Consider the following 57,500-nt stretch of genomic DNA (forward strand, 5'->3'; position numbering starts at 1 on the left):
TAAAATTTTAATGATTTTCAATTGAACAAAATCTGATTATTTTTGGAATATTCAAGTCCAGAGGTTATAGATCTAAGCATAAGTCTGGCTGTTTCTTGAAAGACTGGTATAAAGTTTGGTAGAGCATAGTACTTGCTTTCTGTAGTGAATGGTTCCTTGCTCAAGAGGGTCAAGTTAGTGTTTAAGCCAAGGAATTTTGGTTCGAATCCAGGTGCTTCATCTTCGTACAACACTAGAGAGAGGGCTTCTAGTGAACGATTGTAACAATAATCTGGAAAGTAGATCCCTCGGAAGCTCCAAAAACAAGGCAAACAGTGAAAATTGCAGACTCGGTTTGATTGAGTCTGTTCATGAGCCGCGTGTTGTCTTCAAAAAATCAAAACAAATTATTCACTTAAAAGGGCAAGTAACCTAAGCTTGTACAGAAAATAAGACACGTTCGAGCAATTAATGTCCCAAAATTTCGTATGCATTTTGGCACCAATTTTCGAGAACGTGCAAGTCAATCAAGGCCTTCGTCATAATAAAGCAAATATTTTCATCTGAAAGAGGTGCAGGTGCGAATGACAGCCTGAAGAGGAAATAAAAAGAGGAAGAAATTCTCGGCTCTCAATCTTTAGACAATATACATGCAGTCTTTCTGCTTCAAAGTAATTGCTTTATATGAACATATCTCGATAGTCTTAATGTTTTTGGAAAGCTTTAACTTCAAGAAAATTTCACATAATCCTTTCCTTTGAGTTAGTGGACACAGAATTTAGCACTCTTCAGGGGAATTAGTGTGTTGACTGGCAGTGTGATTGAAGTTGTTTGCACAATGTTTAAGCACATGTGGAAATAAGAGTTTAATGAACATGCATTTTGAAGAAACTAGAATATAGATCCTAAGCTGAAAAGCAGTCGCAGTATTTGGGCATATATTGCTTATAAATACGAAGTTAAATAACACAATAATATCCTTCCTTTTCCTACCGAAAAAGCAAACGTAACTAATTAATACATTCTAACAATTAACTTCACACAGACAAGCTTGATTGTATGCAATGTTATTCACTTTTATTATTCTACATGTCCTGAATATTTAGATGCAAAGCAGTTTTCAGATGCTCCTCGTGTTCTTTAGTTGAGAGTATTAAAGTGTTTTCAGACGCAGAACCCATATTTTTAAAGTGTTTGAGCTAGAAAGTTTGCTATAAAAAAAGAAGTAAGGTATAGATAATGACTGAAGTCATGATCATACCTGCAAAGAGTAAACAAGGTCAAGAGTTGTCCAGACAAGTACTCTTTTGTATTAAATCAATTGATATAAGCATTATAATACTGCCTTTTAGTGTACAAAACGTGTTACTTGGATCCTTCAATTCATGATCGTTACTTCCAAACTGATTGTACTAATACGCAATGCTAATTATAGCCCTTTTAAAATGGGCTTTTCAAACGGGTTTTTAAAATGGGCTTGTCAGTTTTAAAATAGCATCAATCAAAAGGACTGGAGATAATATTCTTTTGTAGGAACTTTTGCAGGTACTTGTTGTATCAGAAAAGTAAGGTACAATGGTGGGCTTTATTAAATACGAGTATAAGCAAAAGAATACAATCTGCAAAATTATTGTTATATTACAGTCTCTTTTTCTTTTATCTTAATGGACAGATTGATAACATAAAGCGCATGTTTTTATTGTTGTTTTTTTTTCTTTACTTTTACCAGTACACTAAGGTTAAAGTCTTAAAAGTACTAACGGATTTGAAAAATAAAATGGTGGGATTAATTTATTGAAAAAAGTGCGCCTCAATTTTACCACAATCTTTGTTTATGAGGAGATGAATAAGATAAAACCCTCAAAACGAAGATTACAGGGATTTATGTTAAACTTAAATGGATAATTGCGTCGATTGAAATCTAGGTTACGGTCGGGGTTCAAGATTTCTTCAATGAACGTTGTTTTGATATGTTTTGGTTTCTTTTTACAAGTAGCTTTCTTAAGAGAAATCATATCAGTAATGCAAAACAGAACTTATTCGCTTCACATAATTTTCTAGTTTCGTTCCTTAATTTACATATATTTGTAACTCGGTAGATTGAATATCATTCTTTGCAATTGACAGTTAATGCACTGAGAGTGACGGTATGTGCGTAAGAAATTTTATAGCAAAACAGTGCTTTACACGATAGGAGGTTATACGTCGAGCGTAATAATTTCACGAGGGCGTAGTGTATAAATAGTGCTGAAACACGGATTTGCTAGAAATATTTTCGATTCTAATACGTCTTTTATTTAAGATTTATATCAAATGTTATACACCCGCGGATGTATGGCGTCAAATGGTAGGTAGTCACACTCGCCTGGACCGGAAAGGGTAATACGTCTTGCGGAATCGTTCAATCAGAGCGCAAATGATGGCGAATGACTCTGCACAGCGAATTACCAACTCAGTGTGTGTAAATTAATCAAGATAGTTGTGCTACGGGACGTTTCGTTTTAAACGTGTTTTAAGAAAATATATGATCAAATTTGGAAGCTCTGTTTTTCGATGCGTACATGGCGCTAAATATCACGTCGACGTGACGTCAACATAATATTGTTGTAATGATTTAAGCATTGCCTAGTCATATAAAAGTTAGTAATATTTACATTCGCCCTGTTCTGTCTCATTAGTGACGTTCATTTTGTATGAACAGCAAAAGAGAGGCGACCAAGTTACGACAGCGCTGCTAAGAAATAAGGGGCGCTTTTTTGACAACATCCGCATACAGTCAAAGAGAATGTTTCTTAGATGACGTGGCAGTTGTTCTGTCTGGTGAACGGAATGGCCGGGAAGCTGATTTTTCTTGTTAAATGTAACAAAATTTGTGCAATTTATAATATAAGCTTGTTATCAAATGAAAAGGAAATATAATGTAATGTAAGAAATGAATATTTTTTTTTCGGAGTTCATGCGAAATGAACGCCAGAATAGGATCGGCAAATTAAACATGAATCGCAAGTGCGATTTCCACTAATGAGTTATAATTATTGTGTTAAATAAATGAATGCTTGAATCGAGTCTTCCCCAAGCTCCTTAAAGACGAACCTGGCTAAAACAGTACCTGCGATATCGGAAGCCAGTGTAAACGGAAACGGTCATGCAGACGTCCTTTTAAATTTAGATTTAAGTAGCAAAAATAGTACAGGGATCAGAGACATTTTCCTTAGCACAACTGTTAACGTACACGTTTCATGCTATCAAATTACACATACATACGTTTGCTGATAATATGTGGCATGTCTCGCTAAGTGTGCAATTTGTTCAATATTTGCCTCAAAATCTAGTGTCCTGAAATCAATATTTTACTTGTTTGTTTTTCGTAGAATAAACTAAAATCGGCATACGATGACGTGCTAAAAGATATGTAATACAAGGTATTTGCTTTCCTCCAACATTATGCAAAACTGGTTTCATATTATGATTTTTCCCGCAATGGTGTCAATGCATTTTGGTGGAATTTTCAAATTAACAACCTCATGTCCCCGTAATATTCAATTCTAATTTTCCACATGTTTCAATAATACTGTCCTCTTTACGGCTTAACATTCAGTTAAGAGATAGCTTTGGCCTTTCTGTGGCCTGTCTGTGAGAATAAGGCCATATTAAAGCTTCTTTACTGTAAGGCCAAATTTTATCGTTTACAAGACTGTTTATCGGTTCATGATTATGAGCCGGTTATACTCATAAGGCTATCCTGGGAGTTTCCACTCGCTAATATCCAAATCAAAGACCTTTTTGTCTAGCTTATTCAACGCTCTGTCCAACAACACCTTATATATTAAAATGCACATTTGCACCGATGAGCAGCATCAAGTTAAATATAGCATATAATATGGTCCGAACACTATTTTTTTTATTAAAGAGGTATCTGTTAATTTTAAGCATTTAGATCTATATGCAATTGGTAATTTATACATTAATCGAAATTAGGATTATCACTAATGAGTTTTAATTATTGTGTAAAATAAATTAATTCTTGAATCAAGTCTTCCCCGAGCTCTTTAAAGACGGAAGAGTCTGCAACATCACTGAGATATCGGAAGCCAGTGTAAACGCAAACGATCAGCACGCAGCTACCATCCTTCTAAATTTAGATTTACGTAGCAAAAATAGTAATGAGATTAGAGACAACTGTTTCCGTAATTGTTTCATGCTATCAACTTATACATACATACATACATACATACATACATACGTTTGCTGATAATACGTGACATGTCTCACTAAGTTTCACTAAATGTGAAATCTGTAATAAATATATTTGCCTTAAAATCTAGTGTCCTGAAATCAATATTTTACTTGTTTGTTTTTCGTAAAAAAAAAAAAAAAAAAAAAAAAATGGCATACGATGAAGTGCTAAATGAAATGTAGTACAAAGTCTTTGCTCTCCTGTAACATTTTTCAACATTGCTTTCATATTATGATTTTCCGGTAATGCTTTCAGTACATTACGATAGATTTTAAAAATCCCCGTATTCAATTTTAAATTCCTCCATGTTTCAATAATCGCTTAACATTTAGATAATAGATAGCTTTGGCCTGTCTGTGGCCCGTCTGTGTGAGTTAGACTTTATTAAGTTTGTTTTCTGTAAGGCCAAATTATATCATTTTCAAGACGATTTACAATAATCAATTGTCGGTTCATGATTATGAGCCTAGCGTACTAGAAGGTGAAATGCATTATGTACCATGAGAATGCAAAATGCAAATATCATTATCTATGGTCTTATAAATCAGCTCTGTGTGATTCTTTTCGTTCAAGACACGTTTAAAAACAAACATGTTCAGAGTGAATCATTAAAGCAACTTTTTCGAAGACATTCCGTAATAGAAGTGATAGAAGTGAAGTAACAGCCTTATTTAAAATGTATTGTTTGGTCTATGCCAGCAGCTTACTGTTAGTTTCATGTTTGCAGAGTAGGATAACCAAAGGTTGTTTTGAACTTAACAATATGACAGGTTAGTTATTTAGAACTTGCAATATGTAGTATAAATGTACAGTCCTTAAGTTTCGGTACCAGATTTTGTGTATGATCAATTAATTCGTTATACATAATGATACAAATGATAGTCTGAACAGCAAGCAAAGAGAGAAACACATGCTCAATTCTCAAGCGTAAGAGAGGATGTCAGTAAATAAATCCAGCCTTTCTGCTTCACAGCAATTGATTTCTATGAGCATTTTCATCAGTCTCGATGTTTTCTGAAGGTTTAAATTCCTCTTAAATGCGTTCGTGTGTATCAATGGTTACTACATTGAACACCCATGAGAGTGGACGCAGTTGTATCATTGTTTGACTACGAAACCGGGGGACTTGAGTTTGATCCCCCACTTCTCCAACTGAATTTTACTAACATTGGGATAAGAGCCGTGTTAGTGGGTGCTTTGCACCTGACACGCTATAGAACCAGGGAAGCTTCTAGAATTGTAGCGTCTTCTGTACCTAACATTATCCTCTAACTCAAAATATACTAACAGTTTTCTAGAGGAGTCGCCCATAAGCTTACAAACAAACAAACGAACAAGCATGAACACTCATTAGGGGAATTGATGTGCTGACATGCCGTTTTAGGAAGGTTTGTTTTAAGATAGGGTTGTCATATTTGCGGAACTTGAATTCCAGATACATGCTGGTACCTAACATGTCTGCGGAAAATACAGAACACTGTATATTTCTATCGTGGAGCCGAGATAGGTGGTTATCATGAAATATGAATTGTTTAATTATTATGCCTGTCGTTGAATATATCTTCATTTTGAATTAAATAGCATTTAGTCCCTAAGCTTAAACGCAGTAACAAAATTATGTGATTGTTTTAAATGCATAGCTAAATAAAATAATATCAGTTCTTTACATGTTGGAAACAGTATTGAAATTCAAATAATGAACAAAGCATTGTACACATTCCCCATGAGCAGCAACAACAAAACAAGAAGGAAAAAGAAAAGAAAACGTTATCAATGTAAACATTGTGGCTAATTCATTCTTTTACATATGAGCCATGCCATGAGAAAACCAACATAGTGGGTATGCGACCAGCATGGATCCAGACCAGCCTGCGCATCCGCGCAGTCTGGTCAGGCTCCATGCTGTTCGCTTTTAAAGTCTATTGGAATTGGAGAAACTGTTAGCGAAGCATGTATCCTGACCAGTCTGCGCGGATGCGCAGGCTGGTCTGGATCCATGCTGGTCGCAAACCCACTATGTTGGTTTTCCCATGGCACGGCTCATATATCGTTACGTTCTTATTCATAGATACATTCACCATTGTTAGACTCTACAGTCTATTAAGATATGAATGAAAAGCAGTTTAAATGTAATTTTAAATTTAGATAAACATGTTGATATGTTTTGATATCTGTTTACGTTTGCAGACGCGTTTATTTGCATTTCGGCAGAAAAAAAAGATCTCTTGAAAAAAGATTAGCTGTTGAAGAAAATATCTAAATATATTTGTATTTCTTATATGAAAACGTACTATTAGGTATGAGATCATTATATTTTCAGGATCCAAATATATACCGAGCTGCGGTGGCCTAATGGATCAGGCACCTGCCCCCAATCGGGAAGTCGAAGGTTCGAGTCCTGTCAGAGGCGAGTCTTGTTACTGAACAGAGACCGGTTGGTGAGCCGCCAGCTAGTTAAATAATGGTCACCGATTGTCTACCTGCTAAAAATAGGAATCGGGAAGTAATGCTGTTCAATGTATAAAGGTGTCTCATAAGCCAATATGGCTGGCCCTTTCAGTACGGGTGACACTGTAATAAACGACAAACACTTTGCTTTTTATATATTGCGTATACGTACAACCATAAAGTCTATAGAGGCATTAGTTATTAAACTTTACAAGGAAGTTCTACTTCATGTACCTGCATAATCACATGGTCAAATAATGATCCACTTTATGTAACAAGATTACGACTTATTATAATGTAATGGTAACCAGGTAAATTAATCATGAGCTTAAGACTAGTTACGGGTGTGAAGAGTTAATCAATAGACAAACCCTTCAAGAAAATGGCACCCTAGTAGCTTTATCAAGATTTTCTTGAGTCAGATTTTTGAAACAAGATTTTCTTGCTATGTGTATGGCTTAAGGTGGACAGACAACATTCAAAATGACACAATTAAACATTATGAAATCTTTTCATCTCAATATCTTCTGTCTTTTTCTGATAGATGTACTAGCAGTGGACTATATGAAAAGATTCCGATCAATAACAAGATGATCAAATCGCTCGATATGTTGTCATATAATCATATATTTCTTTTAGAAACATTTTACTTTTCTAAAATATGATACGTAAGAGAAGTACAGAAAGGTCAAAAGTGACTTCGGACATGGCGGTGTCTGTAGAATATTGACCTAAATTGATAAAATAGAATAATATATAAGTATAATAACCAATATATTTTTTTACAAATCCTAAAACAAGTTATTACAGTTATATATCAGAATTTCATATTTCTACAGTTGTTGGTGTCCGTCTTCCTTACTAAATTATGGCGTTTTCTGCTTTTCTAATCCTTAAGTTTGACTTAAGCATAATTCAGTTCATTGTTAATTATATACAGGTTAGAGATTGCAGTATAGGTTTAATACATTATGCACCATGTGAATGCAAAATGCAAATATCATTATCAATGTCGAGGGTCTCACTACATTTATTAGATACAGACGTAAAATCATTAACCCTTAGCCTGCTGCAGGCGAATTTAACAGCCTTTGCAAATCATCTTGGAACAGTAATAAAGACGCGATTAATCGCGTATGCATCAGGTTCCTAACGAGTTTGCTTATTGACAATTATTTCTTCCAATTTGAGATGAATGAACTTTACAATTTTAGCAGACGACATTTCCAGCAGACGACAATTTATCTAGCACGCTAAAGGTTAAAGCAGTTCTATCACAGATGTTTGGTACAGACCGAAATCCTCTAAAGACACAAGCCGTCTCTACCACACGGCGATAAAGGTAGCAATCTATGGAAAAAAAGTAGAAATGCAACGCTGATTTCGACCTATCCCTCAGGTTCTTTAACGGAAGATAATCTCGCTTAAGATAACCAAGGTTAACAATGTCTCACGCGTAATGACGAGAAACCTGGACTTTAATTTGAACCTTGTAAAGCCTGATACTTATACTGTCTTCTACATTGAATAATTTCTGGCGGCTTGATAGCAAAATAAAAACAATAATAATACGTAAAAAATAGGGTAACAGTAAAAAAATACAACATAATTCGGAAACGGCAATGGTGCTCAAGTGGCAAATGCATTTCTTGGTAATCAATCCAAAGACCACAGGTCCGAACCCCGCTGGATCCACGATTACGTATATCCCCGTGCAACACTAGGAAGCGGACTTCTCGGGAATGATTCAAATGAGCTGCAAGCTGTCTTTAAAATCAAAATCACTCAGTTTATGTAAATATATCATATTAACCGAAGAGAATCAGATAAGGTTAAACTAGAAAGTATGGCATGTTCTGGCAATAAATATCCCGTAGTTTTATGTGCAGTTCTACCATTTTGGTAACGATTTTCAAGTGTGTGCAAATCATTCAAGGACTACTTCTTACCGAGCAAATATTTTCATACTAAAAAGGTGTGAATGACTTCCTTTAGAGTAAACAAAGGCAGATACACATGCTAGACTCTCATGCTAAATTGATTAAATCCAGCATTTCTGTTTCGCCGGAATTGATTTATAAAAATGACCGTTAGATTCTCTTTCTCAATAGTCTTGATGTGTTCTGAAGACTTAAAGCTTCAAATAAATTTCTCATAATGTTTTACCATGTATTGCAATTATTTCAATTATTTGCAGGAATTCATGCGCCGACTGGCAGTGTGAGTGAAGTCAAGTTTAAAGGACTTGTTGTCCTATTTATAGACCAAGGACTGTATGTTCTGGCAAGGGTTGTGTTAAGTAGGTGGAAATCGGACGAAAAATAATTGGTGATGGAAATGGTTTTACATTTGTTATGCCAGCTGTTGAATGTACATGCATTTTAAAGTAACTAACGTATAGATCCTAAGCTGAAAATAGTCATAGTATTTCTGGTTTGTTTGTTCTGAAAATACGTACTCGAATACCACAAACTGCTTTCGTTTTAAGTGGGAAAATATATAAATATATTGAAATGCAAACAAAGGGCTGACTATTGTACCCATTTCACCCATGGAAAAGCAAACATTACGAATTAATCGTTTTAACAAATTCTTTAAAAAACATTAACTTTTTATACAGACGTTTGTATTTCAAATATATTATATCAGATTTATATATCGCCCTTTTCATGATAAATACGTTCAGAGGTGCTTTACATAAAAGGACCGCCACAGAGGGCTACCAGAGAGACAGAGCGAGCGAAAGGGCCCTGAACAGACAGAGAGAAATCTTTGAGATACCTAGCTCTTTGTGAATAGACAACCTGGTTCTTTTATGTCCCCGGTTTGTAGCACTGATGCACGCAAAGCCGTCTTTCTTGAGAAGAATCAATACCGTCATCTTGCTTAAACGCAATAACTCAAAACTCAAGAGCTTCTCAGAACTTTCCAGTGCCTGGACTAGGATTAGAACCGCAGCAACTGACAGTCATCTGCTTGACTCACCACCATTTCTAATCCGTAATTTCGAAGATCCAGTCAATCTGTATAGACTTTTTCTTCAACGGTCGCGAAAGTATCAGAAGTGTACGTGGAAGTTATCGTTTAAGGTAGTAGACCCAGGAAGAATTTATAAATAGAGCTCTTCATTATGAAAGATATCCGAATGTATCTTGCATACCAACATTATCTGCAGAAATTCAGTAATTTTTTTTTAACTTTACAAGGAACCAGTTGAGTCACAGGGTTAGCTAAAATATAATACGATAATCCCGACGAACTTTGGATAGCAATGCAGATGTATCGAGAATTTCTTTGTCAGATTCTTGTGTCATTAAATTCTTAGTATGAGTAAGGCTTAATGTTGACAAACAACAATCGCAAAGACATAATTAAACATAATTATATCATTCTGTTCACATCGATAGCTTTTGCTATTTTGTGAATGTCGAACATTGAAATAATCCAACTATGCATTTACTGGATTATGCGAAAAGTTACTGACAAGATAAAGCTTTCTGTCGATATAGTGTCACATTATCTGCAACTTTGAGTGTCATTCTTCGTGGGCAGATTTGATATTTGAGACGCACGATTATATCTGTTCACATAGATAGGTTCTGCCTTTTTTGTGAGTGTTGAACATTGAAATGATCCAACTATGCATTTACTGGATTATGCGAAATGTTACTGACAAGATAAAGCTTTTTGTCGATATATTGTCACATTATCTGCAACTTTGAGTGTCATTCTTCATGTGCAGATTTGAAATTTGAGACACACGTACTAGGGATTCCATAACGGTACAGTTGGAAGTTTCAAACATTACATGCCAATATTAACCAGGGTCAAAATTTTAAAATTAAGGCACACCTCAAAAATGAAAGCTCTGTTCTATCAAAACGTAATACTAAACGCAATTTTTGTGCTATGGTAGACAAGGCGTGAAATTTAATGGAATTCTGACAATCAGAGCTGAACCTAACAGAATTAGTGTCTTGAAGTTGGTGAAATGCTCAACGCTACCTCTATGTGCAAATGTCAAAACATTATAGACCTTGTTCGGCAAAGATTAATGGAAAAAAGTAATCGGTTGACAGGTAGTTTTGTCATGCCCAATTTCCCCTAGGCCAAATACGAAAACATTATGGAAAATAAGCTCATGTTTTCGCGGCCCCAGGTTTCGCAATCAACTATGTTTGGGATAAAAAGTCTTATAGATGGCAGATACTGTTTATGGATTTTATTAAAACATATAAATACATCATTACTGCATGCTTTTTTTCAGGTCACTTAGTATTAAATTTAAGGAATACTGCCTCCTACCGGCTTGAAAAAAGACCAAAAAACTTGCATCTGTTACCAAACTGACATACAAACTACATTTGTATTTTCATATTTCGAGTTAATTAGAATACAGTGAAAAACTACAAATTCGTAATGGGCAGCGGTGGTCATGTGAGAAACACATTTTTTGTAATAAATCCATAGACCATTGGTCCGAAATCAGGTGGGCTCACGATCATGCATCTTCGTGCAGTGCAACACTAGGAAGCCGACTTCTGGAGAGAGACTGGAAGAAACCACAAGCTGTCTTTAAAAAATCAGTCAGTGTATATAAAATATATCACTATTAACCTAGTAAGAGAATAAGATTAAGACTAGTATAAAATATGGCACGTTCTGGCAATAAATATCCCGTAGTTTCGAATGCATTTTGGTAGCGAGTTTCAAGTGTGTGCAAATCATTCAAGGGCTTCTTCGTAATAAAGCAAATATTTTCAAATGAAAAAGGTGTAATTGACAGACTATAGAGTAAACAAAGAGAGAGAAAAAAAAACATGCTTGGCTCTCATGTTAAATGATTAAATCTACAACTGATTTATAAATATGAGCGTTAGATACTCTTTCAGTAGCTTTGATATTTCCTGAATATATTAAGCTTCAGATAAAATTTTCTTAGCGCTTTATCATATAGTTCACAGTAACAACAAGAAGTATTTAAAGGAATTGATGCGCCTACAGGCAGTGTGGGTGAATTCACGAGTCAAGGACAGGTTACCCAGAACTTTATAGTTAAAGCAAGGGTTGTGCAGGGTAGGCGAAAATCGGAATACAAAAGTGTTTTTTATTTTTGTAATTGTTATGCCAGATGATGAATATACACGCATTTTAAGGTAACTAACATGTAGATCCTAAGCAGAAAAGCAGTCGTAATTATTTTGGCTTGTTTGCTTTGTAAATACGTGGTTGAATACGGTTTAAGTTGGAAAATATCAAAGTAGATATTCAAACAAAGGGCTAGCTATCATACCAATTTCTACTGGAAAAACAAACATTACAAATATATTCATTGTCACGAAATTTTTAAAAACCATTAACTCCTTGTATTATACAGAGTGTTATATTTTTGTCACGGTCATTACAATGTTTTCCGCACGTTCTCCGGGTTCCTAAGATGTTTAATATTTAAATGTGTTCTCGCAAAGAAAACAAATCTATTCATTGAAAGACTGGAGCGATGAAGTTTGATATTAAGACTAATGGTAATATATGGATGTGGTGTCGGTCATTCAGTCTTTAAAGGCGACAAGTCTGACCCAAGTAAATATAGAGGCATTTCTGTTATAAGTACAATGGCAAAGATTTTTTCTCTTATCTTACGTGACAGACTGAATAATTGGTGTGAGAGTCAATCTATATTTAGTGATGTCCAGTTTGGATTTCATAATAACATATCATCCTCCACAGTATTATTCAGAAACTATTGTCAACTAATGAAACACTGTACTGTGCCTTTATAGATTATGAAAAGGCGTTTGATACTATTGACAGAGCAATATTGGTATAAACTACTTGACATTGGTGTGAGTAGCAAAATGATTAAAATGTTAACATCTGTTTATGAGCATGTATCAGCCTGTATTAAGGTATTCTCAAATATGTCTGATTTTTTCGAGGTGTCACTTGGCTTGAAACAGGGGGAACCACTCTCGCCGATACTTTATATTCTTTTTGTTAACGATGTAACATCAAACCTTGATTTTAATTCCCTGACTGAAACTGATTTAATTCAACTATGTACTTATATGTTGTTATTTGCAGACGAAATGGTCCTATTTACTACGAACAAACAAAGCCTCCAAGCTCAATTAGATAGTTTATATGTATTTTCTGTTAAATGGGGATTAATGATTAATATTGATAAAACAAAAATATGTATTTTTAGAAAACGAAGAAAAGTATTAATAACGAACCGTTAGAGATCGTAGACTCTTTTTGTTACCTCGGGGTAAAGTTTAGCAGTAAGGGATCAATGGTGGAGGCAATTAAATCTTTGTCCGACTAGTCCCTCAAAGCAATAAATGGTTTATATTCAATCTTTTCTAGGCTTAAATTTGATTTGAAAACTAAGCTTCTATTATTTGGTCTCATGGTTGAACCGATTTTATTCTACTGCTCAGAGATATGGGGTGTATATGATACCAAATCTATAGATAGGGTTCATTTGAAATTCTGCAAAAAAAAAAAAAATACTTGGTGTTAAACCCCAGGCTCCTAATATGGCTGTTCTTGGTGAACTAGGAAGATATTCTTTGTCTATACTGTGTAAGGAAAGAGTTTTGAAGTACTGGCTGAAACTGATGATTAATAAAGATTCACTTATGTTTTACTATGCAGTGTAATAATATTGACTCCCCAGGATGTTTTGATTGGGCTAAACATGTGAAATCACTATTGAATGACTTAGGTTTTAGCAATTTGTGGAACAACATTAATGAAAATATAATTTATTTTCCAATGTTACAGAATCGTCTCAGAGACCAATTTAAGCAGAACTGGCATTTTGATATCAATAATATGTCAAAACTGGATTATTATACAGAATTCAAAACTGAATTTAGATATAAGCCTTATCTTGATACTGTAGAAAATGACTATCTCAGAAAGTTGCTTATATGTTTTCGTCTTTCAGCACACAGCCTAGCTATAGAAACAGGAAGATATGTTGGTACCGATAGGGCTAATAAAATATGTAGGAATTGTAATCATAATGTTGTAGAATCAGAATATCACTTTTTGATGACTTGCTGCAAATATTCCAATATTCGATCAAAATACATACCACATCTTTCATGGCCTACTATGCAGAAATTCAACAGATTAATGAGATAAAAAAAATAGAATAACTGTAATAAATATTTGTAAATTTATCAAGGAGTCATATAAAGTAAGAGCCGAAACGTTATAGTTAGACCATTGATATGAATTTCTTTTATTATACATATAATTGTAATGTTTACTCATGTACATGTTGTTATTTATTATAGTTATATCTGTACATTAGCCAAAGACATGTTATGTCGATACTGCTAATAAAGTGTTGTTGTTGTTGTTGTTGTTTAGTTCAAGGGCTTGAACCCCATTGGCCTCAAAATTACGCCTAGTAATCAAATCAAATCAGTCTTCAAATTTATACTATAATCATCATTTATATTTGACCAGTTCATTCATGCTGTCCAGTTTGTGTCCTAGTGTGGCAGATATCGTTATGTAGCACATAGTTGACACACACTCCTTTGACGTACGTGTCTATGTTTCTTATAATGGGCCTCCGTGGCCAAGTGGTTAGGTCGCTGACTTCAAATCACTTGCCCCTCATCGATATGGGTTCGAGCTTCACTCGGGGTTTTGAATTCTTCGTGTGAGGAAGCCATCCAGCTGGCTTACGGAAGGTCGATGGTTCTACCCGCAGGTGCCCGCTCGTGATGAAATAATGCACGGAGGGGTACCTGGGGCCTTCCTCCACCACCAAAGCATGACCTATAATGGTGTCGGTGGGACGTTAAACCCAACAAAATAAATAAATAAATGATTCTTATAGCTAAACGCTGGAAGACCCAAGGAAATTAGCATTTGTAAATAGTGCTCGAAATATGATATCGTATCAAAATGTAGTTTTATTGCAGAAAATCGAATACCGAGTTTATTTTATGAACTTTTCAAGGAAGAACGTGTACTGAGTCACAGGGTCATTATATGACACAATAATCCCGACGAGCTTTGTGTAGCTCATTGTCTAATTTATCATCGCATTTAAAGACAATAAAGAATCAATCATGCCTTCAAGAGAAAGCCACCATTGCATAATTGAGCCGCGCCATGTGAAAACCAACATAGTGGGTTTGCGACCAGCATTGATCCAGACCAGACAGCGCAGTCTGGTCAGGATCCGTGTTGTTCGCTTTCAAAGCCTATATCAATTAGAGAAACCATTAGCGAACAGCATGGATCCTGACCAGACTGCGCGGATGCGCAGGCTGGTCTGGATCCATGCTGGTCGCAAACCCACTATGTTGGTTTTCTAATGGCGCGGCTCATTTATCAAGACCTTCTTTGTCAGCTTCTTGTAATAAGAAATTCTTACTCTATTAAAGGCTTATTGTTGACAAACAACATTCATAAATACACAATTAAACATAATCATATCTTTTCTTCTCGATAGTTCCTGTCTTTTTGTGACAGATGGTCGAACACTGAAATGATCCAGCTATATATTCACTGGATTACGTGAAAAACTACTGAGCGATAAGGTTTCCTGTCGATACATTGTCATGATATCTACCATTTTAATAGTCATCGTACACGCGCATAATTTGAGCCGTGCCATGGGAAAACCAACATAGTGGCTTTGCGACCAGCATGGATCCAGACCAGCCTGCGCATCCGCGCAGTCTGGTCAGGATCCATGTTGTTCGCTAACAGTTTCTCTTATTGCAATAGGCTTTGAAAGCGAACAGCATGGATCCTGACCAGACTGCGCGGATGCGCAGGCTGGTCTGGATCTATGCTGGTCGCAAACCCACTATGTTGATTTTCCCATGGCGCGGCTCATTTGATATTTAAGACGCTCGTAGCAGTGAGTCTTGTAAGGTAACAGCTAGTTATATCAAGCTTAAGATGTAAATTGGCAAGCTTTTTTACTAGATAAAGGACCGTTCTATTGCCACGAACATTTTTAGAATTCCATTAATGGTTGGCAAGATTAGAATACTTAACCCTCACCCTGCTAAATTTCTTTAATGAACTTGTCCATCTCTCACATCTCTCAATTTGGACAGTATCATAAACTATTAAAAGGGCTGCTTTCCAAAAAGATACTGACTGAATGTCGAACAGTGCAAGACCATGATCAGACTGCACGGATGTGCAGGCCGATCTTGGTCTGCACATGTCGTAAAGACAGAATCACTGCCGCCAGCAGGCTAATAGTTTTCATTGCAACGGTTGTATTGAGTACTATGGTTAGAATGTACGCGCATAACAAATTACCTAGCATTAAGATTTTGAGCTGTAAGGCAGTATCTGTATTTTGGGTTTATTTGTTTTGTAAATACGTAGTCAAATAAAATAATCTCAATTCTTTTTAAGTTGGAAAATAACAAGGTATATAATTCAAACAATGAGACATTTCCCCTCGAAAAAAAGCAAATATCACGAATGTTTAATTTCTGACGAATTCTTTAAAACCATTAAGGTGGCATATAATCAGATGTAAAATTGTATTCACTGAAATGTTGAAAGGGTTCTTCATTTTTAAGTACGCTTAAAACCCGCCTGCTTCGCTCAAAAGGGAGTGCGCAGATCTACAGGTCGCATGGCCGTAGGTTCGATCCCCGGGCGAGGCCAATGTTCTCCGTGACGACTGATAAAAGACATTGTGTCTGAAATCATTCGTCCTTCAACTCTAGTTCACGCGGGGATGTTGGCATTTACCTGCGAGTAGGTGCAAAGTTATGTTAAATGCCCGCCATAACATAATCTGAAATACTATTAAAAAACGGCACTCAATCAAGCAGAAAATAAACAACAAAATAAACTTAGGAGGCAGTAAACAGTTTTGAGCTGTTAGTGTCGAATTGGCCGGGGTGAAATTTACAAATAAGAGGCAATTTACGGAATGAAGTGCATATTTGAACTTCTAAATAATAATAATTGCTAGAATTGAAGTTTCAGCGGCTAGAATTGAGTTTCACTTATTTAAAGAAAATCAGTTGAGTAGCCTTGATCTTGATAGTATGACGTAATGACTTGCAGGAGCGTATACATGCTTCCTCTGAGCTAGCTGAAAGTGGGGTTGTCATTTTAGCAGGTGCCTCAGGAAAAGTGGAATAGTGAAAAAACGGTACGGAGGGCCCATATATTTCAGCTTATTTTCAGATTTTACAGTGTTACTGGAGTACGGAACAGTGTAGCAATTGTGGCTATCATTTTCAGGGAATTTTCTGCAGCGATTGAAAAATTGGCAAATTTAGCTTTTTTCGTCATCAGTTTCCGCGACCGGGAGAGCACAAAATTCAGGTCTTGTAAACAGAAAACTAGATATTAGAGATGTATTGCAGATGGTTTGTAACGATAGACATACAGTGATGTTAATGTTGCAATATCTTTATTTCAGGTGTGTGGTTACAGACTTTTGTGTGAGGTTTTGAAAGTTAGGTTGGCGACTCTAGGCCGAGAAGCTCAGAAAACTGTTTACTGCCTCCTTAGAACGAATATAAGCCTGCATTGATAATTTTATTATGACATCAGGGGTTCTCATTGACCAATCAGAGAGCTGTATTTTCGAGTACCTGCTAGTACTATTTCACTTGGGTAAAACAAAGTATTTTTACAATGAGCATATAGTGACTTTAGAAATAAATATCACACTATTTCAGAAATCAAATTAAGATTTTTCACTGCACATGCCCCAGATGATGCTACAAACAACACAGCTTCAAAGTTTCAAGGAAATATTATATGGATTTAATATTTTGATTTTAGTTTAAATTTTGACATTTTACACAGTATGTTAAAGTCCGAGTAAAATGGTAATCATGACTAGTCATATAGCTTTGACTACAAAAAAGATATGTCACTAAAGGGAACAAACTGCCTCACCGTCTTATAGCCTGGTTCCCGGCGTTTACTAATAGTACCATATTGTAGCAGTCAGGGGGCAGGTTATCCAGACTACAAAAGATAAAAGGTCGGAAGCACAGAGCACCCTAAACACAGCCATAGATTCTTACAAGTCTTAGAGCTTGGGATAACTCACTATAGGAATAAGGTCAGTAATTCGGTCAAAAATGTACTTCCGTGGTGTAGTCGAAAGAAGTCCAAAGTAAAAATGTGCTTCCGTGGTGTAGTCGAAAGAAGTCTAAAGTATCGAAAGAAGTAAAAAAAAGATAAAATTTTCCCATTTTTGGCGCAAATTCCCGCAGAACGAGTGCTTTAATCACACCTTTTTTCACTGCTAGAATAAATTTTGCATGAAATGAGACGTTTTTCGTGTTTATATATACCCCATATGGCAAGTTTTGCAGATCGAAACCGAAAGTAAGGGTTCATTTCGCGGATAAGAGCAAATATTTTAGGGTAGCAGACCGCAACTGACTGGCATTTCACTAGGATAAAACCCCTATTTTCTTTTCCTTTTTTATTAATCTATGATAAATCTTTCATGAAAAATAGATGTAGGGAAAAGTGATGTTCTATAAAGAAACGTAAAGGTACCATATAAAGGCGACCTGAACGTGTCCATTTTTTGTATGGATCAAAGGAGGATTTAAATTACTGACCTTCAGCCTATACCAAAACGTTTTACAGCATTTTATAATCTAGATCCTGCTTGTGATCTTAGAAAGAATGATTTATTTCAATTGCATACTTTTTGTATATTTAATGGGGAATAATCCCGTCATTGCACATCTAAGGACGTAAAATGAATTTGGAGAGAGATATCAATATGTCAACTAGTGTACCGGTATCATTTGAAACAGAACAAGAGTTTGATATTGAGAGGAGTGGTATTGGCAAGATGTAAACCACTTATTGAAAAACTGAGGGCTCGAACCTGTTGTGGCGATAAGGTGCCAACTGCTTAATTCAGAAGTCGAAGGCTCGAACTCTACTGAAGTTCATACCACTGAATTCAATAAGCGAGGGAACGAACCTTGTTTGGGCGATAAGATGCCGACCGCTTAATTGAGTATTTGAAGGCTCGAACCCTGTCGGGATGATAAGATGCCGACTGCTTCATTAAGTCGTCGAGGGCTCCAACTCTGCTCGGGTAAAAATTCTGACAGCATAATTCAATTTTCAGCGGCTCGAACCAGGCTTGGGTGAAAATATGCCGACCGTTTAATTCGCTGTTTGAGGGCTCGAGCCTGGCTGGGGCAATGATACTAACCGCTTGATTCAATAGTAGGGAGCTCGAACCCTACTTGGTTGATAAGACGCCGGTCGCTTAGTTGAGGGTTCGAATCCGCTAGGGTTATTGTCATTTCAAAACAATACTTGTTTTTTCCGCTAAGAATATACAATACCAAATCCAGTGAGCAGCAAGCTTTCTTCACGGTCGAGTAGAATGTAGGCTTTGGTATAAGCAAAGCCATTGCCACAAAATTGCTAGTAAATTCACTCGTCACTTCACGCCTTGATTATTGCAATGCGCTCTTGTGTGGTGTTCCGAAATCGTTGCTGAATAGACTTCAAAATCTTCAGAACACTGCAGCTCGAATCATAACGGGAATATCGCGTTATGATCACATTACACCGGTCTTAAAGGAACAGCCTACGGGCACCCGAAACAACTACCTCTTCCTCATGTATTGCATGCACCCATAGGCACTTAAAACTAATTTTGTAGTGACATTCAAACAAAAGATACCAGAGGTACCGGTGTGTTACTTGGATATTACTCTTAAAAAACAGACTCATATTGTGTAAGGTGCACACATAAACGACATCTTCGACCAGCATTGAAGACCTCCTCTAGAACTGTTCTTTCTAGCAACGTTGTCTCGGGTCAGTCGCGTAGCAACAGCTACGGTAAAGTGCCTGTCCATTCTGTGTTAGATACGACGCCCTTTTTTTAGCAATTCGTGCTTTGACATTGCATATTTACAACAAACTATTCCTTTGTTATGATTGTGGATGTGTAATCATAAAGGGCTCAAGGCCATAATCTTTAATGTCTCCGGCCCAATGCCGCAATTTTTAAATAGGCCCAAACTATTCTTCTAAGGATTTCATCATTATATAGATAATCAAACACCTTTTCTTCTGTGGTAGTCAAACAAAGAAACAATAAAAACAAAAACAAAACAAAACAATTAATTAGAGTCTGGCAGATGTTGGAAGGTGTAACCGTGTCATAATTGGCACCTTCACGTGACTCACACTTTCCTCTAAAGTACGTACACACGTACCAGACATCCTAGACGCATGAAAAACAAGTGATTACGTAGGCGGACGGAAAAACAAACATTGATAAAGAAAAAAAGTGTGCCTAAAAACTTGGGACAAAAAACATAAACAAGACATGGGTAAACAGGCGCCCGGCAGATTGGTAACGTTGTATTCAACGTACAACACATACACCTAGTATGACGTATATATGTTATCTACGTCTGAACTTCGCGGAATTTCTCGATTTGTGAATGAAAATTCTACTAAGCTTATCTCACATAATGATGCAATATTTAACTTCTGGTATTCAAATAAATTAAGAATTTACAGCCCTAATACGCAAGGATATTACTGACGTATTAACAAATGAATACAAACAACGCCTTTTTTTCAAGGGCATGTACGTCACTTTAGTTATCGAGGGCAAGAATTTAAGTAAGTCAAATATAGGTGTATAAACCTTGACAAATTAGCAAAATAATCAATGTATAACAAATTTAAATGCCCTCAATAATTTATTGAAATGAGGTCATATTAACAGGAGTGTTTGCTTAAGTGATAAAGTAGCCGACAATAAAATGAGCGGACCTACATCAATCGATTTTACTTATTTGAACAATGACATTATGAGTCCTGTTTATCAACTTTATCAAAAATGTTGTACGAATAATTTTTGATCGAAGACAAGGTTAAGAGTTTCATTAATGTGATTAAATCCACTGTGATCCAAAACACTACCCTGTAGTTACGTTACGGCAATTTAATTGCCAATTAAAACTTTTTGAATTACAAGACAACAAGATATAGCAAGAAGTCATAAAGGAAAAATTATATACTAAAGCACTATTTTAGATTAGCAGTCACTTTAAAACAAGAGGGCCAAGATGGCCCTAGGTCGCTCACCTAAGAAACACTCCATAACAGTGTAAAACATGTTTGACCTAGTGATTTCATGGAAACAAATATTCTGACCAATTTTCATTAAGATTGGACCAAAAAATTGGTCTCTTGCGATAAAACAAGCATTTTCTTAGATATGACCTAGTTTTTGACCGTAGATGACCCATGTTCAAACTCGACCTAGATTTTATCAAGGCAATCATTCTGACCAAAATTCATGAAGATCAACTGAAAAATACAGCCTCTATCACATACAGAAGTTTTTTCTTGGATTTGACCAAGTGACCTAGTTTTTGACCTCAGATGACCCATATTAAAATTCGACCTAGATTTCATTAAGGCAATCAACCTGACCAAATTTCATAAATATCAACTGAAAAAAAACAGTCTCTATCGCATACACAAGATTTTTCTTTAATTTGACCTAGTGACCTAGTTTTTGACCTCAGATAACCCATATTCAAAACCGACCTAGTTTTCATCAAGGCAATCACTCTGACCAAATTTCATGAAGATCAATTGAAAAATAAATCCTCTACTGCATACACAATGTTTTTCTTCGATTTGACCTAGTGACCTAGTTTTTGATCCCAGATGACCCATTTTCGAAATCAGCCTAGATTTTATCAAGGTAATCATTCTGGCTAAATTTCATGAAGATCAGTTGAAAAATACAGCCTCTATTGCATACACAAGGTTTTTCTTCGATTTGACCTAGTGACCTAGTTTTTGACCCCAGATGACCCATTTTCGAACTTGGTCTAAATTTCATCAAGGCAATCATTCTGACCAAAATTCATGAAGATCAATTGAAAAATACCGCCTCTATCGCATACACAAGGTTTTTCTTTGATTTGACCTAGTGACCTAGTTTTTGACCCGAGATGACCCATTTTCGAACTCAGCCTAGATTTCATCAAGGCAATCATTCTGACCAAAATTCATGAAGATCAATTGAAAAATACAGCCTCTATCGCATACACAAGGTTTTTCTTTGATTTGACCTAGTGACCTAGTTTTTGACCCGAGATGACCCATTTTCGAACTCGGCCTAGATTTCATCAAGGTTATCATTCTGACCAACATTCATGAAGAAGAATTGAAAAATACAGCCTCTATCGCATACACAAGGTTTTTCTTTGATTTGACCTAGTGACCTAGTTTTTGACCCGAGATGACCTATTTTCGAACTCGGCTCAGATTTCATCAAGGTTATCATTCTGACCAATATTCATGAAGATTAATTGAAAAATACCACCTCTATCGCATACACAAGGTTTTTCTTTGATTTGACCTAGTGACCTAGTTTTTGACCCGAGATGACCAATTTTCAAACTCGGCCTAGATTTCATCAAAGTTATCATTCTGACCAATATTCATGAAGATTAAATGAAAAATACAGCCTCTATCGCATACACAAAGTTTTTCTTTGATTTGACCTAGTGACCTAGTTTTTGACCCGAGATGACCCATTTTCGAACTCGGCCTACATTTCATCAAGGTTATCATTCTGACCAATATTCATGAAGATTAATTGAAAAATACAGCCCCTATCGCATACACAAGCTAAATGTTGACAGACGACGGACGACAGACGACAGACGACAGACGCCAGACGACAGACGACGGACGACGGACGCCGGACATCGAGCGATCAGAAAAACTCACCTGAGCATTGCTCAGGTGAGCTAAAAAGATAACAGTTGCGTTCATATGACTGTACAATATGAACAACAAACGATTGCTTTTTGCCACTAAAACTGGATAAGGTACCTTAACCTTTAGCCTGTTGGCAACAAGTGATTCTGCCTTTGCGGCCACTGCAGACCAAGATAATCCTACACATCCGTTCGCTATTCAGTCGGTAAATTTTCAGTGAATACCCCTTCGAAAAATAAATGGTACTGCCCAAATTGAATAATAGACCAGTCCATTTTAGAAATTTAGCAGGGGCAGTAAACAGCTTCTGGTGCACTCCTAGCAGCTGACAATCAGATATGAAGAACATGTATACTCGCATAATTGGACAAAAACTCTCCTGTACTTTTATATTTCGATTCTTCCCTAACCAGTGTTCCTGGATTCTGCACCAGAACAAAGTAACTGCCATCTTCCCCACATGATTCGGAGGTGAAAGACGAAATTACTTCTGACACAATGTCTACAGAAAACCTATGTTTCGGCCGGGGATCGAACTAATGACCCTGCTATTTGTGCTCTCCATATGAAGCTAAGCGGACTGGCTGAAATTATACTTAAACTAGAGGTTGTTTTTCATGAAAAATGTAAGTCTCTCACCACTAACCATGCATAAATTGTAAAATGCCACAAATAAGGACCATAACTACAGGGAAAATCACTGAATCATGAATCATAACATTCCAACAAAACAGATAACTAGACTTGGCACTAATCACTCCTGTAAAGTTTGGTGAAATTCCAACCAGTGGTATACTGAGAACTTGTACATGTCAAAGAATGAGTCACGGCTCCGCTGAAATCGTTTAGTCAGAACATGACGATAATATGAACAACCACATTTCAGACTATTCAATCGTTAGGTTTGATGAAATTGAGCCAAACTGTATACAGCAAGAAATGTACACGCTGTAAAATATGACAAATCAAAGGCCATAACTCTGCTAGAAAATTACTGAACCGGAACTTGCGATAATATGTATAACTAGACTTAGCATTAATAACTCCTGTAAGGTTTGGTGGAAAACTGCCCAGTGGTAAGAGAAGTTGCCAAAATATCATAAAATTTGACAACTGAAGGGTCATAACTCGCTGAAAAAAACCCACTGAATCTTAACATGCTTGAAACATGCACAACTATGCTTGACAATGATCACTTATCTGAAGTTTGGTGCAATTCCTCGTGGAATCAGAGCAGTTGCCCAGAGAGGGTAAAATACAACAAATCAAAGGCCATAACTCCACTGAAAATCACTGAAACTGAACATGCCGAAAATAGGAATACAAACTCGACAAAAACTTAATTTGTTGACTTTTCATGTTTTTGTGTTGTCGTGTCGGTGGGGCGAAAACACAACAGACTTTACGCGAAAACTCCACGTTTAAAGGGCGCCGACACAACAAATTTATCTGTCGAGTTTTTGTGTTGGCAGGTATAAATATGTCGTGTCGGCGCCCTTCTTTTGTCGTGTTTTCGCCCTGCTGACACAACAACTTGACAAACTAGGTATTTGCTGTGTTTTTGCCCCACCGACACGACAAATACATTACTTGAGTTTTCGTGTTTTCACCGCGCCGACACAAAAACTCGACAAATTAGGTATTTGTCGAGTTTTCGTGTTTTCGCCCTGTCGACACGAAAACACAACAAATTTTTTTAGACATCTCTTATATAATGTAGAGTTATTCTGAAGCCAGTGGCAAAGGGTTTAAGAAGCATTTTTCTTTCTATTTGAATTAACCTTCAATTCAAAATTTATTTATATTCACTAAAGCTGCATTAGGAGATTTGAGATTATAAAACCGTACAATAATGTGTCAGATGTCAGTTATCGTTTTAAGAATACAAATTGTATGTCACATAATAACTGACCCGGTTCCAGAAATATTTCATTGGGGTGCCGGGAGCGGCAACAGTTAAAGAATGAAGGCGGCATCGGTGAGCCGATTCTAGGGTACGGAAGAAGGTAACCCCTAATGTTAGGTGGACCAGGGCGTTCCTGCCTTTAAATGTTTGAAATATATGTATAAATAAGTATACATAATAAGTAATTATTTTTCTATTTGTACAGGCTTGGGTCCTGGGCCGGGGCCGATGGCCGTGCCATTCCCCCCACCCCAACCCCCAAAGTGACCTGTACTCGTCAAAGTTGCACCCAACCCAACTATTTTGGCAAAGGAATTTTTTTTCATTATTTAGACCCAAAAATGCAGCAGAGGCCATCATTTCATTCCTTTATTTCAAAAATGTCCGTGAGGATACCCTCTGACCCCCTAACGTAACTCAAATTTTGGACAAAAATGCAGCACCAGGGACCACCATTTCATTAATACCTATATTTCAAAAATGACAAGGGAAAGACCCTGTGACTCCACTGTCAGGAGGGGGTTAACCTGAAAAGAAAACATGACAACATGAAAACTCGACAAAAACCTAATTTGTCGAGTTTTCGTGTGGGCGGGGCGAAAACACGACAAAATTTTAATATCTATTTTTTTCGAGTTTTCGTGTTGGTTGGGTGAAAACACGAAAACACGACAAATAAAGTGCGCCGACATGACATATTTATACCTGCAAACACGAAAACTCAACAGATAAATTTGTCATGTTGACGCCCTTTAAACGTTGAGTTTTCATGTAAAATCTGTCCTGTTTTCGTGTTTTCGCCCCGCCGACATGAAAACACGACAAATTAGGTTTTTGTCCAGTTTTCGTGTAGTCATGTCAGCAGGGGGAAAACATAAAATGGCAGAAATCAGCCACCATACTATAGCATCACAAAATGGCAGAAATCAGCCACCATACTATAGCATCACAAAACATGATAAGTCAAGGGCCATAACTCTGTTGAAAATCATCAAACCGAAAAATGCCATACTATAGCATCACAAAACATGATTAGTCAAGGGCCATAACTCCGTTGAAAATAATCAAACCGAAAAATGCCAATGATATGAACAACTAGGCTTGGCAACAATCACTCTTGTGAAGTTTGGTATAAATCTGTCCAGTGGTGTCAAAGGAGCGGTGTGGACAAACTTTGTGACAGCCAGACAGACAGAAAGACAGACAGACTGATGGACAGCACTAAATCAATGTCTCCTCCACTACATATGGGAGACATAATAAACACCTAGTAAATCAATATGGATATATGTTTTGGTACTTATGCATTTAACAAATAAGATTCTTGTACCAAGGACCAGCAATGGATTCCGCCTTTGCTTTTCTCGTACTGACATGATTCTGAGACATGGTTTGGTTGCGGCAGCCGATTTATACTTGGACTGATATACCATCAAAATATAGTAAAAACAAAGAGTAATATTCAAGATACAAGTATATTAAAAATTAACAGTATATACTTTTAACACAAGAATACCAAATTAAAAAGTTCTACGCTCTTAAGGCGTTTTTAAACAAAATTTTACAAAAAACTGTCACATGACTGATACATGTATTTCTTTACAGTGAGGCTACAAACCATTGCCTCATCTTTTAACTATATGTATATTATCGCCATAGGATACCGTTTTTTTTTTTTACAGATTCCTTCAAATTATGCAAAAGCAAGTCTTAATTGTAGAAGCTGTCTGATTTTTGACATTATCATGAGTCACTGAGAAATCATTTTTCATTACCATGATCAAATGAGCAAATTATATGTGAAAATTGTAAATGTGACATTTTGATCAAACCAATAATGTCTGGCTTGCTTGGTTAAATACTAAGTGATATGTCACTTAAATATTGAAGTTTAAAATGTTTTGTCAGTAAATAAGCTCATAAAAATAGCTATGTACTTGATGCATAGGAAACATAAACAGAAAATAATGATATATTTGTCTTAGTTCTGACAAATAATTGATATTAAGGCAAAATCAGTTTTCATTCATTTTCTCAGTTAGGATATTCCTTTCACTGTAGCCTAAACACGAGGACCATGATGGTCCTGAATCGCTCACCTCTTCCCACATGACCCAGTTTTGAGTATGACATCGTTTTTTCTATTATCTGACATAGTGACCTAGTTTTGAACTTGACCTAGGTATTATCAAGATAAAAATTCTGACCAATTTTCATGAAGATCCATTGAAAAATATGGTCTCTAGGGAGGTAACAAGGTTTTCCTATTATTTGACCTATTGACCTATTTTTCAAAGGTACGTGACCCTGTTTTGAACTTTACCTAGATATCATCAAGGTGAACATTCTTACTAGTTTTCCTGAAGATCTCATGAAAAATATGGCCTCTAGAGAGGTCACAAGGTTTTTCTATTTTTATACCTACTGGCCTAGTTTGACCGCACGCGACCCAGTTTCGAAACTGACCTAGATATCATCAAGGTGAACATTCAGATCAATTTTCATGAAGATCCATTGAAAAATATGGCCTCTAGAGAGGTCAAGAGATTTTAATAATTTTAGACCTACTGACCTAGTTTTTGACCGCAGTTGACCCAGTTTCGAACTTGACCTAGATATCATCAAGATGAACATTCAGACCAACTTTCATACAGATCCCACGAAAAGTATGGCCTCTAGAGAGGTCACAACGTTTTTTCATTATTTGACCTACTGACCTAGTTTTTTAAGGCACGTGACCCAGTTTCAAACTTGACCTAGATATCATCAAGGTGAACATTCTGACCAATTTTCATGAAGATCCATTCAAGGGTATGGCCTCTAGAGAGGTCTCAACGTTTTTTCATTATTTGTCCTACTGACCTACTTTTTGAAGGCACGTGACCCACTTTCGAACATGTGACCCACTTTCGAACTTGACCTTGATAACATCAAGATGAATATTCTTACCAATTTTTATGGAGATCCATTCACAAGTATGGCCTCTAGAGAGGTCACAAGGTTTTTCTATTTTTAGACCTACTGACCTAGGTTTTGACCGCACATCGATCTTGGCCTAGATATCATCAAGATGAACATTCAGACCAACTTTCATACAGATCCCATGAAAAATATGGCCTTTAGAGAGGTCACAAAGTTTTTCTATTATTTGACCTACTGACCTAGTTTTTGAAGGCACATGACCCAGTTTCGAAACTGACCTAGATATCATCAAGATGAACATTCAGACCAACTTTCATACAGATCCCATCAAAAATATGGCCTCTAGAGAGGTCACAAGGTTTTTCTATTATTTGACCTACTGACCTAGATTTTGACGGCACGTGACCCACTTTCGAACTTGACCTAGATATCATCAAGGTGAACATCTCATGAAATATATGGCCTCTAGAGAGGTCACAAGGTTTTTCTATTTTTAGACCTACTGACCTAGTTTTTGACCGCACATGACCCAGTTTCGAACTTGACCTAAATATCATCAAGATGAACATTCAAACCAACTTTCATACAGATCCCATGAAAAATATGGCCTTTAGAGAGGTCACAAGGTTTTTCTATTATTTGACCTATTGACCTAGTTTTTAATGGCACGTGACCCAGTTTTAAACTTGACCTAGATATCATCAAGGTGAACATTCTGACTAATTTTCATGAAGATCTTGTGAAATATATGGCCTCTAGAGAGGTCACAAGGTTTTTCTATTTTTAGACCTACTGACCTAGTTTTTGACAGCACGTGACCCAGTTTCGAACTTGACCTAGATATCATCAAGATGAACATTCTGACCAACTTTCATAAAGATCCCACAAAAAATGTGACCTCTAGAGTGGTCACAAGCAAAAGTTTACGGACGGACGGACTGACGCACGGACGACGGACGCTGCATGATCACAAAAGCTCACCTTGTCACTATGTGACAGGTGAGCTAAAAAAAAAGCAGACACAACTAACATGATATGATATCAAAGACCATCTTTTGTTTCTGAAACTTAGGTCTTGCTTTCTTATCTATAGTAGTAAACTGCAATTAAACGACAGCTTCCCAACAATAGGAATGGACGATAAAAAGGCATGCGGTATAACATATTATATGAGAAAGAAATTTCAAGAAAATCACAGAATCATTAATTATACAATACAACGATTTAGCATTGACACTAGAACAAGAGCTTCTCCTAATGGGGCATAAATATGCTCATTCGCAAGCACACTGGGACAGGCAGTAATATATTGTTTTTTTAAAAAGGGGTGAAGAGGTTGGGGATTTGCATGGGGGCGGGGATGTGAATACCAAGAAACTGAACTGAAAGTTTAAAAAAAAAGCGGAAAAAAAACAACTGTTGAGAGGTGGGTATTGGGTGGAGGAGGGCATGAACTGGATCAGGGATACTAAGATGCAATATGAAGAAACTGAACTGAAGAGAAAATAAGATGGTTGGGGTGTGGGTGAGCCACTGACCCCAAATCAGTTGATCTTCCTCAAGCAGTAATTATTCAATGCGTAAAATTTAAAAGCTGTAGCTTTCATACTTTCTGACCGAGCCCGGAAACAAAAAAATGTCAGAAATTTAGTTGGAACCCTGTGACCTTAAACTTTGAGCCACTAACCTCAAAATGTATAGAAATCTTCTTTTAGTGGTACTTAGGAAACATATAAAGTTTGAAAGCTGTAAATATTTTACTTTAAGAATTACAGTCTCGAAACCATTTCCAGACTCCGAGTCACTGTGACCTTGACCTTTGACCTCTTGATCCCTATTCCTCTAGTGGTACTCAATCATTATGTGTAGTTTGAAAGCAGTAGATGTCATATATTGTGACTAACTATCTGGAAACCATTTTCAGTCTCAAGAGTCACTTTGACCTTGACCTTTGACCTATTAACCCTAAAAACAATAGGAATCCTCAAGTAGTGCTTAATCATCAAGTTTGAAAGCTATAATACTTTCTTAGAGTCCTGAAACAAAAATGGTGATGGACAGATGGACATCGCCATCCCATATTATGTCCATTTGTTTTAAAAACGGGCATTCAAAAACAGACATATAATGAGAAATACAAAAAATTTATTGTGTAAAATAAAGTAAATACAGACATGCATATACATTAACAAAAATTTAATTCATTTATATCTCCGACTTTGCACAAAAAGTCTTGGATAATTTCAAAACAGATAAGGGGAAACAATTCTGCCAAATAAAACTAGATACAATTAGAATAACCAGAGCTTTGCAGACTGGTCACATGAAAACGATGATATGATGGTCTTCTATACCAGTCAGATCAGATAAAACCCTGTATCATACTACTCATATAAACACAATAAAATCACAGTTTTCATATCAACAAGGTCTTCACATTTTAGTATTTTTACTAATATACTTTATATAAGTTTTTTTTTTCTTTACCATAATAATAATCACTGCCTAAGAACTAGAATAAAGAAACCATACATGCTTCATGGTCCTGACCTGGGTAATATGACACATCCTCTCGTATGAATTCTGATCAACTACACATATGTTTTGATCATTCTTTACCATGAAGTGTGATTAAAACTACAAGACAATATGTATACATGTACTCTGCCCATTAAGGTAATAGACCGACAATGTCGTTTTGCAGATTCTGTTGTTTTACGTATTCTCCATTATTCGATTTCAGTGTTCTCCTGTTGTTATGAAAAATAATTATCCATTATGGCCAAAGAATTCTGAAATTGCATACTGTAAAAGTAGAAATTTTCACTAGGGTTTAATTTTCGCTATAATCGCCAGGCCCTACATCTCGCGAAAATTAATCCCTGCGTAAATATTCACAATTAGTATAATTCTAATTCAAGTAGGTTACCACCTTTACAATTTCACGAATATTAAACCTCACGAACATACTCAAAATTTCAAATTCGCAAAATTCTGACCCAGCGAAAATATGTGCTTTTACAGTATGGAGGATACGTAATCATACAGAAATTGCTGACTGTCATTACGTGTACGCTACCTTAACCTTTAGCCTGCTAAATTTTATTAAATGGACTTGTTCATCGTTCAATTTAGGCAATACCATTTATTATTCAAAGGGGTGTTCACTGAAAATTTACTGACTGAATAGCGAACAGTGCAGACCACGATCAACCTGGTCGCAAAGGCAGAATCAATTGCCGCCAGCAGACTAAAGGTTAAGCACACTGCAGTAAATTCTAGATACATATTAAGAGCTCTACAAAACAAAATAAACACACCAAGTCTATCACAGATTAGCTGTCCTTGCCAGTCGTTAAAAGTGTTAAAGCTTTTGTAAGATTGTCTATAGCTGTCTTTGAGTCTTCGTATTGTAAAGCACTACTTGCATATTTACAATACTTCATGGCCTTTTGATAGTGCTGGGTGTTTAGATCAACTCCATCTGAAAACAACAAAAGTTTAGTTCAGTTTAAGCCTATCTTATGTCCACTGAATTTAGAAAAAAAATGTCAAATTATAATTTCTATAAATGTACACCAATGTCCATAATTATTCAAAACATGTATTAGTTACATCTTAACTCCAGTTCTTTTCTGACAAATTTTATACATCTATTTCATACAGTTGCAATAAATTTACTATTAGTGTAATACAGGTATGATCAAAAGAATGATTTGGACATATTATTGTTCAATGAAAATTTAAGCTAAATAAACCATAAAATGGGTTTAAAATGAAATAGGAATTTTACAGGAAAGTCTTAAATTCTGATCTTAGTGTTTTTTATCTACTAAGATGCTTTATGAATAAGGGACCTGAACTTTCTGGCCATAAAGCGCTGGCACTTCAGTTACATGTACTTACTCATTGATTCAGCTTTTCTGTAACATGAGTTTTTTCTCAATTATTCTTTAATATCATTGATATTCAAATACCTCGCTAACCTTACTCCTTTTAATTTCGACTAAATCTCTTTTATTTCTACTAACAATCTTTGTAGCTAGACACAAACAACAAGAGCTGTCAGTGGACAATGCGCTCGACTATTCTCAGTGCTTGATAGTATAATATAAACAATAAGTAAAACTTTAAATTAACATTAAAATAAGCATATTCTAAGTCGAACAGGGGCCATAATTCAGTCAAAATGCTTGATAGAGTTGCCTCCTCCTTTTTACAGACTGGGGTCATGATGATAAACAAGTATGCAAAATATGAAAGCAATATCTCAATGGACTTTGAAAATATTTGGGGTGATACACAAACTTTAACATTTATTCTAAGTCGAAAAGGGACCATAATTCAGTCAAAATGCTTGATAGAGTTGCCTCCTCCTTTTTACAGACTGGAGTCATGATGGTAAACAAGTATGCAAAATATGAAAGCAATATCTCAATGGACTTTGAAAATATTTGGGGTGGTACGCAAACTTTAACATTTATGTGACGCTCATGCCGACGCCGGGGCGACTAGGATGGCTCCCCTATTCTTCGAATAGTCGAGCTAAAAAAATAGGCGGAGATCTTGATAAAATTCTCCTACATTATGAGGTTTGAAACTTCCAAGGTACTTTGCATGACTCAAACTATATACCCTTACCTTACTGTGAATGAAAGAAAAACTACACTGAAGAATTGTATACTGTGAAAAAATCAATTTTTGTGGGGGACTAGTTTTCGTGGATTTTGTGGTTGAATCACTTCACAGAATTTAATCCCAACGAACAAGTAAAATTCTCATTTTATTTTATGTTCAAAAGTTGAAATCAATGCATTGATATCACCACGAATTCGCAGTTTTGACCAAAACCACGAAATTAAATGATTTTACAGCAATATTTTCTTCATTAATTTCTAAAGACATCAAATGTTTCACTATCAATAACCAAAGACTTTGTCACATACATGTATAAATACCAAAACCAAGCATTTGGATAGAATTTCCTCATTTAAACAAGTGAATATACAACATTGCTATAATCTTCGCCCCCATTTAAACATAATACATTCATAAAACACTTGTACAAAAAGTAAAACCTTCAATTTTCATACAGAACATTGAACATTTTCTGATTTTTATTATTATGTTTTATATTTATTATTATTATTTTATTTTTATTTTCCTGATTCTTATTGCATTGTAGAGGGATATACTACAGATAATAATTTATGTATGCTTAAAAGTATTCAAATCTCAACAGCTGAAATACTTTCAATATTAAAACAATGACAAGTAAAGGGAGAGAACTCTAATTATAATATTAAACACTGCAACACAGTGTCCATACTTTTTTGCTGATCTTGTTAATGGCTTAATGTTTCTGCCCTCTCTCCTATTTCAATAATTTCTCATTCTGTAGTTTATTCAATTATCATTTAATAAATTTATAAGAAAAATTAGACATTTCTCTTCCAAATATATTACTCAGTATGTATCAAATTGTTGAATTTTTGAAAAAGTAAATCTGTTTCAAAATTAATACTTATTAATGTTAGACTTCACAATGTAGTTGCCTATTTCCTTTCTCAGAATACAATTGAGCCACACCATGAGATAACCAACATAGTGCGTTTGCGACCAGCATGGATCCAGACCAGCCTGCGCATCCATGCAGTCTGGTCAGGATCCATGCTGTTCGCTAATGGTTTCTCTAACTGCAATAGGCTTTCAAAGCGGACAGCATGGATCTTGAGCAGACTGCGTGGATGCACAGGCTGTTCTGGATCCATGCTGGTCTCAAACGCACTATGTTGGTTTTCTCATGGCGCGGCTCAAATATTTTTTTGACTGTCAATAATAATTAAGTAAAATACAAACTTGTATTAGCTGGTGGTTTCCAGTCAGTGTTAAATGAAACTTGTTGTGGGGCTGGTTTTGTTGAATTCTGGGGATCCTGTGGCGTAGATGGTGGTGCATGAGTCCCTGGCTGAGCACCATTTGGTGATGGGTCATTTCCAGGCAGATTCAGGGAGTCAGATGCTGATGGTCCTGGTTGGTAGGTTGAGGGGCCAGGTTGGTATGACGATGGACCCGGTGCAGGACTGTAGCCTTGTGAGGGGTCAGGTTGTTCAAACCCTATAGGTGCTCCACCTTGTGCTGTATCACCTGAAACAAAATAAGAACAACTGACATTAACCCTTACCCTGCTAAATTTCTATAACAAACTTGTCCATCTTTCAATTTGGACAATACCATTAACTGTTAAAAGGGGTGCATACCAAAAAATAGATACTGTAAACAGTACAGATCATGATCAGACTGCATGGATGTGCAGGCTGATCATGATCTGCACTGGCCGCAAAGGCAGTGTCAATCGTGCCCAGCATGATAAGGGTTAAACTAATATATTCGTATCTATCAAACGAAGCAAGTGCTTAAAGTGGCTTGTTCACAATTTTTTGTTAAAGGAATTTCTAAAGGTTTATAAAAGCGTGCTGTTTGTGACAGCAACCTGAATAAAGTACACTGTACTTCATAAATGTACGATCTGATGGCGGTCCATTTGAATGCTTATTTGACTACAGTAAACCATACTCCATAAATGTAAGCTGGAAATCTATCATCACAGAATATCTAACCAACTAACCAGAACTACTGAGTGTAAATACAAGTCCACTAAATTAACTTTTAACAGTAAAAGGAAGCACACTTGTAAACAGCCCTAATGTAACACAACACTAGTCTCTAATCATACCTTCTTCCCCTTCTTCATTCTGGGGCCCAGGGATGGGAGTTTCTCCATTCTTTAAACACTTATGGATGTACGCTGCTTTCCATTTGGCATACTTTCTATTCTTGTCAATCTAAATAAAATTTCAGTTGATAATGATTAAACTCTGGAACACTAAATGTAATACAGTAGATAGTGTATTGTTTTTGATTGTTTAAGAAATAATATATCCAGAACAGTGATTTGTCCTTGAATAAAATCTTTGCTTGGAGTTTAGATGCGTAGGAATAATATCACGGCTATATCAGCCCGAGTGATATAATAATACGCATTTAAACGGCAAACAATGATTTTATTCAAGAGCAAATCACTGTTCGAGATATAATATTTCGATTCTAACACATTATCAAGAATTATTTTGTACATCTTTGAGGATATTCATCAAATATTTGCCTGTTTTCTGTTGGTTTCTTTTCCAGCACGCCGCAACGCCATTTGACGCTATGACGTAATATTAATTATGACATCAGAAAAACGAGTTGTTGTACAATAATACACAATTTTCAGCCTTCTTTATTTAATAGGAAAACAGACTGGTTTGTGTTAGAATATTATAATATTCAGCCGCGCCATGAGAAAACCAACATAGTGCATTTCGACCAGCATGGCTCCAGACCAGCCTGCGCATCCGCGCAGTCTGGTCAGGATCCATGCTGTTCGCTTTCAAAGCCTATTGCAATTAGAGAAACCATTAGCGAACAGCATGGATCCTGATCAGACTGCGCAGATGCGCAGGCTGGTCTGGATCTATGCTGGTCGCAAACACACTATGTTGGTTTTCTCATAGTGCGGCTCATATAATGTCACTATCCAAATGCTACAGAAAATATGATAATGTCACAAGATTAATATTCTGCTTGATTTAACTAATTAGTTGCCAGTAAGAATATTTACACATTCTTTAAATAACGGCATTTTTGTGACTTTACGATTTTCGCAAACAAGGTCAAAGTCCAAATAAAATTCCAGATATCACGGTTTGTTATTTCCCATGGTAAATGGTAGGTTATTCATATTATTTTCACAATTTGAGTATGTAGACGTTTTTTTACTTTTTACTTGAAAATGCTGTGCTGCAATGTTAAATTGTTATGTCGCTTTCTAGAAATTGATAATGAATCTAAATCCTATGAAACCTGTATTTTATTCAGGTCAGTGCATAGAAATGTCAAATACTTTGAAATCATTTAATTCTGCTGGCATAAAATTTCATTTTAGACAAAACTGGCGATTTCATGGAGATCTCAATTAGGAGATTTCTACCTTTGAAGATTAAATTAATGGTAACCACAAAATCCATAAAAATTAGTCAAACACAAATATTAATGATTTTACAGTATGGAAATTTGTATGACTAAAAAGTCTGGCAGGTGAGCTGAAGCGTATTTTGACTTTTAACCTTCACCCTGCTAAATTTCTAGAATGGACTGGTCTATCAATCAATTTCGGCAGTACCATGTATTATTCGAAGGGGCGCTCACTGAAAATGTACTGACTGAATAGCGAACAGTGCAGACCGTTCTCATAGTCCATTGATCAATTTGGGCAGTACAATGTATTATTCGAAGGGGTATTCACTGAAAATTTACTTACTGAATAGCGAACAGTGCAGACCATTATCAGCCTGCACAGATGTGCAGGCAGGTCTTGGTCTGCGTTGATCGCAAAGGCAGAATCACTTTTCGTCAGCAGGCTAAAGATAGTTTAGTTGTGTATTTGTTGAAACTGTAACTGAATAGTTATAGTATTTATCATGCATGTGTCCTTTTTGAAGTTTAGTTGGTAGGTTAAATTTCGATTCCTCATGTTGCCATATCGACTAGTTAACCCGTACCTTGCTAAATTTCTATAGTGAAGTTGTCTATCTTCCAATTTGGACAGTACTATAAACTGATAAAAGGGGTGCTTACCAAACAGATACTAACTGAATAGCGAACACTGCAGATCATGATCAGACTGCACAGATGTGCAGGCTGATCATGATTTACACTGGTCACAAAGGCAGAATCAATCATGTCCAACAAGGAAAGTTTTAAAACTGGAATATATATGTTTGCTGAAATCCTTTACCTGACTCAAGACAGTTTGACTTGTCTAAGTTTGAATCATTTATGAATCTATGATTACACATATGTCAAAGTTAATGCTAGTAAATGTCGTATACATACATCTTCACTCATTTCTCCAAACACAGACAGTGTGTCAAACAACATGCCAGCTGTGTAGAAAGACTTCACAACGTTCCTGTTGAAATAAATATATATGTGTGATTCATTTAAACAATGATTAAACATTCTGATCAATGGTCATGCTGTTACAGTCGTTCAAATGGTTCCGCTTGGTTGCAAACAGGGGTCGCTAGAGCTAAAAATAGAAAATTTTTCAAACGACATCTCCTCCTAAACCGATGGTCCTATTTAGAAATAATTTCAAACAAATAATCCTTATGTCACACTCTACCAAAATTATTCAAATTATACCGACCTGTCAAAAAACATGGCCGCCAGGGGTGTGGTCACTTTTTCATATATGCATATAGTAGAAACTTTAAAAATCTTCTTGTGTGAAACTGCTGGCCTATTTTAAAATAATTTTACAAAAAGGATCCTTGTGTGACCCTCTACCAAGATTGTTCAAATTATTTTGATTCGTCAAAAAACATGGCCACCAGGGGGTGTGGTCACTTTTCTCTGTATGAGTTTCTTCATGCAGGGTAACGACATTTATTCTATATCAGCTGCATCAGAAGTTTTCATACACTGAAGTCAGGGCTGGGTCCAATACTTTAGTACTTGAGTATTATTAGTACTAGTACCACATTTTCTAATACTTGCTAGTATTCAGTACTCATGAAAATAAGAACACCACAATGCAGAGCAATATACGCCCAAAGGTATAACCTCTGACCTTGAAGCAAGCCATCTGAAACATGCACTCTGCATGTCGTCTCAATGTGGTGAACATTTATGTCAAATTTCTTTAAAATCCTTGAAGCAGTTCGACAGTTACAAAGCGGATAAAAACCAAAGTCATATGATCTTTGACCCCTAAGTGTCAAATGATTACCAATGATACCTTCTTCACTTTTGGGGGTATAATAAGATAAGTCAATTTTTGTAACACTTCAATTTGTAAGCAATTTACATTGTCTTGTGAGTGAAACTATGTGAAAACTATTCTGCTATAGTTATATGTATTAATGTAGCCAAATTTTTATTACACACAAAATGCAAGCTTTGGGTCTAAAGTTATAAAACTGGGTTAAGAAATGAGTCTCAAAATGCAACCCTGTCATTGGTCAATTTCAAAACTGAGCTTTGAAATCATCCAATCAGATGCTAAGGTTTTGTGACTGGTTTCCAAACTTAAGTTTTATAACCTTGAACCCAAGCCCTGCTTCTTTATGTACAAACAGGTGAAGACTTACTTGTTAAATCTTGCCGCTCTATCTTCATTATCAGCAAACAAGAAGACTTTGAGAGCATAATTCTCCATGTGAGCTTGACCGACTACCTCATTGTGAATTGATTCTGAATCATTCTCTTTCTTCACCTTAATATAGAATAAAACAAGAGCCGTTAGTCAGACAACACTCTCAACTATATCTCCATTCGTTAGTCAAACAAGGGCCATAACTTTCACTAGTCAAACAAGACTTACATCACAAAGTTATTTATTTTTGTTTTTACAATTTTTATTCATTTAAGTATACACAGATTGCACATGTTATACATTTTAAACACTTACAGATATTGTATATTAACAATATATGTTAGAAAAACAAAAAAAGTAAACATACTGCATAACAATAACATAATATAGCCAATATTAATATAGTGTATAATCTGATATACTTAAAAGTTTTTGTTTTATGATGTGGGGATAGAAAATTTGGGAAAAAAAATCCCAAATTATTGTGAGCAAGAATGTTTGGAAAGTACATGTTTTACGATATTATATTCTGTGTTTCTGCATATACATTATACATTCGTATATAAATATAAGAGTTCAAGTTATAAAATCAGTCCATTTTGTGTTAAATATATCTATTTTGTCTTTCAAAGGTGCTATTTTTTCGTTCAATACCAATACACCGTGTTAGATAAAGTTTGAAAGATTCAATTTTGGGTATATTTGTTGTACTTGCATTTACTTATAAAATATTTGGCTAATATCAAAATGAAATTAACTATATTTCTTTTTCTAGTTATTTATTACCATTTGTTATACGATGGTAAAATTCAACATCAACAACACATGGATATTTATCTTTTAATGAGTTTTATCAATGTTTCAGCCTTTTCTTTTTTTTACCATTTGTTACAAATTGGTGATAATCAAAACCTGCATACAGGACTTTAACCAAATTTTCTAAGTAAAAACAGACCATAATTTGAATTTATAAGTTTCAAGCAAAAGTTATCTAACACGATTATGTAAGTATGTTTAATGAAAATGATGCCATGCGTAAAGTTTCAATCCAGTATTTGTAGTTGTTACTGAGATTCAGCGTGAGAATTTGTTGCACTCAAAAGTTAAACATAGTTTCTAATTCTGAAAAATGCTTTTTAAACAAGAGAAATGGGTACTGAGATATGACATTGTTACTAAAACCTGAAGCCAGGTGCGTGGCTGATGCCAGTGTACAAGTGTGTGAAGTTTCAATCCATTACTGTAACCTGTTATTGAGATATAAGCTTGCATATGAAACTATCAAATGTTGGTGCAAACTCAGGCAAATAGTAATGGGAAAGTGCAACAGCAGTACAGTCATGTACCTTCTCTTTATATTCTCAATCTAATATCAAATTTGAGCCATGCCATGAGAAAACCAACAAAGTGCATCTGCGACAAGCATGGATCCAGACTAGCCTGCGCATCTGCGCAGTCTGGTCAGGATCCATGCTGTTCGCTTTCAAAGCCTATTGGAATTAGAGAAACCGTTAGCAAACACCATGGATCCTGACCAAATTGCACGGATGCACAGGCTGGTCTGGATCCATGCACTACTGGTATGTTGGTTTTCTCATGGTGTGGCTCATCTAATAAAATGCTTCTCAGTGATAAATCTGTTATATACTATAATGTAGACAAAAACTTGACAAACTTTCCTGCTTAAAGTACAGTGTATTTTAATATGAGATATTTACTGTAACAAAATTTTGCTCAATTTAAAAACAGTCTCAGTACCTGAGGTTTAATCTACATGTAAGCTAAACACTTAAGAAAAAATATCCCTTAAAGTTATAGTTTATACAAATTCATTTTAACTCTTGAAACTTAATTAAATCACTTTAGAGTTAACTTTCTTGAAAAGTCAGCACTAGTGCCAAATGAGGTGTGACTGTGACCCCAGTGGGACTTCAACCTATGACCTCTAGGAAAAGTGGCCAACACCCTTGCCACTAGATCACAGCCCCTCCTGAAAACATTTTTGCAATGAGCTGTTTTCACAAAACAATGAAAAATGTTAAATTAGTGAAAAAATAGTCTCTTACAAACATATCTGATTTTACAATATGTAGAAAATTACCCTTTCAAGATAGTCCATCAGAGCAACATGGAAGGTCCTGCACTCCGGAGACTTCTTGTCAATCTCCATACCATTCTGTAGTGCATAAAGCCTACCTAAAATGTAAATATACCACCATGGTGCATAATAATAATCTATAACAAATGTACTCAATAAAACAAGATAATGTGAAATCAGTAATAATATTTAGAGGGGGACTAATTTTCATAGATTCTGTGGTGAAAGGTGTATGCTAGAATTCCCAGTATATGAGATGGGCAAAATGTTTCCTCTAAATGACATTTTCAAGGGAAGATAACTCTTTTTCAATACTGGTGACCTATGATTTTATTGCATATTTTTATTCCTTAGATAATTGTCCTTCAATATCTAAAATTTTGAAGAAATTCTATTATTGGGAAAAATTTCACCCTGAATTCCAGCGTACGCCTTTAAGCCATCTCATGAAATTTAACACCAAAAAACACATAAAAGTCCTATTCATTTTATGTTAAAACATTGAAATAAATGTATTCGCATCCACATGAAATAGCCTTTTTGGTAAAAACCACAAAAATTTGTGCCGATGAAATTAAATGATTTCACAGTACTGTGTTAAAACAAGAGGACCATGATAGTCCTGAATCGCTCACCTCTTCCCACATGACCCAGTTTTGAGTATGACGTCGTTTTTTCTATTATTTGACATAGTGACCTAGTTTTTGAGCTCATGTGACCCAGTTTTGAACTTGACCTAGATATTATCAAGATAAAAATTCTGACCAATTTTCATGAAGATCCATTGAAAAATATGGTCTCTAGAGAGGTCACAAGGTTTTTCTATTATTTGACCTATTGACCTAGTTTTCGAAGGTACGTGACCCTGTTTTGAACTTTACATAGATATCATCAAGGTGAACCTTCTCACTAATTTTCATGAAGATCTCATGAAAAATATGGCCTCTAGAGAGGTCACAAGGTTTTTCTATTTTTATACCTACTGGCCTAGTTTTTGACCGCACGTGACCCAGTTTCGAAACTGACCTAGATATCATCAAGGTGAATATTCAGATCAATTTTCATGAAGATTCATTGAAAAATATGGCCTCTAGAGAGGTCAAAAGATTTTAATAATTTTAGACCTACTGATCTAGTTTTTGATAGCAACTGACCCAGTTTCAAATTTGACCTAGATATCATCAAGATGAACATTCAGACCAACTTTCATACAGATCCCATGAAAAGTATGGCCTCTAGAGAGGTCACAAGGTTTTTTTATTATTTGACCTACTGACCTAGTTTTTTAAGGCACATGACCCAGTTTCGAACTTGACCTAGATATCATCAAGGTGAACATTCTGACCAATTTTTATGGAGATCCATTCACAAGTATGGCCTCTAGAGAGGTCACAAGGTTTTTCTATTTTTAGCCCTACTGACCTAGTTTTTGACCGCACATGACCCTGTTTCGAACTTGACCTAGATATCATCAAGATGAACATTCAGACCAATTTTCATACAGATCCCATGAAAAATATGGCCTTTAGAGAGGTCACAAGGTTTTTCTATTATTTGACCTACTGACCTAGTTTTTGATGGCACGTGACCCACTTTCGAACTTGACCTAGATATCATCAAGACGAACATTCTGACCAACTTTCATACAGAACCCATGAAAAATATGGCCTCTAGAGAGGTCACAAGGTTTTTCTATTATTTGACCAACTGACCTAGTTTTTGATGGCATGTGACCCACTTTCGAACTTGACCTAGATATCATCAAGATGAACATTCTGACCAATTTTCATGAAGATCTCGTGAAATATATGGCCTCTAGAGAGGTCACAAGGTTTTTCTATTTTTAGCCCTACTGACCTAGTTTTTGACCGCACGTGACCCAGTTTCGAATCTGACCTAGATATCATCAAGATGAACATTCAGACCAACTTTCATACAGATTCCATGAAAAATATGGCCTTTAGAGAGGTAACAAGGTTTTTCTATTATTTGACCTACTGACCTAGTTTTTGATGGCACGTTGACCCAGTTTCGAACTTGACCTAGATATCATCAAGGTGAACATTCTGACCAATTTTCATGAAGATCTTGTGAAATATATGGCCTCTAGAGAGGTCACAAGGTTTTTCTATTTTTAGACCTACTGACCTAGTTTTTGACGGAACGTGACCCAGTTTCGAACTTGACCTAGATATCATCAAGGTGAACATTCTGACCAATTTTCATGAAGATCTTTGAAATATATGGCCTCTAGAGAGGTCACAAGGTTTTTCTATTTTTAGACCTACTGACCTAGTTTTTGATGGCACGTGACCCAGTTTCGAACTTGACCTAGATATCATCAAGATGAACATTCTGACCAACTTTCATAAAGATCCCATGAAAAATGTGACCTCTAGAGTGGTCACAAGCAAAAGTTTACGGACGGACGGACGGACGACGGACACCGTACGATCACAAAAGCTCACCTTGTCACTTTGTGACAGGTGAGCTAAAAATGCATTAAATGAGATTAGGATGAAAATCTTAAAGAGAAGTTGCCACAAAAAACTGCAAATTTGCACCACACAAAGTTGCAAAATCAATAAACAGGTCTAAAAAGTGAGTTAAATGGTGTAAGTTTGTTGTTTTTCATGTTGACTTTTGTAAACGCATAAAAGTATTATATAATAATTCCTGACTAAAATCTTTGTGAAATAAAGAAGAAAATAACTGTTTATATTGTAGGGTTAACGCACGTTTTTTTGTGTAACAACATCTGCAGAATCCCAAGGGATTGGTTGGTGCACGAGCCCGTAGGGCGAGTGCACCAACATAGCCCGAGGGATTCTGCAGATGTTGTTTCACGAAACAAACGTGTGTTATCGCTATTCTTGTATAATAAAACACAACTAAAGTGCTGGAAATATCGAAAAAGCAAGACTATTCAGCTGACATAAGCCGATCGAAGTCGGCCGTTTCAGGTTGTTATGGACACATGTTTTATTTATGCATTTCCAGGGCATACAGAAACAGTGCATATTTTATGCATGTATGTATGTCGAACGGACATTCTTGTTGTGGTAATTTCTTTAATAATATGAACTTAGGTGCTACCTAGAAGGCAGAGCTCCCTTGAAAAATCACCAGTGCCCCTTGAAAATTAAAGGAGTGCTGGGAGTTCTTTAAGATCTATTAAAATTTTCATGAATTAATGATAATTCCTGATTTCTGAATGAATGTCTTAGAATGCATTAAGATTAAATCTAAAGAAAGTTACAGTTCTTTTTAGAAAGAATAATGTGTCCAACTTTAAGGCAAAATACTGCTATGATAGACCTCTGGTATGGGATAATGAAAATCATTTACATGTACAAAGCTTGCTTAAAAACCAAAAGACTAGCTTTGTACATGTAAATGATGAGAATTTTACCCAGAGCAAATCACTTTTTTGCCGAAATTCTCGAAAACTTCTGTTTTATTTACTGAACTGCGAAGTTAACATTTTTATGGTTAATCTTTTAGCACAACTGATACAGATTAGAAATAGTAGTTACTAGTAGGAGCCTTTTTGATGTTTATTGATACAGGAAAACCGAAGGTTTTTCCGTCTATAGATAATGTGTACGTGTATATGTCAAAGTAAACCTATATACCGTTCAACTTGGGAATATGTTCTATACCTTCACCGTTTCGTTGTTGTTGTTTTTACCCATAATTCCCGGAACTGCTGCCGTGTAGATTGCGCAATAGATAATTTTCAGGACGACATTTGATAAAATAAAATTGCTTATGAACGATCCGGCGCCACATTATCAAAACAAATTATTTTATCGAGTTGAAAATTTGCGGTATTAATGGAAATCGGTGTTATTCGGGTTTCTTCATGTAGCGAGTTTATGGATGACTCAAGCGGCCAGCTTTTTGTTTCCAATATTGAATAATAATGTAGGCTACATTATAGCAGTGTTTGAATAATTAAATCATCGTTTATTTATATTTTTTAATGTAGAAAAGCCAATAATTTCAAAAATGTCAAAGTAAAACGAATTTAGACCCGCTGCCCTAACAAAATTCATTTATATACATAATTTTAACTCCAAATGGCGTAACATTTCACCGTGGTGCTGTGGTTAGCGTACATATTTTCCATGCGCGAGGTCCGAGTTCGAATCTCGTCAGCTGCTTGATATATATATTTTTTTTTTTGCTTAGGCCCAATTTTTTTTTTATTGATGTTATCACAATTTTTGCAATTATTGGAACAGAAATCAATAATGTGTATAGTTTACCAATGTTTTGCCTGTAAATTTTGGTTAACTTTTCATTATTTGATCCAGAATGACTGTTGCAGCATTTTTGGGAAAGTTTCAATATAATGCTATGAGGAAAATTTTGTAAATGACAAAGTGGTCGAATTTATCAACGTTCGTACAGTCCCCATTTTACATACCCCTTTCAGGCCCTCACTTCGTGTGAGTTTGCTTACTAAATATAAATTTGAATTATGTAAAGTTTTCAGCAAATGTAAAGCATAATTTTGATATCAAAGATTGATAACAATTTGCAGAAATAAGAAAGTTACAGGTACAGGTCATTTTCTGTCCGAGTTTATCATCAGTACCAGTATGGGTGCATTTTGGGACTAGATTCTGTGCACTCAAATATCACTATTATCTGTAACTCATGAACACTATTTTCCATTGTCTGTCTAGTCTTGACACATTTAAAGAAATGATTAGATCTACGTTCATTTAAACAAAACATTTTAAAACATTTTCCTTTGTTAATTTTTATAACAAGAGCAAAACCATCAGGCTTACTGTCAAAACTGAACATATCAGAAAGAACAATTTATGCAGAAAAAAAGAAAGAATCAGTATGACTAGGTTTTCCCGCCAGATAGGCAGCGCCTAATTTCATATTAATTCATAGTCAATAGTTTTTTTCCTAGTAATAAACTCTGGTCAGTGATTTTTAAGCTTGTGGATGAAATATATGTTAACAGGGAGAAGAGCATTTTGTGATTTTCACAGTTCAATGCCTGTAAATTTTGATCCAAAAACCTTATTTTTTTTTAAAGTTTTATCTACTGACTACTGTAGGCTTAGTAACAGACAGTACTACATTGGAACCTGATATCACTAACAAAACACTTGTTAAATATCACATGAATGACTTTATCGAACTCCCGACTTTTGGATTTCAACGCGACCTCGCTAACCACTGTACCACTATGGAAGTATGACGTCATCACCACAAATATAAGTATATATAATAAACTTCAGTTGCGGCAGCGTGACGAAAATTGTTTCACATTGAAAATATTGTATTTTACCTTTCTTTCTTCGTAGAAAATGTATTTAGCACTAAATTCTTATTATCAGGCGCTCATTTACATTTTTATTCAACGTTCAAAGCAGTAAGCGAAACGCTTTTGTCAACTGTAAACAGCAAGCGTCTATTGACGTCTTACTGATTAATGACTGTGACTCAATGCAGACTTGGAGCGCCGGTATAAATTACAGTCTCCGGTACATACCGGATTAACTAAATTTGAACGAAAATATCTTAAATGTATATATTTTGTAACCATGGTGATACTAACCCTAACCTTTAGTCAGTATTTTATGCATATTGTACACTAAATGCATGCGGACATGCAAAAATATGCATATTTTTGCCGTGCGCTAGAACTGATAATCACTTTCGGGCATGCGCAGAAGACCGCTCCAAGTCTGCAATGAGTTACATCGCTGATTAATTACTATGAGCATTGCGTACTGGAAGAAACCCGAACAACACCGATTCCAAAAACTTACCACGAATTTTCAACTCGATAGTACCCGTCCCTAGATTTGCCACCTAATGCCACTCTTTGCCACTTATTTCCATGAAAAAAGGGTGGCAGTTGGTGGAAATAGGTGGCATTAGTTGGCGTTTGGTGTAATTCAGCTCTTTTTTCACCTAAGTGGTAAATTTGCCACCAAAAACCACTTTATTTTGGTGGCATTTAGGTGGCATTAGGTGTAAATTTGAACATAGTTTTTCTTTATGGTGGTAGAAAGGTGTAAAATTGTCGGAAAGTAGAACATAGTTTTTTTTCATGGTGGAAATCGAGTGGCGTTTAGTGGAAAATAGGGACTTAGCAAATTTTCTTGGTGGCGAATAGGTGGAAAAAAACTTAGAAATTTTTGTGATGTTTGATTTAAAAGAGAACTGTAAGACATTGGATTACCCTGTACAAAAATCTTCACATGGACTCAGGTTGGAATCAAGGTATAATGGACTTCAGGCCTAATTGACACGGAACCTGACTTTGCTAAAACTGCACATTCACAACAGCTCGTAGAACACAAAATGCTCCCCGCCCCCATTTGATGCGTTCAGTAACTGTACAAGAAACAGAAATCATTTGGTCACTGTGCACTGGACGTTTGATGTACTACCTTTAAATCAATAATTATGGGCCATTTACCAGTCATAAGTGACTTCTGTATGAAATGTAATCTTAGACCAAAGCATTCTCTAGTTATTGGGCAAAAAAAGTCTAGTGTTCTGGGTCAATGTGACCTAGACCTTTGACCATTGACTGACCTCAAAATCAGTAGGGGTCCTCTGCCGGTCATGATCAACCTCCCTATGTAGTTTCATGATCCTAGGTCAAAGAGTTCTCAAACTAACATCCGGAAACAGCTTAACTGTTCCAGCTCACTGTGACCTTGACCTTTGACCTACTGAACTAAAAATCTATAGGAGTTATCTGCTAGCTATGTTCAACCTTCCCATTCACTTTCATGATCCTAGGCTCAAGAGTATTAGAGTTATCATCTGGAAACTGTTAAACTGTTCCAGGTCGCTGTGATTTTGACCTTTGACCTACTGGCCTCCAAGTCAATATGGGTCACTGCTGGTCATGACCAACCTACATATAAAGTTTCATGATCTTAGGCCCAAGCATTCTTGTGTTATCATCCGGAAACCAATTGGTCAACATACCAAATGACCGACAGACTGACCAACACCTGCAAAACAGTATACCCAGGCTCCTTCAAAGGGTTTCATTAAAATCACAATAAGTCTATGCTGACTCAAGCTGGACAAAAATAATATTCAGAATGGTATACAGAAAATTTGAATTTTCGTTCTTTTGTGAGACAGAATATTTATTGCTTATTATAGCTTTGCATTATATTCAATGAAAGACAGAAAAGGTGGAAAATAGGTGGCAACTAGTGGAAATTGGCTGTACTAGCTGACTCTGAAAAGATCATTTTTAAATGTGTCTGCAGTGTATTATTTCTGCATGGGAGAAAGTTGGTTAAAGATAAGATTAATGATAGATCAAGTTACAAGCTCCCACACAAATGTATAGAAACAACCCCAGGTGGAATTTGGGTCAGTTAAGAATTACATATGCAGGCAAACATCAGGTCAGATGCAAAGAAATAGTTCTTGCCTATTCTCTTCATTAATTGAAAAAAAAGAAGTCGTCACCTTAGTGCAAAAAGTGAATAAGTGCTTCTTTAAGTCAATGCAGTTATCCACTTCTTGCACTGAGGTGACGAAGTGTTTATAACAAGAGCTGTCCGTAAGACAGCCAAGCTCGACTATTCGAAATATTGACCCAGAAGCAGGAAAATATTACCCAAAAAAGTTAAATATCAAAAGAGTTTTAAGTTCAAAAGGGGGAATAATTTGACCAAAATGCATATCAGTTATGGGACTTGCTGCTATCAACTAGTTTTATAACCCGAAGGCACATGAGAAGTTTCAATTCAATATCTGCATTAGTTTTGGAGATAGTAACTTGCATGTAAAACTTAACCAGAATTTTCAAAGTCCAAAAGGGGCATAATTTGCCCAAAATACATGCCAAGTTTTGGGACTTGATCATGAGGTTAGTAATTGATCTAGAAAAAGAAAAAATAAGTTTCAATCTATATGCCTTTAGTAATAGCTGTATGTACTTGCACGCAAACTTCAACCAGAATTTTCTAAGTCCAAAAGGGGGCATAATTTGGCCAAAATGAAAGTCAGAGTTATGGGACTTGATCCTATCACTAGTTTATAACCCCGAAGACACATGTGAAGTTTCAAATCAATATCTGCATTATTTTTGGAGATAATAACTTGCATGAAAACTTTAACCAAAATTTTCTAATCTAAAAGGGGCATAATTTGCTCAAAAAACATGTCGAGTTATGGGACTTGACCCAGTGAGGTTGGTAATTGATCTAGAAAAAGAAAAATAAGTTTTAAATCTATATGCCTTTTAGAAATAGTTGTATGTACTTGCACGCAAAACTTTAACCAGAATTTTCTAAGTCCAAAAGGGGGCATAATTTGGCCAAAATGAAAGTCAGAGTTATGGGACTTGCTGCTATCAACTAGTTTTATAACCCCGAAGACACATGTGAAGTTTCAAATCAATATCTGCATTAGTTTTGGAGATAGTAACTTGCATGTAAAACTTTAACCAAAATTTTCTAAGTCTAAAAGGGGGCATAATTTGCTCAAATAACATGTCAGAGTTATGGGACTTGACCCAGTGAGGTTGGTAATTGATCTAGAAAAAGAAAAAATAAGTTTTAAATCTATATGCCTTTTAGAAATAGTTGTATGTACTTGCACGCAAAACTTTAACCAGAATTTTCTAAATCCAAAAGGGGGCATAATTTGGCCAAAATGAAAGTCAGAGTTATGGGACTTGCTGCTATCAACTAGTTTTATAACCCCGAAGACACATGTGAAGTTTCAAATCAATATCTGCATTAGTTTTGGAGATAGTAACTTGCATGTAAAACTTTAACCAAAATTTTCTAAGTCCAAAAGGGGGCATAATTTGCTCAAAATACATGTCAGAGTTATGGGACTTGACCCAGAGAGGTTGGTAATTGACCTAGAAAAAGAAGAAATAAGTTTCAAAGCTATATGCCTTTCACTGATGGCTGTATGTACTTGCATGCAAAAACTTAACCAAGGTGTGACGCCGACGCCGACGCCGACGCCGACGCCAGGGTGAGTAGAATAGCTAGACTATTCTTCGAATAGTCGAGCTAAAAAGGATGTTTTTACAATAGCTTTTCAACTTAAGGATTTGACACCTTCTTTAGCTGACCAAGAAAGTGTATGTGTGGAATCAATTTATCTGTGTAGTACTACCAAATTTTGAAATCTGGCATTTGATGAGTCAGCCTGGGAGAAACTGGAAACACATTGTGAGAGGTAACAATATTATACTGTTTATGTTTTTTTTTAATTATTACTGTCTTTAACATTGTCTTAATTACTCTTAACAAATACTTGAATTTGAAACAACATTTACCAAACTGCTTTGAATTTAAGTCAAAAAATCTCCTTCTATGTCTTAGGAAGTTTGGCAGATGGATAAATCCCAGATATATTTTCTGGAATATAGCTCAATCATGTTTATAACACTGTTTGTAAAATTGTATCATTTTGTAATTTTTTACATTATTGATTAGCACTTAGGATACAATATGTACTTTAAACTGTTCATACCAGGTACCTTCTGTGAAAAAAGTGCAACTTTGTGACATGATATGCCTGCCTGACTGTATATACCTGAGCAGCACACAGCTTATTACTGCATAAAAGAAACATATCAAGATAATTTTGAATCAGGTAAATATTATATGTTTTTATAAAAGCAAATGTTTAAATAACCCTTATTTTTTAAAGAAATACACCAATTAATAGAAATTCCTGGCATATTATATGATAAATGTTAATTATAAATGTGATGAAAAACCCAAGTGCTATTACTACCTTTAGCCAAAGGCGGAGGGATATTATTTTTGGCGTTGTCCTTTCTTTTTTATCTGTCCGTCGGATTAACTGAAAATGCTTGTAATTGGAATAATATTTTTATAGCTTTGTCTATAGAATCACTAAACCTCATGTAATTATTATAAGCTCATTAACACTGCTCAATTATTTACCTAATAAAAGAAGAATTTCCCCTTGATTTGGTTAAAAATAGGGATTTTTCCTGCATCTATTGATGGATCTTCATGAAACTTTACAAAAATGTAGATCACTACAGGACATGTGCATGTGCAATTTCCATCAGGATCACTTCAGTAACCAAAGTTATTGCCCTTTAATTGTTTTTCAATCCATAAATTCCTACATAACAAGAAATCCATTGATAAATATTCATGAAATTTGACACAAGGTGAAATCACCTTAGAGTAATTGTGCTTCCACATCTTTCATCAATTCTCAAGTTCTTGTTATTGATTCAAAATGCATATATTTCCACAAAACAATGTAACCGTTTGAGTGAATAGAATTTTTTCTACAAATAGATTTTGATGAATCTTCTCATAGTTATAATAAAGATGTTGCATATTACTGTGAAATCATTTTTATTTTCGGGCTAGAACTGATGGGTGAATTTAAGACCGCGCTGTTATTTATTTTTTCATTTATAAATTGAAAATGTGCGAATTAAAGCCCGCGCGAAACAGTCCTTTTTTTACGTTTGCTTGAAATTTGATGCCAGCGAATTTAAATGATTTCACAGTTTTTGGCATAGATTAAGTTTGTAGAGTTCTTTGTTATGTCAGTGAGTTACAGTTTAGTCTTTTGATTTCATATATTTTCTAGAGGAAATTTACAATTTTCTGCAAAATTATTCAGAATGTTAGAAAAATATATCTATTAATAGATGACATTGTATGGTTTGCTGTTACAGACTGTGTGCTGGAAAAATGGCCCTATATCTAAAGGAGTGAAATTCGCCATCTACTTAAGCCATCCTGGAATATGAAAAAATAAGACTGCATTGACAACATCCTGATCCTCGTGTTCAGATCTTTTGTGATTTCTTGTGAAGAGTCTTTGATTTTTCATAAAAATAAAAAATATATTAATATAATTTGATTTTTGCTTACTACTGAGTTTTTTCAGATTCAGCAGGTGCAGCCAATTTCCACTAGTTGCGACGTATTTTCCTAATATTGCCAGCTATTTGGTGGCATTTAGTGGAAAATAGGACTGCCACCATAGTGGCGTTTTGGTGAAATTTTGTCTGCTTACTGCCACCTGTTAGGTGGCCATAGGTGGAAGTAAGTGGCGTTTAGCGGAAAATATTTTTACACCATAATGGTGGCATTTTAGTGGTGATTTGTCTAAATACTCCACTTACTGCCACCATGAAGGTGGCTATTGGTGGAATTAAGTGGCAAACAAATTTTCCACCATAATGGTGGCATATTGGTGTAAAACTGTCTAAATACTCCACTTATTGCCACCTAAAGGTGTACACAAGTGGAAAGAGGTGGAATTTAGTGTAAAACGGGTTTGCCACTGTCCTGTTCATTTTTTCACCATTTTGGTGTCATTTTAGGTGGCATTTTGGTGGAAAATTGTCTAAATACTCCACCATTGAAAAGGGTGGCATTATAGTGGCAAATCTAGGGACGGGTAATGTCTGTACACAGTTTTATTCATTTTCTTTTTCACACGTCTAACCGTAATGCGACGCTGTAGGCGCCGCTTTGCGGCGCCGGTAGCTCTGCTATTAAATATATGTAAAATAAGCATGACTTCCCCTTTTTCCGATATATCGGTAGGAACTTTAGCTTTAGAAGCTCGGAATTATGAGAAAAGGGCATACTATACACGGCATCTTGTCTTTAGACAATTTGCAGGTGAGGTGCCGACAGAATACAATTCTGCTTGGTTTAAATTAATAGTCTGTCCCTTACGCTTTTTAAATGTAAATATTATCGTTTAATAGAAACTGGTATCGATACCTATATTCTTCATGTCGTTAAAAATGAAATCTCTAGGCCTATAACTAGAAAATTTTGCTTTGCACCCCACCCCATCGCGATCAAAGTTTGATAAACACAAAAATTTGAATTTTTCCAACATCGATATAATCAACTTAGATTGGATTTATAAACTCAAACATGGTTGGTGAGATCTACAAATAAATTGAAAAATATATAATAAATACCTTCTGTTCATCAAATGTTCATTAACTATGGAAAAATTCTTCAAACTTTAGGCTTCGTCATGTTTATGCTTTACATTACACACCATCACTACATCAGTAGACTGCATAGATGTGTAAAGTAGACACAAACATTTTTTAAAAGTTTTAGTGTAAGATTTAAAGTTAGCATGTCAACTTTCTCGACTCAAATTAATTTGGAAAACGAAATTGTATTTTTGTAAATATTGTTTGCCTATCATTTTCAGGGATTAAATCGCGGCGTGTAAACTTACTTTGAGTCTAATACGCGTAATAATACAATAATAAGGAACGTCAATTCAGTCGCGTATCAAGAGAGGTAGCGCTTATTACAAGTTAAAGTAAAGTTAGGTTGAAAAATGATATTTTTAATAAAAATGCAGATGAAAAGATTTCATAAATCTCGGACCTTTCGACTTCGCCAAAATTGATTCGGGATCCATAATTTGCTTACGTTGGACCCGCAACAGCATATTCAAAACGTTCACCAACAGCGCGTGCTCACGAGAATCTCCTTGTTTGTACACATTTTTTCCCTGTTTGTGCATGCCCGAAATCGGCAAAAAACAAAGGTTTTATGCAAGAATGGGCATTTATTAAAAGTAATGAGAAAATCACATTCAGCAGCAGTGTTTACAATAAAGGTTGAACATTTTTACCAAACACGTCAAATTAACAATCATCTGTGGCTAATCTGGCAAGTTTGAAGCTGTTTGTACTTTGACACAGACGTTCTGGCCTTTGATTATCCATAAAATGTTTGATTTTTTGTTGTGAGAGGTAAAAATGTTCAAAGTATATAGTAAGCCTTCACAATGGGCTGTTGAATGTCAATGGAACCATGTCTGTGCGGATATTGCTGTTCATGATTATTTTGTGAACACTTAATGGACTCAACAGTGAGAAGAAAATAAAAACAGTGACAGTAAAACCCTAGTACTAGTAGTTGTCAAACACCAGGCCTTAGTCCAAAATATTAGACGTGTACATGTATGCTCATTTTACCTTCAACATTCATTATTTTATTACTTTACATTAATATTCATTTTCAAGTTGCATCGTAACGTCTATACAGGCCCTAATCAGTAGCATGAAGCATTTTCTTACCCGTAAAGTATACCTACCATTATTCGTCATATTCGGGTGATATCGTGTTAAATTTTACCTTCAAAACACCTAGTACTCAATCATATGTCAATGGTGTACACTTTTCAATACACAATCCACCAATATGTATATACATGTTGCAGGCTAAAATATATTTAGAATCGGCTTAAACCAAAACAATTTTCCACGTGAACAGTTGTGCGAGGTAGTCTAGATGTGAAAACATTTCGTTTAAAATTGATTCTAAAAATAAACTGTGGTTACACAACATTCATAATAATGCCAAGTATTACAGATCACTAAGCGTAAAACACCTATACCAACACAATACCTTTTACACAAAACCATCTTACAAACAGTACCATCTGCAAAATACCTTGGCATAACTATATCACACAACCTTACATGGAATGACCACACTGACAACATCACCAAAAAAGCAAATCAAACATTGGGTTTTCCAAGACGTAACATCAAAATGCACTCAGAAGGGATAAAATCACAAGCATACAAAACACTCGTACGGCCCCAGCTGGAGTACAGTTCCACTGTGTGGTCCCCCCACTCTGATACTCAGATTGATCAGCTTGAGTCTGTGCAGCGCAGGGCTGCACGCTGGGCCAAAGGTGATTACGGCTGTACATTCAGTTTAGACAACATGCTGACTTCCCTAAATTGGCAATGCCTTGCACTCCGTCGCATTGACCAGCGCCAAGATATATTTTATAACATCTTACATAACCAGGTCGCCATCCCACAACCGGACTTAACCTAACACCCAATACTAGATCTTCCAGAACCAGAACCACTCATTCCCAGGCATTCGTTCAAGTATCACCCTCTTCCAACTATCATAAATTTTCATTCTTCCCTCGTACAGTATATCATTGAAATGACTTGCCTTCAGATGTTGTCAACTCATCTGGGCCAGTGTTCAGTCAGGCTGTAAGCCAGATTGAGCACATCTCACCTTAAATACACAGGTCTGCCCGGTTTTTAACCATTCTCCTTCTTGCTTTTTACCACTACTTTTTACTTGTTTAACATTTTTGCTAGTTGACGCGCAAAGTCTAGGTCTCCAGCAGGGGTCTGACTAAATGGAAGATAGATAGTAATAAACAGCAATGTTGCACAGAGTAACACAGATGCAATGGCGATACAATTATAGTGGAAAGAAACAAATGTATGCTTTTACATAAAAACCTAGATTTTGGTAATTTTTATCTAGATAGACGTAAAAATGTGTTATGTCAGGTCTTAATTTATAGAACTAACCAGGCGTCAAACCAAGACCACACCCATTAAAAATATTTCTACTAACTCACTCGTTAACAGGCTTGACATTAGTCCAAATAATTGTACTCGAGAGTTGAATATCGTTATATTTTTTTGGCTTGTCGATATCCGCCTCCTCTAGGTAGACAACGTAAAATATCAAACTGTAAAATTGGTCTACCCGAGGTCTCATTATTTAGACTAGGCAGACAACATAAAATATCAAAATGTAAAATCGGTCTACCCGAGGTCTCATTATTTAGACTAGCTTGACATTAGATGTAATTGCCACTAACATTACTTAATATTTCAGTTCATTAAAGTTAAGTTAAAGGGGTTTAACGGAGACGAAAACACTGGTCTGAATGAGTAATTCTCACATGGCATCCGGAAAGTAGTGTCCGAAAAGTCTTATAGACTCGATAGAAAGTAAAATTTATTTGATATAATTTTCAAACTTACAATAATACGCAACAACTGGATCTCTTTTATCATGCTCAGTTGCCGTCTTTAGATAGTGTTGGATAGCTTTTAACTGCGGTGGAAGTGGAGGCAAAGACATTTTGCAATTTTCTGTTTTTGTTTGTGGTATACACTAAACTCCGGTAAGAAGTATCCACGTATTATACCGTACACCTCACGACCTGCCGCCAGTAGTGCTCAGAATCATCCAAAATTTGAAGGTTTATTAATCAATCCAAACTGTAGCACCATCGTTAAATGATTAATCATGATGAAATTAAACATATATAATTTATGTCAAGAAACAAAATTAAGGTGGAATGCGCCTAATTTGAAGTTATTGGGGTTTGTTTCGAAATTTCGATTAATATAAAATTCAGCATATTCCTCATAGACTGCGTATTTTACTTTTTTGATATTTCTTAACTTTTTTCTCTGCAAACCTTCAAAAACGACCATTGACGTCCATTTTTGATGAACCGCGATTTCAGGTCCATCAGACTACAGACGTGAAACGAAATTTGGTACGTGAGAAAGAGGGCTTTCTTTTCAAAAGAGGTCTTTATAACTGCAACACTGGCGACCGGTGAGAAATTTTACTGCTCCTGAGCTCTCGCCGCGTGCACGTCGCGGAGCAGGCATGCGGCTCTACCGGAAGTGGTCATAACTATATTGAGGACAGCCGGTAGAGTCACAACAAAGGGCGAGGGCAGTGGCCCTAAGAAGGATTGTTTTACCACCTCTTTGTATTGTCATCTTCCACGCTGAACGCTGAGATTGGTACTCCGCAAGGACTACGAGGGACAGCATGACAAGACGCCCGCTGACGCTCTAGGATGGACAGTGAAGGCGCGAATACTCTCGCTCATATGGGACTCCCGGCAGCGAGTATAAATAAAACTACATATCATCATCATCATCCGGTGAGAAATGGTTTCAATGCAGAATTTTTTACATACATATCAATGCGACAACTTTGCGTATAATACTGATCATGTTGTTTTTAAAAATCGCTTTAAATATATTTCTTTATAATAATGATTATTTTTTTAATCTTTTTCTTATTCAAAATACCAATAAATAAGTTTTCCGTTGTAATTCACTGCTAAAATGAAAAATTTATGCATATGCAATTGTAGTTTAAGTTTTAAGTTTAGTTGCCACGGACTTGCCCGGTAAATTACCTGCTCTACGCAAATGTTCATATATATATTGACGGCAGAATTCGGTTTTAATTTTCATTCTTTTGATATTTTATACCACAGGCGCTACTAGGATTTCAGTGAAATAAATCATAACTTACATAATTTCCGTAATCATGATATAAGAGATACTATCCCTAGGTTACATATATGCGTTAGCGTATCCTTATAAACTTCCGATGAATGTTGAAAATAGTTACCTTCTGAATTTTGACACCTAAGACGCTTATTAAAATAAAAAGTGAAACCTTACACATATACACGTGCCCGTACAAATCCTAATATCTCGTAAATACGAAAGCAGGGGTTGCAAGTTTGAGCCTCCAGTCCTCCGTACAAAGTTACAATTCTTGAGTCGCACATACAGATAATGGCAACATAGAATTACACATGTTTAACAATCAACCGCTGTTGAATTACAGAGAGTCTCAGTCACAACCGCTATTTTCTTTCTTTCTTTTACCCCACCCGCTGAGCTCAATAGAAGGAGCGCAGATCTATGAATCGTGAGTTCGATCCCCGGGTAGGGCATGACAACTCGATAGGAGGCACTTGTCCGAAATCATTCGTCCTCCAACTCTGATTTATGTGGTGAAGTTGGAAGTTACTTGTTAAGAATACAGAATCCATGAACACTGGCTAGGTTAACTTCCCGCCGTAACATAGAAAACAGCGCTAAACCCAAAACAAACATTTTTTTTCGTGGAGTATTTAACAGTTTTAGAAGAATGTTTACTCATAATTGTTGTGTTTGATAGGTTTCTACTGTTAGGAAAAAGAATTACATATGGAATATGTTTCTATTACGTGTCTATGAATACAAGGATAACTTTCTTTATACACTTATCTGGAGAGCTAAAACCTCTTGGCAAAGGATGGTGTTTCTGTTCTAGCCAAGTTACTAAATAAATCAACCTTTTCAGAGCAACAGCCTCTGTATAACAAATATACTCTGTTTCCCCTCGGGTATTCACCAGGGTGGTCAACCCACGTGACTTTTGGATATCGAACACGCGAGAAAACGTCTCGATTCAGGTAATATTTTTGCCTATATTTTCCTTATTACTTGACGGATTTTTACAAGATAAAGAGCGTCGAAGACAGCAAAATGAGTGCTTTCTTCCGCACAGAGCCTCCGCCGTCAGTTCTCTGTACTTTTCTCAAACACTTCGCCCAACTGCTTTTTCGTGGAAAAACTGTGTAGATAACGTACACACTTTCTTCCAAAACGATCAGTTTTTTTCAAGATTAACGAACTTCAGTAGAAATTTATAGCAGAAATATTAAAGCGCATGATTTAATTTAACCGTATATAATAATACCTACAAGATTGGATGACACTAGTTGTTTAACGAGAAATCTTGCGAATTGGATATCGTACACACATGTTTTATATATGGGTAGCGTTCACACTGTACAGCATCTATAATAACGTCTGTGCTTTGACATGTGATCATTTGTATTTAACAACTTGCAAGCGTACTAAAATACAATTACATAAAACAATGTGAAAAACATTAACCTTACTGTTAGTTCAGTGTCATTTCCAATGTTAAAACTGAATATCGATTTAATGAAAAAAAAAACTTAAGAAAATGCTAGAAATTTGTTAAAATTCCAATTTCCTATCTCTTTAATAACTTTCTTATTTCAGCACGATGACACGAAAGAAGCCTCATCTGAATTTAAGCCGTCTAAGAAAGAGAGAAAAAAAGGTTCATAGAAAGAAATGGAGTCAACTTCTTCCAAAAGTGTTTGACAGTCTTGCTGAGGAAGGATTAGAGGAGATGCTTTTAGAATTCTTTCGAAATAATTCCATTATCAAATATAGCTTTTTTGCTCTGGATTTCATAGCTGTGAAAGTACCAGTATTATGCGTTATTCGGAGTATAAAAAG

At 35.8% G+C, this 57,500-nt stretch overlaps 1 protein-coding gene and 1 long non-coding RNA gene across 2 annotated transcripts; one reads left to right on the forward strand and one right to left on the reverse strand.

Annotated features, from left to right (window-relative positions):
• Positions 1 to 25,805: 25,805 nt before the first annotated feature.
• On the reverse strand, positions 25,806 to 54,558 carry LOC123551351 (vacuolar protein sorting-associated protein VTA1 homolog). Its single transcript, XM_045340211.2, has 7 exons — positions 54,402 to 54,558; positions 39,572 to 39,666; positions 37,466 to 37,590; positions 36,207 to 36,282; positions 34,003 to 34,111; positions 33,126 to 33,413; positions 25,806 to 30,750 (listed from the first exon to the last, which is right to left on the reverse strand). The coding sequence occupies exons 1-7, from the start codon at positions 54,499 to 54,501 to the stop codon at positions 30,602 to 30,604; spliced, it is 942 nt and encodes a 313-aa protein (XP_045196146.2). The 5' UTR covers positions 54,502 to 54,558; the 3' UTR covers positions 25,806 to 30,601.
• On the forward strand, positions 48,635 to 50,458 carry LOC128556291 (uncharacterized). Its single transcript, XR_008370540.1, has 2 exons — positions 48,635 to 49,195; positions 50,271 to 50,458. It is a non-coding gene; the product is annotated as an uncharacterized LOC128556291 (long non-coding RNA).
• Positions 54,559 to 57,500: the final 2,942 nt, after the last annotated feature.

Source organism: Mercenaria mercenaria, chromosome 4 (genome assembly GCF_021730395.1).
Source record: "Mercenaria mercenaria strain notata chromosome 4, MADL_Memer_1, whole genome shotgun sequence".
Lineage (NCBI taxonomy): Eukaryota > Metazoa > Mollusca > Bivalvia > Venerida > Veneridae > Mercenaria > Mercenaria mercenaria.

Bases quoted from the DNA above. Each gene is read 5' to 3' on its own strand.
- LOC123551351 (XM_045340211.2), bottom strand. From the start codon at position 54,501: ATGTCTTTGCCTCCACTTCCACCGCAGTTAAAAGCTATCCAACACTAT. The intron at 34,112-36,206 runs GTATGTATACGA...AATTTTATTTAG, and splicing joins TTGGAGAAATGAGTGAAGAT to ATTGACAAGAATAGAAAGTA. The intron at 30,751-33,125 runs GTTTGTATTTTA...TGTTGTTTTCAG, and splicing joins GAAACCACCAGCTAATACAA to ATGGAGTTGATCTAAACACC.